The 72,089-nt window shown below is 38.5% G+C and overlaps 1 protein-coding gene, 1 long non-coding RNA gene and 1 pseudogene across 2 annotated transcripts; 2 read left to right on the top strand and 1 right to left on the bottom strand.

The window, feature by feature from the left end:
* The first annotated feature begins 729 nt into the window (after nucleotides 1-729).
* On the top strand, nucleotides 730-2,252 carry LOC110938410. Its single transcript, XR_002591370.1, has 3 exons — nucleotides 730-771; nucleotides 1,291-1,382; nucleotides 2,212-2,252. It is a non-coding gene; the product is annotated as an uncharacterized LOC110938410 (long non-coding RNA).
* Nucleotides 2,253-23,045: 20,793 nt separating this feature from the next.
* On the bottom strand, nucleotides 23,046-28,114 carry LOC110939550 (annotated as a pseudogene).
* Nucleotides 28,115-30,157: 2,043 nt separating this feature from the next.
* Nucleotides 30,158-70,904, top strand: LOC118492468. The gene is made up of 3 exons (XM_035990524.1): nucleotides 30,158-30,576; nucleotides 30,649-31,177; nucleotides 70,776-70,904. The coding sequence occupies exons 1-3, from the start codon at nucleotides 30,158-30,160 to the stop codon at nucleotides 70,902-70,904; spliced, it is 1,077 nt and encodes a 358-aa protein (XP_035846417.1).
* The last annotated feature ends 1,185 nt before the right edge of the window (nucleotides 70,905-72,089 follow it).

The following is a 72,089-nucleotide window of genomic DNA, read 5'->3' as shown; positions in this document are numbered from 1 at the left end:
AGGGGGTTACAAGGTATGTAAAATTTGGTGTTAATTCTCTGTTTGAATTTCTCATGAAATTGGGAAATCTGAAAATTTATGTTGCATGTTAGCTATTTGGGTAGAACAGGGTTGATATGGTGTCTAGGAGTAAAACCTAGACAAAAACATGTGAAATCATGGCTAAATTCTGAAAAATTTCATGAACACATTGAAGGTGATTCATGGGTTTTATGAGAAAATGATAAACACTAGGATGTAGGATGCTAATCTAGTGTAAATTGGTGCTTAGAAACTGATTTCTGAAAATATGATGTGTAGTTCATGAACACTAAACATAGAGGTTTGAATTGTGGTGTAAATCTTGGTAAAGATAACTAGTTATGAATTAGTTAGTAAATAAGTAATATTATGCACATTAGGTGTTTGTCAAAATGCCCGAATGAATGTTGACATAATGAAATTATTAAAGAAACGCGTAATTGGCTAACTCGACTAACTACGTGTAATACGAAATAATATGGGTTCTAAACGTGATGTTGATTGAACTTATTGTGCGTGTAATATGATTGAAGTTAGTTGACTATCGAAAGTCAAATAAACCAATATTGAAGTCGGATAGTAGTTCCGACATAGAGTTTGTATGGTGGAATAGTCGTATGTGATAATGACTAAACTAACCATCTTACGAATTATGATGATAGTTTGACGCGTGACAAGCTAGGTGGAGGCTTGGAAAGGAAGCGGGTCAAACGAAGCAAATAAGAAGTAAAAGCATGTTTCGGATGCAAGGTAAGTAAAACTTACACCTACTTGTAGTATACGTGTTTATTTTATAGGCGATAAATACAACAAAGGATTTGGTTTGAATTATGGGTTCCAACACGAAACGAATTGGGTTGGAACGAATAGAAACGTTTTAAACCATGATTATTGGTGAAAGAGGCAAAATGGTAAACTAGTCATGAATTGGTTAATAGTTCAAGAGTTTTCTTAAAGTTACCTTATAGCGTAACTAGTAATGGAAAATGGGTAAAATGGAAATTTAGTCAAGTATTGACTATAGTAAAATAAGTTTCAAAGGACACCCATAGCATAAGCCGAATGGGTTAAAAATATAGGAAATTTACTTTAGAAAGAAAGGGATCTAGTGAGAAAACCCGAAATGGTTCGGATGTGTGATTGGTAATTAAAAACCATGTTTTTGTTACATATGAAAATGTTGGGTGATATAGACCGAACGGGTCAAATGGTGGGAATAACGTCATTTGACAAAATCAACTAATGTGGTGGTTAAGTCATGTGTTACAGGAGCGAATAGTAATTGGGATAATTGCGTCGCCATAGAATATCGGTAATAAAAGCAAGGTGTTGAAACGGGTCACTCGGTTGACTCGAGCCAGGTACGTATAAATACGATTGTGGTTAAACATACATTTTTGGGGTCAATTAAGTAGCAAATGCCCTTCGTCGTAAATGAGGGGCTAAAGTTGACTAAAATGCCCTTGTTGGATAAACCGGGCAAACGACCTTTAAAGGTTGTTGGAAATAAGTGATTTGGTAGATTAAATCCTTAAGATAAGTATAAAAGGGATGTTATGGGACCTTAGTGCATAAATACCCTTAACGGGTCAAAATAAGCATACAAACGAAAACGGGTTTAATTTGTGTAATAAACCGGGGATTATAATCTAGTATGGTAGATAACATTAAGGTGAAGAAGTATATGAGATATAAAGGTCAAATACACAAGTTGATGATGAAATCACGAACGGGTCAAAAGTTGGCAAAAAGGGTAATAAGCCAAAGACTTAAAAGTCTGAAATTTTGTTAAACCGGATGTTAGATTTTAACTCCATATGATGGAGAATCAAATTGCAAACACGTAGGAAGAAACGGTAGGTTAAATGGACGAGCAGATTGAAAGATACGAAAGTTTTCGTGTCAAAAACGGCAAAATAAAAAGATGGAATGCAGGGGCCACCGTAACTTACGGTGCCACCGTAAGTTACGGCGGACATAATTTGGTTACGGTAAATGCCTACTGTTGTACGGTTGAATAATTGAAACACAGAGGCCACCGTAACTTACGGTGCCACCATAAGTTACGGTGGAGGTCAGAAATGAGTTTTTGTTTTGGGTTTAAGATATCCATGTTGGATTTTCCTAATTTCCCCGTTGTATTAGTTAATTAATTATCAAAACTGACCTTTAAGTTGGTTTTGATCACAGGTGAATGTCGAGAGTCCCGGATGAAGATCGAGCATCGAGCAAGAACCGAACACACATTAAACAAAGCTTCCGCAACGTTGTTTTGTCGTTATTCTAAACGGCGAATTAAATCACATTATGTTTATCACTTAAATTGTAAAAGTTTTTAACAAACCCGTATCTCCGATGTATGTAATCTTAAATTACATGATTATTTTCGCAAAATATACGTTAAACCTTGATTTATAAGAACGGGTGTTACAGGTCGGCTTCCAACGGTATCTTTAGTTTCAGGCAAGTCCAACGTTGCTCGGACACGATGAATTCGGGTGCGTTGCAGTTAGTCTAAGTCTACTAGTATAGACATAAGACACGTACCGACTAATTAATCAACTCCGATGAGATTACACATCAAAATATATAAAAATTGAACTTTATTAAAGACTTTGGCTATTCACACATCCCAGTTGGCCTTTTAGACACACATATGTGTTGCGCTTTGGCCAAAGCGCAGCGCATAGATGGTTTGTTTGTTTTTTGGTGGAAAAAGTGGGGTGTTGATTTGTTGTTTGGCTGTGTGTTTTTTTTTAAAAAAAGCTGTAGATTTGGGTTTTATTTTAATAAATATATATAATTTAAAGTTGATCTTTAACGGTCGTTTAACGTGAGTGTACTAGTTATAGTTGATTTATAAAAGTCATTTATAAGATACGTTTCTTTATGCCATTGTTTTTATAAATGTTAACCAATTTTATTGTCTTAAATTACACAAACATGTTTAATTAAAACACCATACAATAAGTTGCGAAAGAGACGTATTAAATAAGCACAAACTAGAAGAACTCGACTTCAAACTCATGTCGAAGATATATCAACCAAGCATTACCTATGACAAATATTTTTCCTCATACATCTATTATTCAATTTTATTGTGTTTTGTACTCCTTATTTTTCATTTCTTTCCTAGCTTTTCATTTTCTTTTCTTAGAATATTAATAACTTTTACTTTTCTACCCTTAAAGTAAAATCCATACTCAAACCCGAACGAAAATTTCTCCGGTGTGCTTCCACACAATCACACAACTGTCAACGATTTACATCATAACCCATCATTGTGTAAGAAAACCCTCTCACCATAATGGTAGTGCTGGTGCGCGTTGCAGAAAAAGTAAGGTATAATGGTGAAGCAAGAGTTAGGGTTTTATGTAGTTTATTTAAAAAAAAAAACTAATCTTAAAAGGATAAGTAAAAAGACCAAAATGCCCTCACATGCGCTTTGTATGTGAGATGACTTAACCAAGAATTTTAATGTCGTTTGTGTTAAAGGTTATACTCTGTAGCAAAACATAAACATAAATATCGGGTATCGTGGATTTCATAACGAAAGATATGAAGTGCCGTTTAGATATAACATAAAGGTTGATTTGTGCAATTGTGTCCTTAAAGTATTAGTAAAAACATAATATAATCCTTATGATTTAGGTTAAATTTTAATAAACCTGATAATTTAAAAGTTTATTTAATTATTATTATTATTATATATACTATTATTATTATTATTTTATTTAGAGTTTTTTTATTACTTTTTTACGTGGCTTTTATATATCGTTTTGACTTAATTGTTCTATTTACGATAATGTTTTATGCTTCATTTTAAATTTTGCGAGTTAACACGTTGCAACGCGCGTATATGATTCAACACTTTTACGCCTATCTTTTTTCGTTTAACGACCACGTCGCAACCTGTGGGTCACCGACTTGGTTATTATTTTCTCTGTTTTACGTTTTTCTCTAAAACCATATATGTTTTTTTAAATCGTTTGTTTTTAAAACTGGTTGTTTATTAAAATCGTTCTTCTTAAAGTCGTTAATTCTTTTAACAGTTCATTTATTACCATTATTTTTACAGTCATTTGTTTTTTAAACTGTTTTTAGACAGTTTGTTATTTAAAATCGTTCATTATTAAAATTATTCTTTTTTAAACTGTTCCGTTTAGAAACGTTCCTTTCAGAAAATTTCATTTCTTAAACTTTGTATTCTATAATTTACTTATAACTGTTAGGAAAAAACGTTCAAAAAATGAACTATTGTAAACATCAAAGGAATAAAAAGAACGAATTGTTTCAAACAAATGAACTGTTAGAAAAGACGTTTGGAAAAAAATATTAAAAAATGAATAAGTTAAAAATGTGAACGATTTTAATAAACAAAAGGGTTAAAAAGTGTGACGAATTTTGAACAAACGAATGTTTCTGGAAGATTTAAAATAAAGATGAACGATTCTAAAAGAAGTTTGAAAAATGAATGATTTAAAAAAAAAGGCAATTATAAAAGATAAATGCCTTTAGAAAATACATATTTATTTGTATATGTAAAACATGTTTTATTAAATAATAATTATAAAACTTACAAAGTATTTAAGAAAAAGGGGCAATGTAAAATGGACGATTTTAAAAAAGAACGGTTTTAAGAAAGGTTTTAAATACAAATTAACTTATAGACGACGTTTATAAAAAATGTGAAAGAAACTGTGTATTTATTTGTATATTTAAAAATATTTTATTAAATAATAATAGTTAAAAAAATAAAAAAAATAAGCAATTACAAAATAGTCTTTTAATATTAAATAACTTTGTAGATTACAGAAACAACCCCTAAGGTGTAAAAGGAGCAAAATACCCTTACATTTAGCTAGAAAAATTAACATTGTCAATGTTAATGTTAGGGGCCAAAATGCAACATTAGGGTCTGATATGTTATAAGATTAACTTCAAGGCTAAAATGGTTCAAACCACATGAGCCAATATTGTCTACCATTGTTTTTTAAAGTTCCACGTTTATAACTTTTCATACCATATTATTTAATATATATATATATATATATATATATAGAGAGAGAGAGAGAGAGAGAGAGAAAGTATAATGTACTTCACGCCTTAACGTACATTAACGTACTTCACGAAATATATATCATGCATAATTATTTTTTTGACCAAAATAACGTGCGTGATTTTGGATCCCATGCGTGATTATGTGGTCCCATGCGTGATTATGTGGTCCCATGCGCGATTATATGTTCCATGCGTGATTATACCCCTGATCCAACGGTTACTATTGTCTCCTACGTGAAGTGTGATAAGCCGTGAAGTATGTTAACCTTTCTATATATATATATATATATATATATATATATATATATATATATATATGGTAGGGTTCTAGAGTGAACAATGGTTAACTTAAGAACAAAATGAATAGATCTTGGTCCTTCATTTGTTAGATGATCAAAATTAATGCTAATGGCAAACTTGTAAATATTAAATTAAATATAAGAAAGAAATGGGGCTGATAGGGGCATTCACGTAAATGTGTACTATTGGTAATTTTGGTATCCTATCATAACTGAATATTGTTTTTTTTAATATAACAAAATCAAATCCCTTTAAACCAGGGATGTCAGTTATTAATTAAAGATATGAGTACACAAATGTACAGTCCGTTGTTCCTACAATGTACATTGTTGTGCATATGTGTATGGTACTCATATACACAAGTGTACAGGCTGTTGTTCGTACACTGTATACTATTGTACATCTGTATATTGTACTCATGTACACCCGTGTATATAAACAATAAAACGCTGGAAAACGAAAAATGCATATGTTGTTCGTTTTTATTAAAGAAACTATAGCAATATCATACTCAAATTAAAGAGAATAAAAAATTCGTTTTTATGGTGTATTTAAATAAAAAATATTAACATATGAAAAATTTATAACTATTTAAAGATCATAAGGGGTAGTTAGTTTAATGTTAACAAAAATATATAACTTCCTAATTTAAACTGATTAATTACCATCATATCCTTTACATTTAAAAAAATGATCAATGGTCAGATTGGTTCACACGGTTCACAAACAAGGATGTTGTTCACTCATGAACCTCATATATATATATATATATATATATATATATATATATATATATATATATATATATATATATATATATATATATATATATATATATATATATATATATATATATATATATAGTAGGAGTTCTGCGAAAAGTGTGTTTTTCCTAGAAGTCTATGAAGCGATCTGGGCCATCCGATTGGTGTTTTTAATGGCTTAGATCAAATGGATGGCATTTTCGTAATATCTGAGTTATATAATTAGAGTCTTTTAATATAGTGAGGGTATTTTGGTAATTGGAAGTGTTTTAAATCAATCAAGAAACTGCCATATCAATAACCAATCCCTAATATCATGTGATTTCCCTTCTTTCTCTCTCTCTCTCTCTCTCCCTAACCGCAACCAAAGAAGAACCAGCCATAGTTCTTGATGCAGCCGCTACCTCACCACTCATCAACCTCCTTAACTACGGATTGATTCTGGATCTAGATATTCGATTTCATGCTACAAATGGTTAAAGCTTCATCACTTGGTAACCGTGATCTCATTTCAATTAATCCGGGGTAAGTCGTTTTTCTCCTATACATCGACTCTATTTTACATCACTTGGTAACCGTCATCTCATTTCAATTAATTCGATTTCATGCTACGGATTGATTCTGGATCTAGATATTCGATTTCATGCTACACATTGTGTTTTAAGGTTTATGTGTTTTACCATTTTAATGTTGATGATGACAGTGTGTTGAAGACGAAGACACTGGGTTGTGTTGAAGACGAAGACACTAACAGTGTGTCCAGCAATCTGCTTGCTGTTAAAACACAATGTCAAGAAATATGCTTGCTGTTAAAACACAGTGTCAAGAATCCTCCAGTAATCTGCTTGCTGTTAAAACACAGTGTCAAGAATCCTCCAGCATTCTGCTTGATGTTAAAACACAGCGTCAAGAAATCTGCTTGTTGTTAAAACACAGTGTCAAGGAAATCTGCTTGCTGTTAAAACACACTGTCAAGAAATCTGCTTGCTGTTAAAACACAGTGTCAAGAATCATCCAGCAAACTGCTTGTTGTTAAAGCACAGTGTCAAGGAAATATGCTTGCTGTTAAAACACAGTGTCAAGGATCCTCCAGCAATCTGCTTGCTGTTAAAACACAGTGTCAAGAATCCTCCAGCAATCTGCTTGCTATTAAAACAGAAAGTCAAGAAATACGCTTGCTGTTAAAAACACAGCGTCAAGGAATCTGCTTGATGTTAAAACACATCATCAAGAAATCTGCTTGCTGTTAAAACACAACGTCTTGTATGATGTAAATTGAAACTGTCAATTTGATTTAAATGGAATATTTAGTTTCCATAATTTTCTGGTTAGTTAGTTATCCTAATAAAATAATCCATAATTAAAATAATATTCAAATTACACAATTGCCATTTTAGTTAAAATCCTTCAATGCCACATGTCGCGTTCTTATTGCTTCCTAGACTTTCTAGGAAAAACACACTTTCCGCAGGAACCCTAATCTATATATATATATATATATAGGACAAAGATCCGTTAGGAACCACCTTTTATTTCGAGAACCGCGGGAACCAATGTGAACACGACCAAAAATGCCTAAAAATAGCTAAAAAACACTCAAAAATTTTTTTTTTAATATTTTTTTATAAAAAATCGCTACTTTTAGTAGCCAAAACAAATTTTTTTAAATGTTTTTTTTAATTTTTTTTATTTGGCTACTAAAAGTAGCGATTTTAACATAAAAAATATTAAAAAAAAATTTAGAATTTTTTTATTTTTTTAGATTTTTTAGGTTTTTTGGGGGTTTAGTTTTTAGCATTTTAGCTTGGGGGTCGGGGTGGGGGGGGGGAGGGGTTTAGGTTTTTGGGGGGTGGGGGAGGGGGTTTAGGTTTTTTTTAGGGGGGGGGGTGGGGTGGGGTGGGGGGGAGTTAGGTTTTTTGGGGGTTTTAGTTTTTACCATTAAGCTTGGGGGGGTTAGGTTTTTTTTTTTTGGGGGGGGGGGTGGGGGTTAGGTTTTTTAGGGTTTTTTTTAGCTATTTTAGGTTGTGTTCACATTGGTTCTCGCGGTTCTCGCAATAAAGGTGGTTCTCGCATGAACCTTACCCTCTATATATATATATAGGAAAAGTGTAAAATACATTACGGCTTAACGTACATCACGTACAACAATGTGCATGATTATGTGTATAACGTGCGTGATTAGTGTTTTCATCATGCGTGATTAATGTTTTCCAACATGCGTGATTTTGGTTTTTTAGTTTATAACGTGCTTGATTTTGAAATGAACGTGCGTAATTACCTGTCGTACGTGATGTATGTTAAGCCGTAATGTACGTTAATTGGCCTATATATATATATATATATATATATATATATATATATATATATATATATATATATATATATATATATATATATAGGGGAGCGCTAAAATGAAAACCACCTCCAATTGTAAGAACCGAGAGAACCACTTTTCAACCATTAGATCTTCAAGATCAATGGATGAGATTAAAAGTAATTAAAAAGTATTATTAAATATTTTTTGTCTTATTATGTCTTTAAAATTTTAATCTAAAAGGTTAGTTTAGTAAATTTACTCAATTTTGTTTTTTTGTCTTTATTGTTTTTTATTACTATTTTTGTATTATTATATTAATTGTTATTTTTCAAACATAATTTTTTATTAAAAACCATTTTAAATTAAGATTTTTTAACAAAATAATTTTTTTTGCGCGCGGTTTTTTACACGTCGTTTTTACGCCCGGCTTTTTCACGCGTCACTTTTTAACGCGCTGTTTTTACGCCCGTCATTTTCACGCATTGTTTTTTTAATGCGCCGTTTTTTACGTTTTACAATTTACATAAAAAAAGTTTTACGTTTTACGTTAAAAAGTTTTTACATAAAATTTTACGTTTTTTCGTTTTACGTTAAAAAGTTTACGTTTTACGTTAAAAAATTTACGTTTTACCTTAAAAAGTTTACGGTTTTACCGTTTACGTTAAAAAGTTTACGTTCTACGTTAAGAATTTACGTTTTATGTTAAAAAGTTTGCGGTTTTAACATATTTTTTTTTCTAAAAGTTTTTTACACAAAAAGAACGCACCCAGAAAATCGCAACTCGGTAGGTGTCTCAGATAGATTGTTATCATCATCGATGCCTCAAAAAAATTTAAAAACCCAACAAACAAAAATCAAAACAACGAGTGGATTCTTGAAAAAAACGGGGTTTTGGCTCAGATTTTCCGATAATCAGAGGCTGCAAAAGTGGGGTTGCAGGTTCAAAAACCTACCCTCCACCATCCTTGTCGCGCCATAGTCATCTAAATATGCGTTTTTTTGCATCATCACCGCCCAAAAACCAACACATCAAACCCACATAGTTCACTGTTCAAAATCACAAGAGAATCAGGAACACAGATCAAACACCCACCATTTTCTCTAGAGAGAGAAACACATATCAACTGTTGAAAATCACCAGAGAATCAAGAACACAGATCAAACACCCACCATTTTTTCATATTTTCTGTTCAAAAGACGCAAATCAAAAATCTATAACTGCCAAAAATCTCAAAACCCCAAATCATAATTTGTGTTTAATAACAACTCACACAATTAGAATCAAAGAAAAACACAAATCATAATTTATTTCAAAAACAGCTTACACAATCAGAATCAAGTAACACCATCGTCGCCGTCAAAAACCCACCACCGTCGCCATTAATCCTCACCGGCAACCTTCACCACCGTCGCCGAAGAAACGTGGGGGCCGCCGTTACAGGTGTGGGTGACCCACCACCGCCGCCTTCGTCCACCGTCACCGACACACCGCCGCAAAAAAACAACCACCGAAAGAGAGAGATAGCATGTCTGAGTTCTGTGTGCGTGTGGTGTCGCCGGTGAAGAATGGTACATTAAGAGAGAGGGTGGTTGTGGGTGGCGGAGAAGGGTGGGTTTGTGGTGTCGCTGGTGAAAGAATGGTGGCTCTGAATAATGGATCTGAGAGATTGAGATATGAGAGATGAAGATGATAATAGATCTGAGATATGAGAAATGAGAAATGGAAATGAGAGATGAGAGAGGAGAGAGATTTTTATAAAGTTAGAGACTTTAAATGAAGAGAGAGAGAAGATTTGACATTTGGGGTAAATGACCACAATACCCCTTTTTCTGATTGGTTGAGAGTGGTTCTTACGGTTCTTACAACTGGAGGTGGTTTTCATTTTAGCGCTCCCCTATATATATATATATATATATATATATATATATATATATATATATATATATATATATATATATATATATATATATATATATATATAGGACCGTGGTTTCGGACTGAAACCCGTGATTATTGTGTCATTATGTTCAAAGACAGAAGATTAGAGACGGATAAACAACTTTCTTGTATAAATTTGGTAGCATAACGTTATAAATCGGCCCGATTACAAGCTATCCAAAATAACCAAAGGAGCATACATCCGGGAGAGACCAAGTGGTGATCTCTCCCCCAAGTCTAAAACCTTAAAAACTTGCAAATGAACTAAGGGTAGTATTTATAGCCACACCACTTTCACATGAAAATCCACGTTCATGTGGAAGGTCACTTGCAAACGCACACGGTCAAACGAATAACCCTTTCGTTTGACCACTTCAAACGAGCGGGTCTATACATGTTCGTTTGACCGTTTCACTAACTATTACATAATCAACATAAACGGTAATCTAATCTATTCGAACAACATCGGACATAAAAACTGCACCAACAATATATCATAAAAACGAGCAATTTTTTTCTCTTTAATATGAATATATACAATTTTTATAACTTTGAAAAAGTATAATTACACCGTGCGTGTAATAATGATGTTTTGAATTAATACGGTATTGAAATGTACCTTAAAGTATGGTTGTAAAAATTCTGACTAGTTGCCAATTAATCTGCGATTAATTATCAATTAACTGCAATTATATATGCATTTAATAATTTTAATTTTCATTTAAATTTGATTTTTCTTTAGTAATTTGTGTCCGTTAACCTTTTTAAAAAAGTTAAATACGCAGATGTGTTTAATTTTTCCTCTCGACATTCTAGTATATTTTTTTGTTGAAATATATAGAATACAAATTGATGATGAATAGTGTTTGTAATTTTTTAATTAGTTATATACTATTAAATTATATATATTAACATAAATTTATTAAATTGTACTTTAAATTATGTAAGCCCTTAATACGTTTAGTTTTCAATTTATATGATTGTTCTTTAATAACTTGTGTTCGTTAACCTTTTCTATAAGGTTGAATACGTAGGTGTTTCAATTTTTGTTTCTCGATATTTCAGTATAACTTTTAGTTGAAGGGAGTTGTATTGAAAATAAAGTTTTTTTTTTTAGTCTTAAGCTGTAACAATTGGTAGTAGTGTAGTAGTGTACTGACATTAGTTTTTATGATCGGTGCCCATATTGTTATTATTGAAATGCATGATGTTATTTCCTTTTTCTGAGATGTGTGTGTATATATATATATATATATATATGAGGCTCCTGTTCTATACTATACACACAATTAATACACAAACAATTATATTACCTCTCTATTTCTTCAATTTTAATCTTTAGAAAAAGGTTCTCTTGTAAAATAACTAATTCAACTTTTTCTTTTATATTTACGTAGAATTTTCATAGATACAAAGAATTTTATTATAAATATTTTTACAAATAATGACCACTTCAGACATTTGAAAACCTTCACTTTCATAAACTGTTTAAAATAAGAACTAGGAATTACACCCGCGCGCGTTGCGGCGCGGTACGAGTACATCGCAAACATTGTGATCAACGTATTACGTGTTCATTAGGCTTCATTAAGTAGAGTCGATTGCATTATATTACAAACTATAGTTTACATACTTTATATTCTTTTAACATTAGTCTATGTCTTGTTCTTTTTAATACAAAAGTTATTGCCTTTGTTAATTAGCTCTGTAGTCAATCCTAGTTTTGTTATTGATGCCAAAATCCCGCTTGTTGCTAACACTGACTATGTATGCCGACGAAGGTTGGGAGGAGTCGGTGAACGCAAAGCGTGGATATCCGGTGGTGATGATAACAGTGACGCGTATCTGGAAAAGTGTATATGTTTGACCACATCTTGAAACTACAAAATACCTAATATGACGTTGCTAGACAGAGATAACCCTTAAAGTACCAAAATACAATTAAATTAAATTTGACATAGTTGTAGAGTATTAAAAAAATATCAGTAGGACTTTTGTTCTAGGATTTACCATATCAACAACTAAAACAACATTACACCACACCAGCATCTTGAAACCCATATTTAATTTTTGGACAAATAATTCAAGATAACTTAAAGGAGGTCACATAGATGAATAGATTGCTAATTTACCCTTAATAACAAACTCTTAAGAGTAGAAAATGCTGAGCAAATAGCACAAACTAAACAATTATTAATGTTATCCTACTAAAAGCCATACCATAAACTGAAGACATATTACTTTTAAAGCCTAACACCCAATAGTATGCAGATGACTGACCCACTTTTCTATATTGAAAAACATCACATAAAGAAAACCCATCAAAAGGAAGCAAATCACTCTCTGTAAAAACATAAAGAAGTAAGGCAACAGATACATGGCAACAATAAACACCGAGGCGCACCAGGACAATGCCTAAGGTAACCGGAGAAGTGTCAATAACCACAATACTTTATAGGGTAACACAAAGATTTCATAGCTTGCCAATTCTTTGGCTGCCAAACTTTAAAGGGTTCACATCAAAAGTCATACAGATACTTTAGGCTTAAAAAATTCTTATATTCAAACTTCAAAGCTATCAATCTTGCATCGATTGTACAAAATTTATAGCAAATGATCCTTGTAATCATTCAAAACTCATAGCAAAAGATATCCATGGCCGAAAACATCAAAGAAAAACTTACAGAGAGCTTCGTTGACCGAACCTTATGAATTTCAAAAGAGATATATGTCGTCCGATATGACTCCTATCTGCGGGACGCAATACGCCGTGCTCCATTCAGCCACTTTTACTGTTCTTCTTCCTCTTTGTCTGGGGACAACTCAGAGAAGATAAGAAATATAAGGATAAACGGAAAAGCAATGAGTATGTATGACATTACCAACAAAGCAGAGAAACGCATTACCAAATTTGCGTCGAAACATGAAAATGCAAAGTTTAAAAGTTGAGGTGTTGGTATAAAGTATATGTGCCAAAAACGTAAATTACCAAAGTATAGGTAAAAATCAAAGTTCTTTTAAAAATAAATTAGTGAACGAAAGTTATTGAACAAATAATAGGCTAAAAACACTTATTATATATGGTATAGGAGTAAAGTTGGAATGTTAGAAACCTGTAAAATGGCGAGTGACATATTGCATTGCGATACTCGTTTTTGGTAGCTTTGTTATTCATATAATATTTATTGTAGCAGAAATCAAAGAACTCCCGACAAAGCTAGACGAACCAAAGCTCAATTTTAAACACAATCTGTGTAACTGTTTTCCCAACCCGAGAAGCGTTGTGTTACCGCAAACTCTAATAACACTCATAAATGTAAAATCATTAACCTCAAATCTATTAAACAAAGCTTGTTTAAACAACTGAGCATACCCGTAAATCATCCCACTCCAAGACACCATATTCCTCACAGGCATTTCATCAAACACCTTACGTGCATCTCCATTCCTTCCACATTTAGCATACACATCCACCACCTAACTCGCAACAAACACATCACCATCGTAAGCAATCTTCACCGCATAACAATGCACACACCAACTCGAAAGAATCGCAACTGATGTGCTTTAGTAGCACTGGGAAATATGTTGGTGCATACATATGTCGACTTCGTCTTGTATCGAGTCTTACACTAGATTTGTTAGATCAAGTCACGTAGTTCAGGAAAATAGAGTTTTAGAGATGATTTCCCACGAAATGTTGATTTCCCACGAAATGTTGATTTCCCACGAAATAGACATGGCACTTTCGTGGGGAATTAGAATCATTGCACTTTCGTGGAGAATCAGAAACTCTATAAATAGGGAGTTTAGTCATTTCATTTGTAACTTCTCTCATTCCAGCAGCGAAGCTCTGCGGAAGTGTCTACAGGTCTGTAAACGTGTCATATCAATAAACAAGACGATTAAACTACTTTCTAGTGCAAATCAAGCTGTACCGACACCGAAACGTCTGATTCCGCCTTTCGTTTTGGTCTAGAACTCTTCTGAAAGACTCGTTTTGGTCGTTAATCGATCCTACAAGTGGTATCAGAGCTCAGGAGGAAGAGTTCTTACCGATTCAGCTTGATTTCATCCAAAAATCTGATTTCTACTCATTCTTTCACGTTTTTAACGGATTTTTTAAAAATTGAACGGGTTTTTACGGTCCAAATCGGCTGATTTTTGGATATGTTGTGCGAAAACACCGGTCTACAACCCTACAAAGTTTCAGACTCTAATTCCAAGCCGTTTGGGAGAAATCTGAATTTTTTGGTCCGATATCGAGTGACATCAGCATGATTCCGCTTGAAAACAGCATGATTTCGCTTGAATACACTTAATTCCGCTTGAACGTTGCTGTTAATTTCGCTCGAAAATACTGATTCCGCTTGAAATATACCTGATTCCGCTCAAAAATATTGATTCGGCTTGAGATAAACTTGATTCCGCTTGAAAAAAATAGAATCTGATTCCGCTTGAAAAAATAGAACCTGATCCCGCTTGAAACTATTATTTGGTTTGAATGTGAAAGTCATCGGTCCAATAAAAATTAGTTAGATTGCATGTGAGTAATAAAGGTGTCGACCACATTTAAAAAGAAGTTGTCGAATGATAAGGCCATGGGGTATGGGGCGGGGGTTTGGGCGTGGGTTGGGGGAAAACGCCCAAGGCACCACCCTGGGTGGGCTTGGGTTGGGGCGTGGCCCTTGGGGCTTGGCTTTCAAGCCGGGCGTGGGGCGGGGGACATGCTAGCTGGCTTGCTCTTATTGGCTTGCTCTTTTTGTATTATTTTTTTTAACAATCTGCCACACCCAACCCAAGCCCAACCCACGCCCCGCCATACCCCGGGGACACGTAACCAGGCGGTGGGGGCTCCCATTCCACGTGTCAACAAATGCCCCAACCCAAACCCAACCCAAGCTCCACCATACCCCATAGTCTAAGGACTGCATGTGATCATAATTGAAAATTCAGTTCATAGGCCCAATCAAATCGTATTGTGTTTTAAAGATTGTCGACCATATTAAAGTCAGATTGTCAGTCCATTAATTGACCCAATGCATGTGATTAATATCTTTGTTCAAGAGTAATGGCCCAATCAAGTTAACATAGTTCTGACAAGTGCATGTGTGAGTGTGTTGGTTCAAGACAAAGGTTGTCGGCCCAACTGTTAAGTCATTAAAAGAAGATATAACGGCCTAATTACCATCAATTATTAACAAAGTCAATCGGTCACATTTCGAGGTCCAATCAGACTGTAGTGTGATTAATATTTTTTTCGACACATGCGAATCATTCTTAAAGTCAATTTGAGCAACTACATGTGATTAATAAATGCGGTCATCATTGAATTGCATGTGAAAGTGTCGAGTACATTTGATTCATGTGATCTAAAAGTTTTGGCCCAATCACAGTCAAGTGTCAGCTCACATTAATGTTTGGCCCAATGAGATAGAACTGAGAATTAAGATTGTCGGATAAAGTGTTAAATCAAAATTGATTTGTTCAAAGTGTTAAAGGCCATCTGTCCATTAATTTGAGCGGCCCAATCAGATCATTTGTTGTGAGGTCCAATAAAATCAAAGAAGAGGTGGTTCAGTCCGTTTGATTTCAAACTCGTTCAAGGTCGTGTGGTTTAGCCAGGTCATTGAAAAAGGTTGTTTGAAGTTGATTCAGGTCATAGCAGTCCGCACAGTTTGTCAACCTTCAGTTCGCACAGAATATTCACTAGTTCAAGTATGAATTTGATTCAGTTAATTGATAAGTCTTTAAACTGATTGTGTTTTTGTTTGTTTGTGTGTCTTCAGGTGATACTTGTGTTTTACGAGGTGAACCGGTTAGTTTGAAAGCTTGTTTGAAAAATTCTTCGATACCGAAACATGGATTCTGAATTCTACAATGCGTTTGCTACTCTGACTACTCCAGCTGCTGTGGTTCAAAAGATGAACATGGAATATGAAACCGGAACGTTGCAAAAACCCCCAAAACTTATGAATATTGAAGAATACCATAGCTGGAAAGAAAGATATGAAAACTGGGTTCAGGCGAACCATCTGAAAGCTTGGGAAAGCATTGAAAGTGAATATGTTAGACCACAAAACGCTATGAGAGTTGATAAAATCATTTCAGAATTCACAGACCAAGAGAGAGAAAGCTATAAAGGAGAGAAAATGATGATAAGTCTGTTGCAATAAGCTGTCAAAGAAGATATATTTGTTTTGCTTCAGCATAATGGAACTGCATTTTCAATTTGGGAAGCACTTAAGAAAAAGTTTGAAGGAAGTACCAAGATGCTACAGAGTAAAGCTTCTTTGTTGAAAAAAGAATTTGAATTGTTCACGAGTATGCCAGGGGAGACTACGAAGAGTATCATAGAAAGATATTGCCATCTTGTGCGTACCATGTCTTTGTTGAAAATCACTAAAACTCCAGCAGAGTGGGTCGAGAAGTTAGCTGATGCTTTACCTTAGAAAGAATGGGGTACATATCTCATGATTCTAAAGAATACAGGAGTGTTTAGTAGATTATCAATTGCACAATTCATTGAGAAGCTTGAAGGTCAAGATCTAGAACAGCAAAAAATTGCAAGAATGAATAGTTCAAATGCTCAACAAGACATCAAGCTATATTACAAAGGAAATGTTGAGAAGACTGAAGCAAGTCCAAAGATCCAAACCGCGTTTAGTGCAGGAAATTCATCTGGATCAGGCAGTCAAAGTTCAGTTAACATAGTGGGATTTCAAATGTTAATCCTCCAACTGTTCAAAGTGCAAATGTTGGTAATGGGCATATGATTCAGTGTAATGTGGCATTACATCTTCAAAATGGACAGAATTTTTCTGAAGAAGTTGTAAAGAGTCATATGGGATTACTGGTTACTGCATTGGAATCTTACAAAGGATTGATTGCTGGAAAAATTGGGAATCTGATCCTAACGAAGGAAGATTATGACCAGATTGATGTAGAAGAATTGGAGCTCATGGACATCAAATGGTGTCTAGCTAGTGTTTTGAGGAGAGCAGAAAAGTTTAAAATCATTACAGGAAGAAGTGATTTCTTGGATGCAAATCTTTCTAATTTATGATTTGATAAATCTAAAGTTGTCTGTTTTCGTTGCAGGGAGAAAGGTCACTTTAAAAGAGAATGCAAAAATCAAGAGACTAGTGGAGCAAAGAATCCGTTTGGAAAGGATGATTACTATCGGAAGGCTATATATCAGCAAATCACTCATCAACCACATCAACAAAAGGAGTCACAAACGGCACATGGGAAAATGATTGAAGATGCCAACAAGAAAGCCTATTTTGGTATCATTGATCAAGATGATGAAAAGTTGGCTCCAGGATTTAGCTGGGATAATTATTTGGATGAGAATAGAGAGTTTAAAGCTTTTATCGCTAAAATTGTTCAAAAGCCAAAATTGTTGAAGGAATGGATAGCAGTGTTATCTGATGAAGAGAAAAGCGAAGATGAAGGATCTGTTTCATCAGAAAACAGTTCATCAGAGAGAAGTGATGATGATGAGGAGATTAAACAGATAAATATTGGAAAACTCATTTATCTTCTGACAGTTTTGAATTTTACTTTGCAGATAAACCGAAGAAACTCAAAGAGAGAAAAGCTGCAAAAGAGATAAAAGAAACCAAGATTGTTGAGAAGATAGTTGAAGTTGAAAAGATAGTGGAAGTAGAGAAGATTGTGGAGGTCGAGAATATTGTTGAAGTTACAAAACCATGTCTTACATGTTCAGAATCTTGCAAACAATGTGAAGAAAAAGACAAGAGGTTTAGTGAATCAGAAAAGTTGAAAGAAAAGTTGCTGTTTGATGTGAAGAATTTGAAAGAATCATACGATGTGTTGAATAGAACAGTGAACAGTTTGCAAAAGACAAACACAGAAAGAGAAAAAGCTTTGAAAATGTTGAATGCAACTATGATGTCGAAGCAGAAAGAAATAAATTTCTACATAGAAGAATGTGCGAAATGGAAGCAAGAGTTGGATGGAGAAAGAGTTGAAAACGAAAGAATCAGATGATTACTAAGAAGTTATACAAGTTCTGATTACTTAATTGACAGAATTTATCCTACTGTTGCAGGTTTTGAGGCGTTTAAAGATGAAGAAAAGAAGCCTGAGAAGAAAAAGGATACTGGTAAGAAACAGAGTGTATGTTATAATAGGTGTCCGCCTCCGATTTGGGAAGGGTATTCGCCTTTAGGAAACCGAATGAGGAACAACTAAAAAAAGCAGTCAATATAAAGTTAGAGTCCGAGATAACCGATGTATTACCAGACAATATCGACGTCACATTCACAGCGTCCGACACAGATCATGAGTCCGAATTAATAAAAATGGTGGTCGATCAGGTGTTGGATAAGGATGAGGAGTCAGAGTCAAAGTCCGAGTCCGAAAGTTCGTGTCTGTCTGTCGGAAGTTCGAGTTCGTCTATCAGGAGTTCAAAAACGTCGGGAAAACGGGTTTATAGTAAAGAATTTTTGTTGTCAAAATCTAATTTGAAGGACGAAACATTTGAAGTTGCATATACTTTGAATGATTCTGACAAATTATATTTTGATAAAGAATTTCCAATAAGAGGTGTTAAACCTGAAATGATCAAAAAGGTTTTCAAACTTACATAAATTAATATTTCTAAAATAAAAGATTTAAATCTTTCTGAAAAACCTAAAAAGTACACTTCAAGAGTTCAACAAAGATTGAACAAGAAAATGGGTTACAATTATGGTTTAGAGTTTCGAAAGAAACCCAACCATAATGGTAATTTCAAAAAGAAAGGTCTTGGTTTTATTCCACCAGAAAATTACAAAAATGAGAAAATTTCTAAAAATACAAAATTTGTTTTAGGACCGTCTGCTGAAGAAGAAAAGAAGAGCTCATTCTGGAGACAATCAAATCAGGAATTTCTTGCTGAAAAGAAGAAAACTGAAACTTTTCAGAGAAAAGAAACCAGAACCTGTTTTAGATGCAATGAAGTTGATCACATTGCATGGAATTGTCCGGTGGCAATAAAGACAAAACAGGGAGTCTCAGAAAACTGAAAGATATTGTTGTTGATAACACCGAACCACCAACTGAAAGGTTTAAAGTGTTTAAAAAGTCAACGTATGAGGTTGGTGAGTGTTCGAAGAGATTTTACAGGAGAAGTGTGAAGCTTGACAACCAAAAGTGGGTTGTTAAGAAATCTGATGTGAAAACTGGCGATGAATCTGATTCTACAAAATCAGAAGAGCCACATGTTGTTAAAAAGAGTGAAAACTCAGTTCCTCAAATGGATGAAGAGAACTTTCCACCATTGAGGACTGAGAATTTTAAACAAAAAATTGGAAAAGTTGAGATCTCTAATCAATTTTATTCTGAAAAGAATGAATTTGATGTTGAGAAAGCGTTTAATGGGAATGTAAAGAAAATTTTTGGAAAAATGATCGATGGGAAGGTTAAAGGGGTAAAAGATTTTTATGCTACAAAGAAAGCAACCTACACCCCAACTAAAGAAGAGTTGATATCACCCAAGGCTGGTCAGGCTTGGGTGGACATTTTCTTCCATTGAAAAAATCTGACTTGCCGGAGCTCCCAGGTTGGTAAGTGTGGAGCAGGAATCGGCATCTTTCTTGAGAAATTCACTTTTGTGATATTTCGTCTTTCAAAGTGGTAAATCAGGGACATTAAGTTGTACTTGATTTTCTACAAGTGATATTGTTGTTAAAACTCAAAATTGTTATATTTGTCTAATGGTTGAGAAAAACAATGTGATGAACCCCTAACCTACAAGTGGTAAAATCAGCAAAATTTATTTTCTGGAAAAATCATTTTGGTTAAAACGGACTTAAGTGTTTTGAAATCATAATGAGAAAATAGTTTGTTGAAAGGGGGAGTTCTGATTGTTTATGCCAAGTGGATGGCGAATTGATGTGATTTGATATCAGTTGTCAACTTTACTTGTATAGTTTGTTTTCATTTTTCTTTAAATGTTTGTGAATTTTAGGGGGAGTAAGATTTCCAGAAAATCCAAAAACATTAGAAAATTGAAAAAGCCAAAAACATGATAAAATCAAAAATGAGTTTTGTTGTAAAAAGAGGAAATGATAGTACATCAGTGGACTGTCACAACATGCTAAAGAATTGGAATGTAAAAATGTGATAAACAATCTCATTACGGATATGCCAGTAGGTTTTTGCACATTTAGTAGATTGTGACGGGATATAAACCTAAAATTCAAACTTGCTTATCTCGTGGGGAACAACTTCTTGGATATATGGGTAACCCCCGAAATCTCGTTTGAAAGATCCCTCTTTCTGAGATACTAGGTCTTTATGCTCAGTGATATCTGGGGTATTATCCCGGGACTTCTGCTGAATGGAAATTCTGACCTAGTCCCCGCATAATACTTTCCGCATTGCTTGAAATATTAGCGCCACCCTCAGCATAAAAAACGATGAAACATTGCAAAATGATAATCGTGTGCTGTTGAAGAAAAGATCCTCTAAAGGGACACACGTAAAGTCGAGTCGTCATCTCTCTGCTGAACGGAAGTTCTGACCTGAGCTCTCACGATTTCGCATCTAACCCTTTACAGATATCATCTAGGTATACTCACCTGTAAGACTGAATATTGGGATCTGGATACGGGAGTATATTCAAGTAGTGGGACACGCGAATAAGTTTAAGTTATTAATACATTAATATCGTATCTCGGATCATTTGAACTTTGTGTGAAAATTTTAAGTGGACCAATATACTGACAATCTAGGTGAATTGTTTAGAACATAAAATGAAATGAAGCTTAACGGTGTTGGTGATTTGTTTCATAAACTGATATGATCCTCTTACACAAACTCACAAAAATAGTGTCTTTCTTTACTGCATTTCATATATAAAAATCCAAAAAGATTTTAGTGTGTTTTAGCATAAATTTTGAAAAATACAAAAAGATTTTCGACAACTGATATTGAAAAGCTGATTTTCAAAATTCCGAGTGCTAAACATGATGACCATTTTGTGAGGGGGAGTTTGTTCTTAAACAAATAGGTTTTTATCAAATCTTCAAGTGGTTCATCAGGATTTTCATTAACAAATCATTTAGGATAATTGGAGGGAGAGTTTGAGTTGGTATATACATTTTTGTTCTAAATTGAAAAATGTTAAATTGTAAATCTTACTTTGTGGTAGAGATTGTGCAGATAACCTGAGCTGGATGAAAGCCAGGTCACGATCTTGAAAGAACAAAGTCAAAGCTGAGTGTTAGTAGAGCCAGGTTGATCAATCTTGAGAAGCTTGAGCTTGAAGAACCAGGTTTCGAGATACCTGAAGACTTTGTGGATAAAGAATGAGAGCCAGATTATGATCCTGAAGCAGATGATGCTGATGAACTTAAGGAATGCCAGCATATTGTTAGGGGGAGTCTGTTGATGTTGTTTGGAAAGAAAAGCCCAAAGACTGATAAAGACTGAAGATGAAAAGACTTGACACTGAAGACTCATCAACATCTGAGGGGGAGTCTGTTGGTGCATACATCTGTCGACTTCGTCTTGTATCGAGTCTTACACTAGATTTGTTAGATCAAGTCACGTAGTTCAGGAAAATAGAGTTTTAGAGATGATTTCCCACGAAATGTTGATTTCCCACGAAATGTTGATTTCCCACTAAATGTTGATTTCCCACGAAATAGACATGGCACTTTCGTGGGGAATTAGAATCATTGCACTTTCGTGGGGAATCAGAAACCCTATAAATAAGGAGTTTAGTCATTTCATTTGTAACTTCTCTCATTCCAGCAGCGAAGCTCTGCTGAAGTGTCTACAGGTCTGTAACCGTGTCATATCAATAAACAAGACGATTAAACTACTTTCTAGTGCAAATCAAGCTGAACCGACACCGAAACGTCTGATTCCGCCTCTCGTTTTGGTCTAGAACTCTTCTGGAAAGACTCGTTTTGGTCGTTAATCGATCCTACAAAATATATGATCAACAGGACGAAGACCAAAAGCAATAATTTTTTTTGAAATATTGTAACTCAAGAACCGGGAGTTCGTTCTGGGTGAAAGATGAGATAACAGAACTCCAAGTGGTTGATGATTTGATATGGGTTTCTTCGAAAACTTTTTGTGGGTCGATCGGGAGCTTGGTTTTGGAGTAGAAGTTGATTAAATAGTGGGAAATGAGTGGGATTGTTTGGACACCTAGTTTGATTATTTAAGCATGGAGTTGTATTCCCTCACGGAGTGTTCTTGATCTAGTTGAGGAGAGGAGGTTGCTTATGTTTTTGTAGTTTTGTTCGAAGGTGGATTGTAGAGTTGGGTTATGTTTTTGTAGAGATTGTTGTTGAATTGTAAGCATATTTGAAGATTTGTAGAGGTTGTTGCGTTCTTGATCTGGTTGAGGAGAGGAGGTTGCATATTTGTAAGAGTTTGGTTTGTTATATTTGTGCAGGAGGAAGAAGAAGGGGAGGCAAAGCCGGTGGTAAACCCACCGACTTTGTCTTTTAAGATAGTATATAATATGGAAGACTTTGTCGAACTTCCAACTACTTGTTTTTTTAACGGCTCCAATTATTTGTAGGCTTGCTTATTATTACAAATAAGTCTTTTATTAAACATAAGAAAGTCTTTAAGAGGGAATATAACTTGGTCTCAAACGGTTCCGTGTTAATCAAATAGATGCAAAATCAAGGGACTTCTTTCCATCAAGAGACTTCTCAAAGTAGTTTTTCAAGTACTCTCCATATATGACTTCCTTATATCGAGCCACCCCATCACAAGGCACCAGCTCAGGAAACCTCCAATTTTTGTTATGAGCAGTGGTCCGATGAATCTTGGGACTGACACTCTTGACTCGACGTCCGTGGTTCGCACTATGTGTTCTGCACTTATGTACCTCCCATTGCTTAAAATCTAACATAAACATATCAAAATACTAAGTTAACGACAAATTGTTCATTTGTTTGGTAAGGAATATTAGTTTTTGCATGACATCTAAGTGTCTAACCTGTAGTGAATCACCAACATTAATGACCAAAGCACCATTCATGGGTGGAATCTCAACCCACACTTCATTTCCCACCGATGCATTTTGATCACCTTTTTTCACGTATAATCCACCAATGCCATTGTAGAAGCACTGTTAGCATGCCTGCATCCGAGAGACTCCCCACGCCTATGGTTAGGTCTGGGTTCGGATAAGGTGGGTAGAAGTTCATGTTCACCAGATTAAAACCCATAAGCTCAAGGAGTCTTGAGTCGTCTAGTTTTACCCGAAGGTTCCCGATGAGCACTTGTAGTAGCTTTTGCACCATCTCCGTTGACGTATTTATATACTCGAGTAGCACCTCCCTACGGATCATATATACAAACATTAAATAGTTAAAAAGCCATTTTATCCGACAGTACAGTTGGAGAACAGTGGTCAAACAAGTGTGACAACCGTCAAAAATCCAGGCATCCGTACAATTTAATTAACCATGATTAGTGCTTAATGACTGTGCTGAATTACAAATGACTGCTTTCTGATTTCTGCATCATACTTACATGTGCATCACATTTCATACTGTCACATCATTTTTACATACAAACTTTAGTGACATAAACGATGCACAAAGCACGGTTAGCACAGTTAGCGGATAACTCAGAAAAATGCTGACGATGTTCAGTACATAGACAAACAGTGTTTTGAGACCCCGTATGGGCCAGAGACAAGGTATTACACTAGTATAGTGTGTAGGAAAGTGAGGATCACAAAACGGCTTCACTAGGTGATAGTTTAAGTGCTGGAAAGTGCCTAAAACCCACTTAAAGTGCTGAATTCAGCATTTTTCAGCAAAAATCAGCTTTTTAACAAGTTTGTACCATGCAAAAACATGACTAAATGGTCCTGAATGCCTTCCTAAGTGTCGGGAATTAAAAGTGTCACAAAAGGGTACTTAAAGAACACTAAACGGAATAGTTTGACACTTTAACGAACCGGTATCTAACCGAACAACCGGACACTACACGAAACACCAAAATTATACTAGAAGCATTGTTTTATTATTTCCGAGCTAGTTATGATCCCCGAACACCCTAACACACTATATAACACATAACACACTTAAACACTAAACATTATACTTGAAAACTAACTAGATTATCTAACTTACCATCAAATCACAACTAATAGCCCCCCCCTCATGTTCACGTCATCAAGGGTGTGGCCCACCCTTGATCACACTAAATCTCCTTTGATTTTGTTAGAGATTTGATTAGTACTTTGGGGGACACATTAACCATTGGGTAAAACTATAAGATGGTTATAAGAAGTTCTAGGGTTCATTATCATCACCTACACTTCACCTTCATCTCTCTCTCCCTCCCTTGCTTCCCTCTCGGCCGAACCACATCCACCAACACCACCATCATCATCCCATCTTGATCATCCATTCCATACACTCACAAAGGTGCAAGAAGGTTTACAAGCAAGCTTGGTGGTCTTGGATCTTGAAGGACCTTTCCCATTTGCTTTTATCCATCACTTTTGCCATCATAATCTTCTAGTGTTCTTCCCTAGCCCTTGTGCTAGTAGTAAGCTCCTTGTAACTTGTTTTTACTTCATACTTTGATTTTTAAAAGATAATGAACATTGTTAATCATGAAGCACACTAAAGAACTTAATCATGAAACTTTAACATAAGCTTAAAACCATATGGATACATGATGATTAGAGTTGATTTGCTTCTAGATGATTAATTATTTATGTTAGTGATGTTAGACATCATAAGAAACCCACTAGATTGTGATTAAACACATGATCTAGTAAGTTAAGGTGGTGATCTTGTGAAAGACCAAGATCATCATGCTTTATGTTTTCATGAACTTGAAGTATGAAAATGATTTTATGAATAATGAAGCATATAACATGATTACTAGACATAAACTTGGATGATTTCAAAAATAGTTTTCCAAAGAAACCAAGTTAAATGACAAGATTTACATAGATTTGGTTCTTACTTAAACATACACTATTTTTGGTGGTAAAACAAGTGTATAAACACTTGTGAAACAAGAAGATGTCATAAAGAAATGTTTTTGTAAAACATGTTTACAAGTTGTAAACACCTAAATCTTCCAAGAATGAGATTTTTAAAGAAGTAAACACACTTTAAAGGGTAACTAAACCTACTAAACACACTACCAAGTTACTACAAGTTTTTATGAAAGTTCAAGTTCATGATTATTAAGTAGATAACATTGTTTGGCACTCGGTAAGTGTAGATTGATTGTTGATTGTTTGTGATGACTTTGAAAAGAAAATGATATGCTTTGATAGCATGGACACCTCCATTTTTAGGGGAAACTATGGCAAAATTTTCTAAAAATATAAACACTTAGAAAAATATTTTCTAAACAAATATTTACAAGTGTGTTTTAACTATGGTTTTCAATATAAACTTTGCCATAGATTTTGTTACAAAAATACAAGTATTGGAGGTTGGTTTTTATAAATAAAAATGGATAAATATGTATTTAAAATATATATTTACATTAAAGACACATTGTTTGTGATTATTTGTATACTTTGTGTATTAGTTATATTATTTTAGGATTTAAAGTAATATAACTTAACAAAATACCAAGAAATTTACAATCCAAAATAATACCAAAAATCACAAGGAATACATATATAAATTACCCACTTAATATTGTGAAACCGAAGGCAAGAACGTAACTTACAAAATATTCCGGAAAATACCGTTATAAATATGTTTTTGGTAAATATTATTTTGGATACGAAAGAAATGAAAATATGATTTTTGTTATTATTACAAAGTATATCATATTTTCGACAAGGAGAAAATATATTATTTTTGAAAAGTAAAAATATATTTTCTTAGAATATCTAGAAGATATATGATTTTTGAGAAAAATATATATTTTCTTGAAATACATCATTTTTGGACAAAATAAGTTTTGTATTTTCTAAGGTGAGACTTGAAAATATATTAATTTGGAACTACAAATAGTTTTACCAAAAGAAAAATTATGAATAATTTTTCTAAGTAATATTCCTTAAAACATGTGTTTTGGAATATTGGATATTTGTTCAATACTCCGGAATAATTACGTATAAGTATACTTAAAAAATACAAGCATACGAAAATACATGTATGAGATACCCCCATCCTTGGGAATGAAATATAAGTATAAATACTTGAGAAGTATTAGTACAAAATATTGTTTAACAAATTATTCCAAAATTTAATATATTTAGAGTTAAAATAATTATTATTTTAACAAGTAATTATAACTTGGAATATCATTGAAGACATGAAAGAAACGTAACTCAGAAACGTTAATTCTAAGGCAAGGCACGACCCGTTCGTCTAATAGATCCTAGTACATTGTAGGTAGTCGTGTTTGCTGACGAGATTTGAGTTACGAGTACCGAAGACGCAAAACTGTGAGTTCATGTCCCCCTTTTCTTTAAACTGTTTTGTTTATTAACTTCGGGGGTGAAATACATATTACAAAAGGATTACATACAAATACAATTGGTATGGTTAGCCTAGGAAGGTACCATAGATCATGTGAATGGGTAGGCGCATACTTGAGACCATTAATCCTCGTATAAGGACCGAGGGGCATGAGTGATAGATCTATTTGGGTGTAGCAAGCCCACACCCATGAGGACCAGGGTGGTCCATAGGGTGACTTTGTCTTCCAGTCGGAAACCCGGTACAAATTTGCTAGGTTTGAGCCTTCCTACACCGTCACACATATTAGTGGCCTTGTAAACCATTGGTGATCTCTTCCTTGTTTGCTTTCATATCGGGATTTACATACATACATACATACATACATACACTGTTTACAAAGGTTTATACATACATATACGAAACACATGAACTCGCTTAACTTTTGTTGATGTTTTCAAATTACATGTATTTCAGGGAACTAAGTGGATCTGGCAGGTGTTTGCATGTTTTCAAGCTGCGTTATAAATAAAAGATGTCATCCAAGTCTTTAGGGTTTAGAAGATGTATCTTACTCCTGGACGAGATACATGGTTCTAAGCTCGGGTTTGTTTAAAGTCTTTTGTCGAGTCTTAGTGATCTCCTTAAAACTTGTTGTGGTTTATAATTTGAATTTGGTGCCGACATTTCAGACAATGATGTTGTGTTATTTTCAAACTTAATTTATGGATGAACATCTAATTGTTTCATCATATAGCGTTGTTATGATTGAATGCTATGGTATTAAGAAAGTCACACCAATAATCACGCTTCCGCAAAGGTCAGGGTGTGACAGCTTGGTATCAGAGCTTCGATCGTAGCGAACTAGGATTCTTTCACGAGTCTAGACTACGATCATTAGGGCTCTCACGAAAATGTTTTCAAACATGTTTACATTGCATACATAAACGTCCAGATCCAGGGAACAAACATTTTTACAAACAAAAGGCACAAATCATATTTCAAGGATATTGTTCAGTTTGAGAAACTGGGAAGTTAGTCTGAGAGACTGGGTAGTTCAGTTTGAGAAACTTGGGAGTTTAGTCTGAGAGGCTAGGTAGTTCAGTCTGAGAGGTTGGGTGGGATAGTCTGGGAAGACTAGGATGAATACATACTTACATTGTTACTGCTTATCTGATGATTGTTGATATATGTGCATATGTTGTGATCGTTTTGTTACAGGCACCATGTCCTCATCTGAGAGTGAGCTGTCAGATACCGTAGACCCTATGGCCATAGTTTCGGACGATGAGATTGTCCGGACCCTGAGATTTTCACTTCCGACACTGAGAGTAGCGATGACGATGATTTCCAGCCATTTGCTTTACCTGATTTTGGCGATGATATACCACTAGCTGATGGTCTACTCGACGAGGATCCATTTTTCATTCCTATTCCTGACCTGGATCTTATCATCCTCAGACATCCCGACGATGAGCAGGCCGTGGTCCCGATCCTCGCCCCTCTTCCTCTTGCGGCATTTCCTCTCGAGGATCTGCCTTTTGATGCCATGTCTGACGATAATATCGATCTTTTTATTGAGGGTCCCCCTGAGGAGGCCTAGGGTGATGGAGCTCCAGTCGACGATGTCACTGCTGTTCCGCTTATTGAGATTCCTATCATTGAGATTTCATCTGATCATTCTGTGTCATCTACTACTTTGCACGCACTGGGATTGCAGCGTTATCCCACCGATTCTGATTCTGACACGGCTATGTCTGCCGCACATGTTCCTCCACAGGACTTTGAGTTTGATGATGAGTTTGATCCTGACATTGATCCTAAGCATGAGATTGACTTCGTTCCTGATGATCAGCTTTTTGATGTACCCGCTGATCTTGAGCTGGCACCAGCTTACCCAGAGCCTATGCTTGCACCCGAGCCTATACTTGCTCATGATCCTCTGCCTGAGCATGACCCTGTAACTGTTGGCATACCTGTTGTTGCACCCCTTATACCCGATCCGATCCCTGCAGCCGCTGACCATGCTCCTTTTGCTGATCGGATAGATCCCCGTTACGCATTCACCCGCAATGGGTGGATAGAGGACGATGATGACTTGCCTCCTTTTGTTAAGCCTGTTACTCCCCCACCTGCACCTGCACCTACACATGCACCTGTTGATATTGCTCCGTTTCATCCACATGTGCTGATCACATTCTTACAGGATATCCCTCTACCCCGTCCGGGGGAAGGACCGTCTAGCCAGCCCGTCTGGCCATGTTCCACCTGTGTCAGCAGCTTTTCCCTTCATGCCACAGTTTGCACATACTACTCCTTTCACTTCTACACCATCAGGCGAGCCACTCATTTGGTTTCCGCCGAACACTATGCCTGTTTCTGATCCATACCATCCTTCACATTACACTGGTTACACGAGGGATGATTTACTCCTGTCTTTGCAGCTTCAGCAGGAGATGTTGTGTCGTAGAGTCATGGATCTTGAGAGGATTCCACGTCCTCCACCTTGTACATGTCAGTCACCTTTCGCGACTCCACCTGCTCCTCTTCTGCCATACCCAGATTATGACGTTCGTTTTCTTACCATGGAGCAGCAGATTAGTTATCTATTGCGCACCGTTTATGCTCTTGAGGAGGAGTTAGGGCATGTGCGCAGTTTGTTTTTCGTTCCTCCACCTCCTCCTCCTCCACCATCAGCATAGCAGGTTTTTGGTTTTATGCAGGTAGCATACTTTTGGTGAGAGTGTCGCTACTGAGCCCAGATTGCACAGCCTTTTAAAGACCACTTTTTGACTTTTGACTGTTGTAGGTTGATAGACGATTTGGACAAGGGTGATGTGACCCTGTAGTCCCTTTTGATGTATGGTACATTGTAGAACATGTAAAACTGTATTTGTGGTCATTGATATATGAAAGCTCAATCGCAACATTCTCATTACATACATTGTTGAATTACTTGTTTACGTTATGATTGGGATGTTATGTGTTTACTTGCGTTGATAAATATTATTACGTGTGCATTCCATGTACTTACTATACATATTATGACCTGACCGATGCGATCTTCTTATAGAAGATGCCTCCACGAAGAGAAACTCGATTGCCCACAATAGAGGCTGAGTTACAAGAATGGATTTCACGAGCGATAGCACAACACGAGGCCCTGCGCTCTGAACATAGCGGGGGTACCTCCGGAAACAACGCATCTCATGGTTGTACCTATAAGCAGTTCCTAGACTGTAAGCCTCTGAATTTTGACGGCACCGGGGTTGGTGTAGCTTTTGTCAGATGAACGGAGAAAACCGATTCTGTGATAAGAATGAGCAAGTGTGCTCCGGAGCACCAGGTCACCTACATCTCTAGATTGTTCTTAGATGGAGCGTTATCCTGGTGGAATCTCCAAGTCCAGACCTTGGGAGAAGTGGTTGCTTATGCCATGTCGTGGGATGAAATGAAAGAACTCATGCGAAAGAAGTACTGCTCAAGGGCTGAGATTCAAAAGTTAGAAACTGAGTTCTGGAACCTCAAGATGGATGGTCCGAAGATTGTTGAATATGTGCAGAGATTTCACGACTTATCTCGCATCGTTCCTTACATGGTTGATCCAGAATTCAAGCGCATTGAGCGTTTTATTTGGGGGTTGGCACCTCAAATTATGAGTACGGTGACAACGTCAAAGCCTGCTACAATCACCGAGGCTATCGATCTAAGTGTAGCACTAACTGAAGAGGCAATCAGGTTGAACAAGTTCTCGATCTCTGACCAGAAGAAGAAGGAGACTCACGTTGAGTCGTCCGGTGAGAACAAAAGGAAGTTCTCAAACTTCAAGAAGGGTACCAGCAGTGCTAACAAGAAGAAGGATGTGAACCCACCAGTCGAGGTCAAGACTGGTGCTGAAAACAAAGGAAAAGGATACATGGGCACCTTGCCCAAATGCAATGCGTGTCAATTGAATCACAATGGACGATGCCGAGCTGAAAAATGCGAGTCTTGTGGAAAGGTTGGTCATTCAAAGGAGACGTGCTTGGTTGGTACTGGTCGTGGTAGTCAGAGAGGTTATGGTAATGGAAGCAATAACTGTGGTGGAAATGGGTATGGAAACCGCCCTCAAAGAAGAAATGGCGGTAATGGTAATCATGGTAATTTTGGGAATCAAGCTGGTAGTGGAAACCGTGGAGCAAACAACAATCAAGGTGGTAATGGAAAAGACAACGATCAGGGAACAGGTTGCTTTAACTGTGGAGATATTGGGCACTTCAAGCGTGAATGCCCGAAAATCAACCAAGCTCATGGAAGGGTTTTCAACATCGAAGCGAGGGAAGCTCGCCAAGATCCGAACGTAGTTACTTGTACGTTCCCTATCAACCAACGCTTTGCATCTGTACTGTTTGATACTGGGGCCGATTATAGCTTTGTATCCCTAGAATTTAAGAATATGTTTGGGTTGGTAGCTAGTAAGCTAGATATTCCGTACTCGATAGAACTAGCCAATGGAAAGCTAGTAGAAGCGAATGAAGTGATTAGAGGTTGCGTGATAGAACTGGGAGAGCACGAGTTTACGCTTGATCTTCTACCAGTCGAGTTGGGAAGCTTTGACGTGGTAGTCGGAATGGATTGGTTGTCAAGCAACCGAGCAGAGATCGTATGTCACGAGAAGATCATTCGCATTCCGATGGCGAATGGAGAGACAATTATATTGCATGGAGAGAAGCATGATACGCCCCTAAGGATCGTCAGTTGTTTGAAGGCTCGAAAGTGTTTGCGGAAAGGAGGTGTTGCCTTCTTGGCACACATCGTGGATAAGGAGGCCGCTGAGCCAAAGCTGGAAGATATCCCAGTTGTTAGGGAGTATCCTGAAGTCTTCACCGAAGACTTTCCAGGATTGCCGCCGCCGCGACAAGTCGAATTCCACATTGAATTAGTTCCAGGCGTCGCGCCTGTAGCTAAGGCACCCTATCGACTTGCACCTTCAGAAATGCAGGAGTTGTCGACACAACTTCAGGAGCTTTTGGACAAAGGATTTATCAAACCAAGCTTCTCGCCTTGGGGAGCTCCAGTGCTGTTTGTTAAGAAGAAGGAGGCATGTGCATCGACTACCGCGAGCTGAACAAGTTGACCATTAAGAATCGGTATCCTTTGCCAAGGATTGATGACCTGTTCGATCAACTACAAGGTTCGAGTTTCTACTCCAAGATCGATCTTCGATCAGGTTATCACCAGTTGAGAATACAAGAGGAAAGTATTCCAAAGACTGCCTTTAGAACTCGATATGGACACTACGAGTTCCTGGTTATGCCGTTTGGTTTGACCAACGCGCCAGCAGTATTTATGGATTTGATGAATAGAGTCTGCAAGCCATATCTCGATAAATTTGTGATTGTGTTTATCGACGATATTTTGATTTATTCGAAGATGAAGGAGGAACATGAGCAACATCTAAGAGCTATCTTAGAGCTGCTCAAGAAAGAGAAATTGTACACGAAGTTCTCAAAGTGCGAGTTCTGGTTGCGTGAGTTTCAGTTCCTTGGTCACGTGGTAAACGAAGATGGAATTGATGTGGATCCCACAAAGATCGAGGCGATCAAGAATTGGGAGACTCCGAAGACGCCAACTGAGATACGTCAGTTCCTAGGTTTGGCTGGTTATTACCGCAGATTTATTGAGGATTTTTCGAAAATCGCTCAACCTTTGACCTCCCATACTCAAAAGGACAAGAAGTATGAATGGTGAGATAAACAAGAGGAAGCCTTTCAGTTGCTGAAAAGCAAGCTTTGCGATGCACCGATTTTATCCCTACCCGAAGGCACTGATGACTTCGTGGTATATTGCGACGCCTCGCGTCAAGGTTTAGGCTGCGTGCTGATGCAGCGACAGAAGGTTATAGCCTATGCTTCACGCCGGTTGAAGATCCATGAGAATAATTACACCACGCATGATTTGGAATTAGGCGCGGTGGTGTTTGCATTAAAGATCTGGCGACATTACTTGTATGGCACCCGATGCACGATCTTTACAGATCATAAGAGCTTACAGCATATATTCGATCAGGAAGAGCTTAATACGAGACAACGCCGATGGGTAGAGCCGTTAAATGATTATGATTGTGAAATCAAGTATCACCCAGGGAAGACGAATGTCGTAGCAGACGCCTTCAGTCAGAAAGAAATGATTAAGCCCATAAGGGTTAGGGCTTTGGAAATGATAATTCAAACAGACTTCTCATTGCGCATTCGTGCTACGCAGCGAGAAGCTCTTAAGAAGGAAAATCTTCTAGATGAATATCTCCGTGGGATGGAGAAACAGTTAGTACCCAATGAGGAAGGAACATTGTGTTTCATGGGAAGAATTTGGGTTCCCCTATTTGGTGGTTTGAGAGAAGTAATTTTCGATGAAGCTCACAAGTCGCAGTACTCGATCCATCCAGGATCGGATAAGATGTACCAAGATTTAAATGATTTTTACTGGTGGCCGAGATTAAAAGGTGATGTTGCAACATATGTTGGCAAATGTTTGACTTGTGCCAAGGTAAAGGCCGAATATCAGAAGCCTTGAGGTCTTCTGCAACAACCCGAAATACCCATGTGGAACTGGGAGCAGATTTAAATGGATTTTATAACAAAGTTACCAAAGACACCCAGAGGTCATGACACGATTTGGGTAATCGTAGACCGTCTGACGAAATCTGCACACTTTTTGCCAATCAAGGAAAAAGACAACACTAGTAAGCTTGCTGGGCTGTACCTCAGAGAGATAGTTGCGCGACATGGAGTGCCTATCTCGATTATTTCTGATAGAGACGGAAGATTTGTATCAAGGATTTGGCAATCCTTCCAAGAAGCCTTTGGTTCTCTGATAAATCTGAGTAGTGCTTTTCACCCACAGACAGACGACCAGAGTGAACTAACGATTCAAACGCTAGAAGATATGTTGCGAGCTTGCGTAATGGATTTGGGTGGCAGTTGGGACACTCACCTACCTTTGGTAGAGTTCTCGTACAACAACAGTTACCATGCGAGCATACAAGCTGCTCCGTTTGAAGCTCTTTATGGACGCAAGTGTCGATCACCGTTATGCTGGGCAGACGCGGGTGATAGACAGCTTGTTGGTCCCGAATTAGTTCAAGAAACGACATATAAGATTATAAAGATCCGAGAGCGCATCAAGGTGGCTCGTGATCGACAAAAGAGCTATGTGGACCAAAGGAGGAAACCATTGGAGTTTCAAGTGGGAGATATGGTTTTACTAAAGGTCTCACCCTGGAAGGGTGTAGCATGCTTTGGGAAGCGTGGGAAGTTGAACCCAAGATACATTGGACCGTTCAAAATCCTAGAGAGGATTGGTCTTGTAGCTTACAAGTTGGATCTACCCGCAGAACTGAATGGAGTTCATGATACATTTCATGTATCTAATCTGAAAAAGAGTCCAACTCAAGAAACAGTTGTCATTCATGCCGATAAAGTCCACATTGACGACACACTCCACTTTACTGAAGAACCTGTTGAGGTTACTGATTGGAAGGTTAACAAGACGCGAAGGAGTAGTGTTAAACTCGTCAAGGTTTGTTGGAATGCGCGTCACGGCCCAGAATTTACTTGGGAACGTGAGGATCGCATGAAAGAGAAATACCCACATTTGTTCCCCAACTCCCCTGCAGCTAGTAGCAGAACTAAAATTTCGGGACGAAATTTTCTTCACAGGGGGAGAATGTGACAACCGACAAAAATCCAGGTATCCGTACAATTTAATTAACCATGATTAGTGCTTAATGACTGTGCTGAATTACAAATGACTGCTTTCTGATTTCTGCATAATACTTACATGTGCATCACATTTCATACTGTCACATCATTTTTACATACAAACTTTAGTGACATAAACGATGCACAGAGCACGGTTATCACAGTTAGTGGATAACTCAGAAAAATGCTGACGATGTTCAGTACATAGACAAACAATGTTTTGAGACCCCGTATGGGCCAGAGACAAGGTACTACACTAGTATAGTGTGTAGGAAAGTGAGGATCACAAACTTGCTTCACTAGGTGATAGTTTAAGTGCCGGAAAGTGCCTAAAACCCACATAAAGTGCTGAATTCAACATTTTTCAGCAAAAATCAGCTTTTTAACAAGTTTGTACCATGCAAAAACATGACTAAATGGTCCTAAATGCTTTCCTAAGTGTCGGGAATTAAAAGTGTCACAAAAGGGTACTTAAAGAACACTAAACGGAATAGTTTGACACTTTAATGAACCGGTATCTAACCGAACAACCGGACACTACCCGAAACACCAAAATTATACTAGAAGCATTGTTTTATTATTTCTGAGCTAGTTATGATCCCCGAACACCCTAACACACTATATAACACATAACACACTTAAACACTAAACATTATACTTGAAAACTAACTAGATTATCTAACTTATCATCAAATCACAACTAATACCCCCCTCCCCCTCATGTTCACGGCATCAAGGGTGTGGCCCACCCTTGATCACACTAAATCTCCTTTGATTTTGTTAGAGATTTGATTAGTACTTTGGGGGACACATTAACCATTGGGTAAAACTATAAGATGGTTATAAGAAGTTCTAGGGTTCATTATCATCACCCACACTTCACCTTCATCTCTCTCTCCCTCCCTTGCTTCCTTCTCAGCCGAACCACATCCACCAACACCACCATCATCATCCAATCTTGATCATCTGTTAGGACCGGTTTGACTCCGAAACGATTGCGTAATCGAACGTGTGACGTGCGGAATCCGTACACGAACGCGAGCTAACACACATGATGTAATATAAACGTGATTCTATTGACAAATTTGATAACGTACAACACCTGAATCACGAACAATAAACTTTCTCTCTAGCTTCTCTCTCTAGCTTCTAGCTCTCCAAGATGTGAAAATGGCAAAAGTTCTAAACCTAAGGCATAAGCCTCCTATTTATAGGCCAAGGGATTAATGAGGTTTCTCATTAATTACAATTACGCCACCTTGCCTTTTTGACTAACTAACTCTAAAATAACAATGTAACTCTCGTTCTCTTCGATTTCTGCTACGGACTAGATTGACGGAGGCGATAGACAGATAATGCACTAACAGACTCCCCCTTGGATATTGCTGTAGTCAATCTGTAGTCAAGCTCGTAGCGTCTTTTCTTTCTCTCTCTCTGAGTCTTCTTGAAGCTTTAACATCTTCAGCTACACAGATTCCCCCTTGCTCAAACAGAATCCCGGTGAATCTGTCTTCAGCTTCAGCTTCCCCTTTCAGTAGACTCTTTTCTTCGTCAGGCTCCCCCTTTCGTCAAGCTTCCGTGCTTTGGGATCGACACCTTCCTTTCCGGTTACAAGCTCTTCCAGAACGATACCTGGCTCTTTGCATGCTTCCGTTTGCGTTGAGCTCGTCTTCAGACTCCCCCTTAGACTTGGCTTTCGGGATCGTAGTCTGGTATAACATCTACAATTCTCAAATATTTATAAGTAACAATGTTTTGAACATTCAATCAAATTCTCTAATTCACTCCCCTAACAACAAACTTTATAGATTTGGCAGTGTTAAAGATTCCAACTCCCTCACAGTTAATCTTCCAAGTCCAAACTAATGACCTTGGAGATATCACAAACTGTTTTTGAAATTTTTGATTTTAATTTTCAAGTATCAAATTAATGAACTTGTTTTATTTTCAGAAACACAATCAGCTTACTTAGATTTTGAAACTCAGCAACTCAGGCATCGGTTTATCGAAAATAAAGCAGAAATCAAAATCTTTTTGTATTTTCTGAAAATATAAAGCAGTAAAGAAATATGTACAAACATATTTACAGACAATATTTTTGTTTGAGTATGCGACAGAGGATCACATTAGTTTTTGACAAGTCACAAGTACCGTTGAGCTTAGTTACACATTAAGAATTAAACAATTCACTTAGATTGTCAATATACTGATCCACTTAAATTTTCATACAAATTTCAACTAATTCAGGATACGATTTAGATGTTTTAAGACTTAAACTCATTCATGTGTCCCACCTCTTGAATATACTCCCGTATCCAGAATCCCAATATTCAGTCTTACAGGTTATTAATACTACAATGATATCTGTACATAAATTAGGTATGCGAGGACTGAGGGATCTCAGGTCGATACTTCCGTATGCGCAGAGAGATATCAGTTTCGACTTTTCGGTATGTCCCCTTTAGAGGATCTTTTAGTTACCACAGCAGCGACTATCAATTTTATTGTTTCATCTGCATGCTGAGGGTTTATGCTGTGTTTCAAGCATTCGGTGAAAGTATTATCCAAGGACTAGGTCTGAACTTCCATTCAGCAAAAGTCCCGGAATAATACCCCAGACATCATAGAGTATAAAAACCTAGTATATCGGAATACGAGACCTTTCAAACGAGATTTCAGGGGTTACCTATATATCCAAGTAGTGTTCCCCACGAAATAAGTAAGTTTGATTTTAGGTTTATATCCCGAAAAAGTTTACTAAGTGTATAAAAACCTATCGACATATCCTCAGTGAAACTGTTTAACGCTATTTAATCATTACAAATCTTTAGCATACTGTAACTGTCTACAGATGTACTATCATTTCCTCTTTTTACACAACACTCAAATTTTTGAATTTTATCATGTTTTTGGCTTTTTCAAATTTTCTAATGTTTTTGTATTTTCTGACAAATTTTCTCCCCCTAAAATGCAAAATCATTAAAGAAATTTGATAACTGACACTGATAGCTTTGTCTCGCCATCCATTTTCTGCTTAAAGTGCTCCGATTTGTAGAAAATCTAACATAAAGTACCCCCATGATTTACAACACATTGATTTTTACAGTTTGAAAACCGTTTTTCAATCTGGTGAAAGTAATCATGTTTGTTCAGCCGTGAGGGTTTCGGCGTATTCAATCAACACATATTTTTGTAATTTTCTATTTTTGACAAAAATTAAAAACAAACATATTTTTGGTTTTTCAAGTTTAACAAACTAAAAACATATTTTTGGTTTTTAATTTTTCAAATTTTAGGGTTTTGAAATAATGTTTATTTATGTACAGAAAACACATAAACTCCCTGTTTCAAGCAACACAGGGTCCAGCAGCCTCTGCTTCCTCTTCATGTGCCAGGCTGCTCCAACTTTCAATTTCACAATCTTCAGTATTCTTGAGCACCTGCACATTCAACTAATTGAATTACTTGAACAATTTAGCCCAGGTCTGTTGGACCTTAGGATTTCAACACAATAAATTTCATTCAATGCTGGAAATTCATTGTCATTTTTCACAAAAAACGTTCTCAATTTTAACTTCAACTTTCTCATTTTTTACCGAATCAACATGTTTCTTAACACTTCATGTTTGACCTTTCGGTGTACCACGTTTGTAAAAATGTGAATCTTTTTGAACACTTTGATTTTGAACAACATTCTTTGGTTTCCAACTATGGTTTTGTCATATCAACTGATGTTTTCCAACTTTGTGTTGTTCTGAATCTGGGTGTGTTAGAATTCCAGGTTTGTCTTGAATCGAACCTGTTCTGGTTTGATTTCCAATTTTGATTAGAAGCAAACTTGTTTGTGTTATACCTCCAAGTTTGTTTCGAATCAAATTTGGTTGACCTTTGTCTCACATTCTCAGATTTTTGTGTCTCGGTATCAATCTTCTTTCGATCAACATCCACAGGTTTTAGATTTGGACACTTGCGTGCAAGATGTCCTTTTTTATCACATTTGAAACATGTTCTCATGGACACATCTTTGACCTGTGGTTGTTGCTTTTTTTTTTGAGCCTCAAACTCAGCATTAGACTGTCGTCCAATTTTAAGTTCTTTTTCTTCATGTAAACTGTTTCCCTAAACAAAACTCATTTTTGCCTGATAATTTGGCGTCTCATTTTTGTTCCAATGTTGTTTCTTCTTATAACCCAACCCAGCCTTGATGTTTTTCTTCTTGAAACTAGGTTTGTTATATGAACCCTTACGACTCTTACCGACAAACTTTGAAATCTCAAACTTCTCAATCTCAACCATTTTGAAAACTTTGTCAACCTTTTCTGAAATCACATTCTGAATCGGGAATACAACATCTAAGAACAATTTGTCTGATCCAATCATGGTATAAACCAATCCCTTTGAATCATCATTCAAATTTTTCTCGGATTTTATGTTTTTCAGATATGCATCATGGAGATTTCCTTCATCTTCATCCTGTGATTCAGATTTACCTGTATCAACCGACTCTTCTTTCAACACACTTTCAACGACTTTACCTACCACCTCTGAATCATGAGAATCATCAGATTTGGAATAGGTTATGTGACAACTCGAATTCCCAAGACTCTATTTCGCATTTATTGCACGTTCATGTATTGGCTAGTCGTTTATTTGTGCGATTGATTGCCCTGGAATTATATATGTTTTGATTGTTTGATTGTGCATGGTTGTTTGTTAATTGTGAAATTAGTAAATATATGAACTTGGTGGTGAAATTATGAAATTGTTATGAGATGGTGTACATGTGTAATAAATAATACTAAAGGGTGCTTAGGGTTGATAGTGAAACTTTAACAACTCATAACCCTAATTATTTTCCCTAATCATTCTCTAATCATTCACAAAGAATCAAAAACACGTACTTTCACCTCCTCTAATCCTCTCTACAACACCTTCTCATCATTCTTGGATTCACAAGTTCTTTGCATCAAGTTTGATTGCCAATCCATCTAGAATCGAATCAAGGTAATTGTTTAATCATTGTTTGTGATTGTTTGATTGTTATTGATCCTTAAGTATGTGATTCATGTTAAAAACCCTAGTTCCCCATATATGATAGTTCTGTGGATGTTGATTGAATCATGATTATTGTGAAATAATATTGATCAGTGGTGTAATCGTATGCTTAATGTCATGATGCTTTGCATGCTATAACTGTTGAATGAATTGGATGAATGATGTTCTTAATTAGGGTTTCACGATCAAGGAGAAGTAAGAACGTAACCGATTGAATGTGTTTGCGTAACTGTTACACTCGTTATTTTGTTGTTCAGAGTTTTGATCAATGCATACGTTAGTCCGAGTTTGGTTAACAAAGTTGATGTGGTCCGACTTTTATACATCCATCATGGTCCGACTTTCTAATGCTCTTCATGGTCCGAGTTTATGTGAATGAATAAGGCCGAGTTTGTGTAAATGAATAAGGTCCGAGTTTGTGTGAATGATTAAGGTCCGAATTTTATAATGCTGGCATGATGTCCGAATTTGTAAACAAGCTCATAGGTCCGAGTTTTTCATATGAATATCATGTCCGACCTTTAAGCTTGTAATGGGTCCGAGTTCTTGATTGTAGTGTGTCCGAGCTTTGGACATTGAACAAGGGGTCCGACTTTAGCATGTGATCCGAGTTTCAACCCCACACACACACCTTGTCCGAGTTTATGAAGGGGAACCCCCCCCCCCCACATGGTCCGAGGTTGGGGAAACTCCCACTTGGTCCGACTTTGACATTATATAAAAGTGTGTGTGTGTCCGACTTTCACATAAGGATCCTAGGTCCGAGCTTCTGAAAGGGGTAAGCTTGTTATCCGAGTTTTTATTTCCTGTCAAAGGATCCGAGTTTCATCACTATTATGCATAGTCCGAGTGTTTAAGGTTGTCTGCGGCCCAATTGATAACTCTGTTAATTAGTTGCATATGTTAGTGTGTTAATACTATTAACTATCATCTATGTTTAGTCAGTTAACTGAATCAAGTTTATAAACTCTGTTAACTATATTAATTCTGTCAAGTTATGCAACTCTAATGAATCTGTTAACTCAGTTGGGTATGTCAATGAATAACTATGTTGGAATTAATTGAGAGAGCGCTTATGTGAAACTTGAAGTTGCATGAGATTGATTTACTGTTTACATGATACCAGATGCAAACTGCTAAGCACACTATCTGTTATACTGTGATGTTACTTGCATGCGAATCCTTACGAACATGAACTGACTGTATATATATGCATCACCTTAGGCCTTGATTGATTGATTGACTGATTCCTTGTGAGCACATAACTTAGCATACCGAGCAAACCAAGGTGAGTTCACACCCTTACTAAGGCATGGGATTCCCAGGGCACGGGAATTGGGATTGAAGGATTTAGATTGAATAGAACTGTACTTACACTATTACTAGACTACCATACCATCGTCCTCGGTTGTGCAGGACACATACGTGCAAACTATGTACACATATACTTACTACTATCCTCGGTTGTGAAGGATACTTATACATATTACTATCCTCGGTTGTGAAGGATACCTATACATATTACTATCCTCGGTTGTGAAGGATACTTACACTTAATTACTATCCTCGGATGTGAAGGATACTCACGTAAGACCTACGTGAAATTATACTTACTACTGTTCTCGGATTGTGAAGAACACATATGGTTACGAATAGTCTAGTGGTTATACAACATGATAAAACGTACTAACGACCCAGTAGAGCCACCTGTTACATACGAACTTACTATTACACACTTACGTTCTGTGAACTCGCTCAACTAGTTGTTGATCCTCTGTTACATGCCTTGCAGGTCGTTAGGTATATGGAGCTTGCACAGGGAGGAGCAGGTCGTTGTGGGCTTGGATCGTGATTACCCTGTTAAACACTTTTGAATATTTGATACTTATTTACGATGGGTTTTATCTATACGCTTCCGCTAAACAACGATAACTTTCTTATGGTTTGGAACACCTTTCATATAGAATTGGTTTGGTTTGAATGACAATTACTTTTATTATATGTATTGTTCTGTATGATGGGTGGCTTGATCCTGGTCAGTCACGCTCCCAAGCGGTGATACTCCGCAGGTGGAATTTGGGGGTGTGACAGATTGGTATCAGAGCCATTGGTTATAGAGAACTTGGTTTTAATATGGGAAAACGTTTTTATTAAAACCAGACTATAACCAGAACAGTGCTCTCAACGATCCACAACGACGCTTCGCTCCACGTGCAAGACTCGACATCTTAGGTAATAAGGTTTATGTTTATTGCCTACATGCTAGAATTGCATAGAACTTTGCTCGTAGTATGCTTACATTACTTTGCTCACTACTTGTTATTGCTTGAGAACACTTACGTGCTTACACTCTTCTGTCATCGCTCTATTCGCGAACCTCTCTAACACATGTTGCATTTGCTATGAAGATCATGTCGGGACGAATTAACATGACACAAGCCCAGCTAGAGGCTCTCGTACAGGCTCAAGTTGCTGCGGCACTTGCAGCTGCTCAAGCAGGTAGTATACCCTGCAGTTTAGACTCACGCTAGGATCTTTAGATCCTACATTAACTCTTGTGATTAACCTTGTCCTATTCGTATACAATAGGTCAACCCGCTCAGCAACAACCTGTGTGTACCTTCAAGAATTTCATGGATTGTCGACCTAGCACGTTCAGTGGCACGGAGGGAGCAGTTGGACTCCTCCACTGGTTTGAAAAGCTCGAGTCGGTTTTTGAGATGTGTGAATGCCCTGAGGCTCGCAGGGTGAAGTACGCCACTGGCACACTTGAAGGGATTGCGCTCACTTGGTGGAACGCACAAGTGCAGATCTTAGGGTTGGCAGCTGCTAACGCCACACCCTGGAATGATTTCAAGGAGCTGATCAAGAGGGAATACTGCACTAGAGAAGACATTCATAAGCTGGAAGACGAGCTGTATCATTTGAAAATGGTTGGGTCAGAGATCGAAGCCTATACTAAACGGTCGAATGAACTGGCTGTGCTATGCCCAACTATGGTGGACCCTCCATACAAGCGCATCGAGTTGTACCTCAAGGGATTAGCACCAGAGATTCAGAGCCATGTGACATCGGCTAATCTTGACAACCTTCAGGCTATTCAGCGCCTCGCTCACCGCATTACAGATCAGGCAGTGGATCAGAACAGACTGCCAAAGCGTATCAGCACTACTGCTACCGCTACTGCTTCTACTACACTTGCTACTCCCAGTGACAATAAGAGAAAATGGGATGGGGATTCAAGCAAGGGATCAGCTTCAGTTCAGTCACAGCGAAAGACCGACAGCTACCAGAGCCCCAGTCAGCATTCTTCAGGCAGTCACAGGCAGGGCGGATATCGAGGGAACCTTCCGAAGTGTAACACCTGCAACAAGCACCACAGTGGCCAGTGTAATAAGGGTCGCTGTCAAAGATGCCTCAAGATGGGTCATGAGGCCAAAGATTGTAGAAGCCCTCGACCTGCGAACCAGAATCAGCAGCAGCCCCAAGCACAGCAGAATCAGCAGCAGGGCAACAAGGGGTGTTTTCATTGCGGTGCAGAGGGTCACTTCAAAAGGCACTGCCCACAGCTGAACAGGAACCAGAACAACAACAACAATAACAACAATCAGGGTAATGGCAACAACAACAACAATGGTGGGAACAACAACGGCAATGAAGCAAGGGGCCGTGCATTTGTGTTGGGGCAGGGTGATGCCAGGAATGATCCCAATGTAGTGATGGGTAAGTTTCTTCTCGATGATATTTATGTTACTGTTTTGTTTGACTCGGGTGCGGATACGAGTTATATGTCTTTGAAAATGAGCAAATTGTTAAAACGTATTCCAACACCCCTAAACACCAAACATGTCGTAGAACTAGCAAATGGTAAAAGTGTAGAAGCTGCACATGTAGTCAAGGGTTGTAACATCATTCTAGCGGGCCAGACTTTCTCCATCGACCTTATTCCTATAGTTCTGGGTAGTTTCGACGTAGCCATCGGTATGGATTGGCTATCCCAGCATCATGCAGAGATCTTATGCAAGGAAAAAGTTATTCGTATTACTCGCTCTAGTCAGGAACCTCTCGAAGTTCAAGGCGACAAGAGTGGTGCTGTGGTTGGCATCATCTCTTTCTTAAAGGCGCAGAAATGTTTACGAAAGGGGCACACTGCCATTCTGGCACTTGTCACTGACGCATCAGTAAAGGAAAAGAAGCTGGAGGATATTCCAGTTGTACGTGACTTCCCTCAGGTGTTCCCTGAAGATTTACCCGGTTTACCGCCTCATCGTCAAGTCGAGTTTCAGATTGAGTTGGCTCCTGGAGCAGCACCAATAGCCCGCGCACCGTATCGTTTAGCTCCAACCGAACTGGAGGAACTGTCAAAGCAACTACAAGAGCTCTTGGATAAAGGTTTTATTCGTCCAAGCTCTTCGCCCTGGGGAGCTCCAGTATTATTCGTGAAAAAAGAAGGATGGCACTTTCAGGATGTGCATAGACTACCGCGAATTGAACAAAGTCACAGTGAAGAACCGCTATCCTCTTCCACGCATTGACGACTTATTCGACCAGTTGCAAGGGTCGAGTTACTATTCCAAGATTGATTTAAGGTCAGGGTACCATCAGCTGAGAGTCCGGGATGAGGACGTCTCCAAAACAGCATTCAGAACTCGCTATGGTGACTACGAGTTCCTAGTCATGCCATTTGGGCTTACGAACGCGCCTGCAGTCTTCATGGATCTTATGAACAGAGTGTGCAAACCCTATCTTGACAAGTTCGTCATTGTCTTCATCGACGACATTCTGATCTACTCCAAGAGTCAGGAGGAACACGAGCAACACTTACGACTTATCTTGGAACTTCTTCGAAAGGAGCAATTGTACGCAAAGTTTTCTAAATGCGACTTCTGGCTTCGTGAAGTCCACTTCTTAGGCCATGTGGTGAACAGGGATGGGATTCATGTCGATCCATCCAAGGTAGATTCGATACGAAACTGGCCTGCACCGCGTACACCAACAGAAATACGCCAATTCTTGGGTTTGGCGGGGTACTACAGACGATTCATTAAAGACTTTTCGAAGATCGCACAGCCGCTTACCATGCTGACACAGAAAGGTGTCGTTTACAGATGGGGTAATACGCAGGAAACTGCTTTTCAGTACCTAAAGGATAGGCTTTGCAGTGCACCTATTCTCTCACTGCCGGAGGGCACCGATGACTTCGTGGTTTATTGTGACGCATCGATACAGGGGCTTGGTTGCGTATTGATGCAACGAGACAAAGTTATTGCTTACGCTTCGCGGCAACTCAAGATTCATGAACGGAACTACACGACGCACGATTTAGAGCTGGGAGCTGTTGTTTTCGCGCTTAAGATATGGCGACACTACCTGTACGGTACCAGGTGCACGATTTACACCGATCACAGGAGTCTCGAGCATATTCTTAAGCAAAAGGATTTGAACATGCGTCAACGAAGATGGGTTGAACTACTGAATGATTACGAATGCGCCATCAAGTACCATCCAGGAAAAGCCAATGTTGTGGCTGACGCTCTCAGCCGGAAAGACACTTTACCTAGACGCGTACGAGCCTTGCAACTCACTATTCAGTCCAGTCTTCCCGCACAGATACGAACTGCTCAGATGGAAGCATTAAAGCCCGAAAACGTCAAAGCTGAAGCCTTACGCGGTTCAAGGCAACGAATGGAACAAAAGGAAGACGGCGCATACTATGTAACGGGGCGTATTTGGGTCCCACTCTTTGGCGGTTTACGCGAGCTGGTAATGGATGAAGCACACAAGTCTCGCTACTCGGTACATCCAGGTTCGGATAAAATGTACCATGACATCAGGACAACATACTGGTGGCCTGGCATGAAAGGCCACATAGCGACTTACGTTGGCAAGTGTTTGACATGCGCAAAAGTCAAAGTGGAGTATCAGAAACCAGCGGGCCTGCTGCAGCAACCCAAGATACCACAGTGGAAATGGGAGGAAATTTCCATGGATTTCGTTACAGGCCTACCTAGATCCCAGCGTGGGAATGATACTATTTGGGTGATCGTAGATCGACTCACAAAGTCTGCTCATTTCCTGGCTATTAAGGAAACAGATAAGTTCTCTACCTTAGCAGACGTCTATTTGAAAGAAGTGGTTTCGAGGCACGGAGTGCCAACCTCCATTATTTCGGATCGGGATGCACGATTCACGTCAGAGCTATGGCAAGCGATGCATAAATCTTTCGGCTCACGGTTAGACATGAGCACAGCTTATCACCCTCAGACGGATGGGCAGTCTGAGCGCACAATTCAAACTCTAGAAGACATGCTTCGAGCGTGTGTTATCGATTTCGGCAACGGCTGGGAAAAGCACCTCCCTTTGGTGGAGTTTTCATACAATAACAGTTACCACACCAGCATTCAAGCCGCTCCATTCGAGGCATTGTACGGACGTAAATGCCGGTCACCTCTCTGTTGGGCAGAGGTGGGGGATAGTCAGATTACGGGTCCAGAGATTGTAGTGGACGCCACAGAAAAGATTGCACAGATACGACAACGTATGGCGGCAGCACGCGACCGTCAGAAAGCCTACGCGGATAAGCGTAAGAGGCCACTGGAGTTTCAGGTCGGGGACCGGGTTTTACTAAAAGTCTCACCCTGGAAGGGTGTGGTTCGTTTTGGCAAACGGGGCAAATTAAATCCGCGGTATGTCGGACCGTTCGAGATCATTGAGAAAATCGGCAAAGTGGCCTACAAACTAAACCTACCAGCTGAACTCAGTGCAGTTCACAATGTATTTCACGTGTCGAATCTGAAGAAGTGCCTGTCAGACGAGACCCTCATAGTTCCTTTCAAGGAACTCACTATCGACGAGCGGTTGCAGTTCGTCGAGGAACCAGTTGAAATCACGGACCGGGATGTTAAGGTCCTCAAAAGCAAGAGAATCCCTCTTGTTCGAGTTCGTTGGAACTCCCGACGTGGCCCAGAGTACACCTGGGAACGCGAAGACCAGATGACAGAAAAGTACCCCCAATTATTCGAAAACCGTGCAACCACTACTGAGACTGAAGCTACTACTACAGAATTTCGGGACGAAATTCCAAATCAACGGGGGGATGATGTGACACCCCAGGAAAACCAGTGAACGATATAACTTACCTAGCTTCCTCAGTGAGTGCGTACCAAATTTCGGGACGAAATTTCTTGTAAGTTGGGGATAATGTGACAACTCGAATTCCCAAGACTCTATTTCGCATTTATTGCACGTTCATGTATTGGCTAGTCGTTTATTTGTGCGATTGATTGCCCTGGAATTATATATGTTTTGATTGTTTGATTGTACATGGTTGTTTGTTAATTGTGAAATTAGTAAATATATGAACTTGGTGGTGAAATTATGAAATTGTTATGAGATGGTGTACATGTGTAATAAATAATACTAAAGGGTGCTTAGGGTTGATAGTGAAACTTTAACAACTCATAACCCTAATTATTTTCCCTAATCATTCTCTAATCATTCACAAAGAATCAAAAACACGTACTTTCACCTCCTCTAATCCTCTCTACAACACCTTCTCATCATTCTTGGATTCACAAGTTCTTTGCATCAAGTTTGATTGCCAATCCATCTAGAATCGAATCAAGGTAATTGTTTAATCATTGTTTGTGATTGTTTGATTGTTATTGATCCTTGAGTATGTGATTCATGTTAAAAACCCTAGTTCCCCATATATGATAGTTCTGTGGATGTTGATTGAATCATGATTATTGTGAAATAATATTGATCAGTGGTGTAATCGTATGCTTAATGTCATGATGCTTTGCATGCTATAACTGTTGAATGAATTGTTTGAATGATGTTCTTAATTAGGGTTTCACGATCAAGGAGAAGTAAGAACGTAACCGATTGAATGTGTTTGCGTAACTGTTACACTCGTTATTTTGTTGTTCAGAGTTTTGATCAATGCATACGTTAGTCCGAGTTTGGTTAACAAAGTTGATGTGGTCCGACTTTTATACATCCATCATGGTCCGACTTTCTAATGCTCTTCATGGTCCGAGTTTATGTGAATGAATAAGGCCGTGTTTGTGTAAATGAATAAGGTCCGAGTTTGTGTGAATGATTAAGGTCCGAATTTTATAATGCTGGCATGATGTCCAAATTTGTAAACAAGCTCATAGGTCCGAGTTTTTCATATGAATATCATGTCCGACCTTTAAGCTTGTAATGGGTCCGAGTTCTTGATTGTAGTGTGTCCGAGCTTTGGACATTGAACAAGGGGTCCGACTTTAGCATGTGATCCGAGTTTCAACCCCACACACACACCTTGTCCGAGTTTATGAAGGGGAACCCCCCCCCCCCACATTGTCCGAGGTTGGGGAAACTCCCACTTGGTCCGACTTTGACATTATATAAAAGTGTGTGTGTGTCCGACTTTCACATAAGGATCCTAGGTCCGAGCTTCTGAAAGGGGTAAGCTTGTTATCCGAGTTTTTATTTCCTGTCAAAGGATCCGAGTTTCATCACTATTATGCATAGTCCGAGTGTTTAAGGTTGTCTGCGGCCCAATTGATAACTCTGTTAATTAGTTGCATATGTTAGTGTGTTAATACTATTAACTATCATCTATGTTTAGTCAGTTAACTGAATCAAGTTTATAAACTCTGTTAACTATATTAATTCTGTCAAGTTATGCAACTCTAATGAATCTGTTAACTCAGTTGGGTATGTGAATGAATAACTATGTTGGAATTAATTGAGAGAGCGCTTATGTGAAACTTGAAGTTGCATGAGATTGATTTACTGTTTACATGATACCAGATGCAAACTGCTAAGCACACTATCTGTTATACTGTGATGTTACTTGCATGCGAATCCTTACGAACATGAACTGACTGTATATATATGCATCACCTTAGGCCTTGATTGATTGATTGACTGATTCCTTGTGAGCACATAACTTAGCATACCGAGCAAACCAAGGTGAGTTCACACCCTTACTAAGGCATGGGATTCCCAGGGCACGGGAATTGGGATTGAAGGATTTAGATTGAATAGAACTGTACTTACACTATTACTAGACTACCATACCATCGTCCTCGGTTGTGCAGGACACATACGTGCAAACTATGTACACATATACTTACTACTATCCTCGGTTGTGAAGGATACTTATACATATTACTATCCTCGGTTGTGAAGGATACCTATACGTATTACTATCCTCGGTTGTGAAGGATACTTACACTTAATTACTATCCTCGGATGTGAAGGATACTCACGTAAGACCTACGTGAAATTATACTTACTACTGTTCTCGGATTGTGAAGAACACATATGGTTACGAATAGTCTAGTGGTTATACAACATGATAAAACGTACTAACGGCCCAGTAGAGCCACCTGTTACATACGAACTTACTATTACACACTTACGTTCTGTGAACTCGCTCAACTAGTTGTTGATCCTCTGTTACATGCCTTGCAGGTCGTTAGGTATATGGAGCTTGCACAGGGAGGAGCAGGTCGTTGTGGGCTTGGATCGTGATTACCCTGTTAAACACTTTTGAATATTTGATACTTATTTACGATGGGTTTTATTTATACGCTTCCGCTAAACAACGATAACTTTCTTATGGTTTGGAACACCTTTCATATAGAATTGGTTTGGTTTGAATGACAATTACTTTTATTATATGTATTGTTCTGTATGATGGGTGGCCTGATCCTGGTCAGTCACGCTCCCAAGCGGTGATACTCCGCAGGTGGAATTTGGGGGTGTGACAGGTTATGTCAATGTTGTCTGGCAATTGGTCTACCATGTTGAAAGCTTTTTCGACCTTTTCCTCATCATAAAATGCAAACTTTTCCGGTGGTGGAACTTGATGATACTCTGAGCCAATGCCTTTCTTGTTTTGCTCAGACTCACCATCTCCCGGTTTTATATGGAAAATTCGTTCAAGCACATATGACGACACGTGGTAACTTTTTAACTTGTTGTTATCCTGTTCTAAATCAACAATCTGTCGCTTTAGCTTAGCAACATCTTCAATATAGGAATTAACAACATCTTGTTTTATAGCATACATTCATTTAAGCTCTTTGGTTGTTTCAGAAAGATAATTCATTCTAGTTTGAGCATATTTCATTTCGTCTTTTATTTTATCATATGACTCTTTCATAACATGATATGATAATTTCATTGAGTCATATTCCTTTTTCATTTCTTGACAAGCAATTTCTTTTCGTTCGCATTCATTTTTCATTTTCAAAACATCTTCTTTCAAAACTTCATTTTCTTTTTCTAACTTTGTACATTTTCCTGAAAGTTTTTCATCTTTTTCGTTAAAAGCCTTTTCTTTTTCTAACACCTCTTTGCATTTTTCTTTGAAAATGTTTTCGATTTTTATGAATTCAAGTTCTCTTGTTCTGAATTGCTCATCTTTGTCAGTACAAGCTCTGCATGGTTCCATGCATTTCTTGCACTGTTCAATTGATTTTTAGACTTCAGAATCAGAATGTACCTCAGTGATTGGCACCTCGGTGTTTTCAGCATCTTTTGCCTGCCTCATCTCAGCATTATCTTGCTTCTTTTCAATACTGACTTCATCACCATCATCACCATCTTTCTCATTCTCATTCTTTTCTTCTGTCTTCACTTCTTCTTCAATTTGCTGTTCTTCAGTAACAGCTTCTTTCACAACTTCTGCTTCAACAGCTTCTGTTTCACCCTCTTCAGCAACCTTCTTCAAATTCTCCACCATCTCTTCAACACTTTTCTTCATACTTTCCTCATCCCTTTTTCTCAAACATGACAGCATAGCATATCTGATATCTTTTTCATACTGTTTAACATATGCATCATCTTTCATCACTCTTCTGTAGTATTCGGCTCTCAACGGGACAGCAAGAAGAACATCGTCAAAAATTATGTCTTTCTTTGGAACAACCGGTTCTCCTTCTCTGTTGTAGTAACATTCTCTTTTCTTATCCCATCTTCTATTGTTGACAACATTTTCATATTCTTCCTGCATGTCATCCATTCTGTTGTAGACCACATTTCTTTCTCTGTAAGTCTTCTCACTCAAGATCTCTTCTCGAGTTCTCTCTTTTGTTTTAGCCATGATGTTTTCCTCTTGAATCACCTTGAATATCTCGAATTACCTGAATCAACAAGCAAACAAACACTTATTGAATCAGTTCAAACACTATCAAACAACCGAAACAAAATACTCGAACTGGTGAATATTTTTGTGCGAGATTGACGGTTGACAGACTGAGCAGACTGTAGATTGACACATCGTGCAAACTAAACTTGATGCGAACTGAGATTCAAATTTTCAAACTGTACAAAATGCTATGACCCGGCAAAACCACACGACCTGAAACGAGTTTGAATTTGAACGAACTGAACCTTTGAATGATCAAACTGTGCTTAAGTCCAAATGACTTGACAAGGTTCAAATGAACTAGACCTCCTCTTTTGAACTGATAAGCTTTCAACTGATTATTTGAATTTCAATTGAACCTCTCAATATAATTGAAACTTGTGATTGGGCCGAGAATCTTGATAACGTGGGCTGACTTCTCAATTCACTAAACTGAATAATGAGCTAACATAGCTACACCACTATCTGACCACATCTAATCACACATGTACAAAGATTGAGCCGCAATTTTCACATGGGCCGGTGCTTTATGGAACCAGTTGTTTTGACACATGTATGGAACCAGTTGTATCACGTGGGCTGTATGTAACAACGGTGCTGACAACAAATATTAAGTGTAATAGAATGATTGGGCAATTAGAAAATTTAATCACTCAACACTTACTTTTCATAAAAAAACTTATCAGAAAATTCGTAATATTCTCAACACATGCAGCCGACAACAACTTTTCATTAATGGGTCGTCATAAAAAGCATTTATGATAACAGTTGATTGGGTCAATATATGGGCGGCACTTATGACATCTCTTATTGGGCCAAGATTAGAGCCAATAAATGTAACTATTTCAAACGATCGGCACAATTATATCACAATGAACTACAACATGATTGGGTCGGCCTTCATTTTTAGTGGGCGGCAAACAGTTGACGATTAGTTTCCATCACACATGAGCCTATTGAGCCGATAATTGTTTTTTTATGTTCAGAAAATCACGTGAAGAAGATGACTCATAAGCGAACCAACATGTAACAACTATGAGCGGACCTGATATCTTTGACTGAAAAAGCGAACCTGTCGAAAGTTACCAAGAGCGGACCACAAAAAAATACCCTATGAGCGAACCTCAATTTGTTCGAAAAAGCGAACCAGACATGTATTTTGGAGCGAATCACTATCAGCGAACCAGAACCAGTAATTTGGAGCGAACCTATGTAAAATAAGCGAACCTATGCATGTTCATACGAGCGGACCCGTATGTTTGACGCGAAAACGAACCGAAAAACCTCGATTTCTCCTAAACGGCTAGGAGTTTCGATCTGAAACTTGGTAGGGTTGTAGATCAGGTATACACGCACAACATATCCAAAAATCAGCTGAAACGGACCGTGAAAACCTGTTCGATTCGACGAAAAACAGTAAAAACCGTAAGAAATATGAAAAAGATGAAGAAGAAGATGAAATCGGATCTGAATCTGATGTAATCCTGTGCGAAATCGTGTGAAAGATCAGTGCAATCGAGCTCCTACTCTGATACCACTTGTTAGGACTGGTTTGACTCCGAAACGATTGCGTAATCGAACGTGTGACTTGCGGAATCCGTACACGAACGCGAGCTAACACACGTGATGTAATATAAACGTGATTCTATTGACAAATTTGATAACGTACAGCACCTGAATCACGAACAATAAACTTTCTCTCTCTAGCTTCTCTCTCTAGCTTCTAGCTCTCCAAGATGTGAAAATAGCAAAAGTTCTAAACCTAAGGCATAAGCCTCCTATTTATAGGCCAAGGGATTAATGAGGTTTCTCATTAATTACAATTACGCCACCTTGCCTTTTTGACTAACTAACTCTAAAATAACAATGTAACTCTCGTTCTCTTCGATTTCTGCTACGCACTAGATTGACGGAGGCGATAGACAGATAATGCACTAACATCATCCATTCCATACACTCACAAAGGTGCAAGAAGGTTTACAAGCAAGCTTGGTGGTCTTGGATCTTGAAGGACCTTTCCCATTTGCTTTTATCCATCACTTTTGCCATCATAATCTTCTAGTGTTCTTCCCTAGCCCTTGTGCTAGTAGTAAGCTCCTTGTAACTTGTTTTTACTTCATATTTTGATGGTTAAAAGATGATGAACATTGTTAATCATGAAGAACACTAAAGAACTTAATCATGAAACTTTAACATAAGCTTAAAACCATATAGATTCATGATGATTAGAGTTGATTTGCTTCTTGATGATTAATTATTTATGTTAGTGATGTTAGACATCATAAGAAACCCACTAGATTGTGATTAAACACATGATCTAGTAAGTTAAGGTGGTGATCTTCTGAAAGACCAAGATCATCATGCTTTATGTTTTCATGAACTTGAAGTATGAAAATGATTTTACGAATAATGAAGCATATAACATGATTACTAGACATAAACTTGGATGATTTTAAAAATAGTTTTCCAAATAAACCAAGTTAAATGACAAGATTTACATAGATTTGGTTCTTACTTAAACATACACCATTTTTGGTGGTAAAACAAGTGTATAAACACTTGTGAAACAAGAAGATGTCATAAAGAAATGTTTTTGTAAAACATGTTTACAAGTTGTAAACACCTAAATCTTCCAAGAATGAGATTTTTAAAGAAGTAAACACACTTTAAAAGGTAAATAAACCTACTAAACACACTACCAAGTTACTACAAGTTTGTATGAAAGTTCAAGTTCATGAATATTATGTAGATAGCATTGTTTTGGCACCCGGCAAGTGTAGATTGATTGTTGATTGTTTGTGATGATTTTGAAAAGAAAATAATATGCTTTGATAGCATGGACACCTCCATTTCTAGGGGAAACTATGGCAAAATTTTCTAAAAATATAAACACTTAGAAAAATATTTTCTAAACAAATATTTACAAGTGTGTTTTAACTATGGTTTTCAATATAAACTTTGCCATAGATTTTGTTACAAAAATACAAGTATTGGAGGTTGGTTTTTATAAATAAAAATGGATAAATATGTATTTAGAATATATATTTACATTAAAGACACATATATAAGTTACCCACTTAATATAACTTAACAAAATACCAAGAAATTTACAATCCAAAATAATACAAAAAATAACAAGGAATACATATATAAGTTATCCACTTAATATTGTAAAACCGAACGCAAGAACGTAACTTACAAAATATTCCAGAAAATACCGTTATAAATATGTTTTTTTGGTAAATATTATTTTGGATCGAAAGAAATGAAAATATGATTTTTATTATTATTACAAAGTATATCATATTTTCGACAAAGAGAAAATATATTATTTTTGAAAAGTAAAAATATATTTTCTTAGAATATTTAGAAGATATATGACTTTTGAGAAAAATATATATTTTCTTGAAATACATTATTTTTGGACAAAATAAGTTTATATATATATTTTTAAGTTGAGACTTGAAAATATATTAATTTGGAACTACAAATAGTTTTACCAAAAGAAAAATTATGAATAATTTTTCTAAGTAATATTCCTTAAAACATGTGTTTTGGAAATAAATATTGGATATTTGTTCAATATTCCGGAATAATTACGTATAAGTATACTTAACAAATACAAGCATACGAAAATACATGTATGAGATACCCCATCCTTGGGAAGGAAATATAAGTATAAATACTTGAGAAGTATTAGTACAAAATATTGTTTAACAAATTATTCCAAAATTTAATATAATTTAGAGTTAAAATAATTATTATTTTAACAAGTAATTATAACTTGGAATATCATTGAAGACATGAAAGAAACGTAACTCAGAAACGTTAATTCTAAGGCAAGGCACGACCCGTTCGTCTAATAGACCCTAGTACATTGTAGGTAGTCGTGTTTGCTGACGGGATTTGAGTTACAAGTACCGAAGACGCAAAACTGTGAGTTCATGTCCCCCTTTTCTTTAAACTGTTTTGTTTATTAACTTCGGGGGTGAAATACATGTTACAGAAGGATTACATACAAATACAATTGGTATGGTTAGCCTAGGAAAGTACCATAGATCATGTGAATGGGTAGGCGCATACTTGAGACCATTAATCCTCGTATAAGGACCGAGGGGCATGAGTGATAGATCTATTTGGGTGTAGCGAGCCCACACCCATGAGGACCAGGGTGGCCCATAGGGTGACTATGTCTTCCAGCCGGAAGCCCGGTACAAATTTGCTAGGTTTGAGCCTTCCTACACCGTCACACATATCAGTGGCCTTGCGAACCATTGGTGATCTTTTCCTTGTTTGCTTTTATACCAGGATTTACATACATACATACATACATACACTGTTTACAAAGGTTTATACATACATATACGAAACACATGAACTCGCTCAACTTTTGTTGATGTTTTCAAATTACATGTATTTCAGGGAACTAAGTGGATCTGGCAGGTGTTTGCATGTTTTCAAGCTGCGTTATAAACATAAGATGTCATCCAAGTCTTTAGGGTTTAGGAGATGTATCTTACTCCTGGACGAGATACATGGTTCTAAGCTCGGGTTTGTTTAAAGTCTTTTGTCGAGTCTTAGTTAACTCCTTAAAACTTGTTGTGGTTTGTATTGTTATGATTGAATGCTATGGTATTAAGAAAGTCACACCAATAATCATGCTTCCGCAAAAGTCAGGGTGTGACAATAAGAACGGCGTTTTATGCTGAAATTGTCAAGAATGTCAGCGATGGTGAGTCCTCGGGAAATGATGACAGTTCTGAACATGGCAGTAGTTCAGTTGAAGATGTTACAAGTTCAAGCGAGGATGGATCTAAATGTGAATCATCGAGGGAGGTTATTGATTCTGAGGCAAATGAGTTAATGTCTGAGGGTGATATAAACCTAAATCGACTAAAAACCGTGTGGGAAACGCTCATTGGCATATGGTCTCGGTACCGAAATTTTGTTTGATAGATTGTCGAGGTTCTGAGATACGTGGTCTTTATGCTGTTTATCATCTGGGTATCATGGTTTTTTCTTTTACCGAAAACAACAGGGACGCAAGTCTAGATCTTCCATGATACCATACATACGTGTAAATATCATACAAATATGTCCCATTCAATAAGTGATAATATATCACAGCTTTTTTGGGGGAGTTAAGTTCATCTATTTGTCGATACGATGGTACTAACCTGTTCACGGATTTGCTCTTGTGCCCTACATGCATCGAGTACCAAGTTCCTCATTAATAAGTGATTTTATCACATAGGGCTTGTATTCATCAAAAAATAAGTGAGTATCTCACATCATATATGTAACACCTCGAAAATTTACGTCCAATAATGTATTGACACGTGTCATAGGCTTTGCATATGCGAAAACAAACTTTAGAGGGACTAAAGTTGACAAACGGTGAAAACTATGGAACGTAAGGGTCCAAAGTATCAACAATGGATAAATAGACTCTATGATAACCCTACATAATGTTTATAATCTTAAACGGATGGATCATGGATCATACGAAGCGGAAATTTGCACGAAAGTGAGGAATTACAAACTATAGGGGCCAAAAGTGTCAACATGTTGAATTTATACCTCTGAGTGAACTTTTGGCAGACTCGAAGCTTTGTAATGCTAAAATATACTCACTAGAATATGTGGTAAAAATTTCATGAAGTTTCGTTATCGTATGAGAAAGTTATGGCCAAAACCGTAATTGAGGGGTTAAAAGCGTCAACGTCGAATTTCATGGCTTTTCGGTTGAGCGCAAAGTTAACCGAGGACATTACCATGTTGGTAAATGTCCCAAGGTTCTTAAAAACCAAGTTTGAGGGTTTACGAGTCAAGATAAATAGCCGAAACCTCGTTTGCGAAGACAGGGACCAAAGCTGCCAAGTTTGTAAACTGTTGGACCTGCAGAACCCCAGGCGGCCCGCCTGGGCTACCTGAAGCGGGCCGCGTGACCCTATCAGATGCTGAATTTCGCGAATTTTTGCATTCTGGTCCAAATTGTGAGTTGAAAACAGCTATTGCCACCTCCAAATTGCACCAATAGATGAGCATGCATGTTAGGACACTTGTGATACTCCTACAACACCTGCCAACACCTTATAATCAGATCATTCTTCACATTTTGAGGCACTTGTCTTGTAAACAAAGAACACCCATAACTTGCAAGAACTCTCAAAGCATTCCAGGAGCATTCTGGACGACAAGACCACTTCCTAGTGTTAACTAAGCTTCATTAGGACCTTTGTAAGCGTTCATATCATTCTATAATTCGTTCTAGCTTTGATTATCATCAAAAGTCAAACCGTTGTTCATGTAGTTTGACTTTTCGATTAAACGAGTTTGGCTCTGTCATTTCTCAAATTGAAACCACTTATAAGTTGGTATTTATGTGGGAAACAAACCCTCAAAAGGGTATTCTCTGATTCCCACTCTAAGCATGCTAATTGTCGAGTCAAAGATGTTCTTAAAAAGTCAACAGAAATCGTTTTTGCGATATATAGCATAAATAGTAGTGTAGATGACATGCAATCAGTTTGATCATCAAAAATAACTTATAATGAATATAAGAATGTGTTTTACCATAATCAACTCGACAATCTTTAGTGTAAACTCGGATCGGAACCGAAAGTCTTATAAAATGACTTTTTCGTTGACTCTCGATTCGGATCCATGCATGCATGTTTGAGATCTGTATTAGAGTTTATTTTTGACCATTTTCATTTAAGTTTAACCCTCTGGAATTTTTACATCTTGAGTCTATGCTTAACCGATTCATATGCATGTTTCCGATTTATGCTTAAAGTTGACTATTTTGCCCTTTTTGATATAAAACGTGATTTTTGGAAAAGTGAAAGAGTAGAAATCTTTATTTCTGATTTATAAACTTGCACCGAAAATTTGAGACCAGTTGGAGGTCCAGATTTTGAGTTATGGCCGATATCGTAAAACTATATCCTTATGTTAAATAAACGGCGCATTTAGCGTATAACCTATTTCAGGCCACGTTTTGACATAAAACTCTTTACCCACTGATTTTATATAATATTTTGGGATTTTTGAAGATTTTTATTTAATTTTTGGCTGATCGTTTCATAGGTCGCTAAGTTGATTCGGTTAATGCCGGTTTTGACCGTTTAAGCCATAAAATGAGTTTTATACATCCTTTTGACCCCAAACCTTTTTCTACTGATTTTATTTGTTAAATAAATTATTTTGAGCATTCTGGAAATATGAAAATCTCAGCTTTCTTTTAAAAACCCGGAAACGGCTCTAAATCGCATTCTTAAGCGTTTTTACCGCATAGTATGCGTTATACTTATGTTAAACATATAAGGATTATACCTACTGATGTATTTAGTGTATTTTTATAAAATAACAGTAACTATAAATGTTTGAACTCAGATTCCCAGTTTTGGCATTTTTAGCCCTTGTGAAATTACTAAAATACCCCTACGGTGCATAGTTTGATTTTAAATGATAAGTTTTGTATATGGGTCATACCCTACTGTTATAATATGTCAAACTAAGTATATTTACTGTATAAATCAGACCCGTAACTCAGATTTCCAATTTAACTCTTTTATAATCTTTTAAATGACCAAAATGCCCTTATGAGGCATAAATTGAGTTTAAATTTATTCGGGGCATAATAGAACATAGCTTGCTGATATTATATCATATTTAAAGCATATTATCTCAGGGAACTTGCATATGACTCTTTTGCCTACCCGTAACGCTCTTTTAGCGCTCGGTTCGGTTTATGCAACTAGTTTGCATAAATTGACCGAAGCGGGTCAAACGTTATCATTTTTGTCTCAAAATCCAGAATGTATTTAGTATACCCATATTATACAAGTATTCAAACTTGTCGGGTCTAAATCACGTTCTATCCGGTCTTCGCTTAATCGTACGCTTGAACCGTATATTTCCTTAAAACTAACCGGTCTAAGCTTAGGCTTAATTAAAGACCCGTTAGTATTCTAATTGGTTATTTATACCATCGTTCCAGACTAGAGCCTTCCGGTAAAATTGTACCTACGCTTACTTAAGTGAATACGGCTGAGTTATTATAATTCTTGCTATTTAAGACAGGAGCTAGCTCAGGTAAATACTCTTAACTTATTTTCCCTATTACGGGCTTGGGATACGGTAATATAAATACCGCATGGTCAGGTATGGGATTCGAAGACCAATGTGTCGGGAAATTCAAATAACCTGTTTTAATTCGTATTGCTTGACTGAAACATTGGGGGTTAATGCGACCGTGTCCTGGATATCCTTGACTCATTAGTTGCAATGGCCACGACCTAAGCACGGGGTGTAGGCATACACCTGACAGATGCTTTATGCTTATTATTTGATTATACCCAATATAGGATTCCCAATAGGGGAATAGTGGTGTGTCGGTTAATCTTGAACCGGCATAGGACCGGGCCCCGTATGTAGAGCAAGTTATGTAAAACTGATAACATGAGATATAGTTTGTCCCAAGTATAAAAGATTAATCTTGCCTTGTGCATCTTAATCAAGTGTCAAAATAGTTTTGTGCCTTGTGCGCCTAAACCAATTTTCATAAACTCTTTTCAAATGAGTCAGTTGAGTGTATTTACCAGTGAAAACTGACGTATTTTCCAAAGTCTAAGTGACAGGTACAAGTACGTAATAGGCTGGAAGCTGCTCAGGGCGTTAATAAGGAATCTTGCAAATTCTAGGCGTCTAAAGTCTGTTGAACAATATTTAAGTTTTAAGATCCGCCTGTGGATCCCCTACTTTCCGTTGTAATACTTGATATTACTTTATATTCGGATTGTAATATATTTATCTTTTGCTTCCGCTATGCATTTATAAATTGTGTTGTTTGACTATGATGTTATCAACTACGTCACGATACCCCACACCGGGCCCACCGGTGACACGTGGAGATCGGGGTGTGACAATATACGTTGAAAACAGATGACAAATGGTATACTCACCAGTAAGATGAACTCTCACGCATACCTTGATACGGGAATGTGTCGTGTATGGATGAACACAGGTCTGTAAGTCTAAATCATACCTTAACATATCCCCTAACCGCGAGTACATCTGATAAGTTGAGCTTATGTGGACAACAATACAGGTAATCGTTATAGGATGCTTATCTAAATATTAACTAATTGAACAATAAGAGCGTTTTGGCGTGACCGTGCACTGATATGATTCTCTTGCCCTCGAAACTCGCAAAAAGAATATTTGTAAATATTTATTTAATGCTTTCCGTTTCTGCATCTTTTTATATATTTATTTACTGCTTTCCGTCATTTCATTTGAAATATTCAAAAATACCGAAAAGATTTTAGGTATGTTTTAATATAAACTTTATAACAACCAAAAAGATTTTATTTCTATCTTATTTTTGATTGCCCGATGTTGGATCTCGAGTCTTTACCACCTGAAACCTGATTGGAACCTAAAACATTGCATCTTCATAAACAGTCGAAGTTAACGAGTTTTGAAAGTTTAAATCTAAAAAATGTTCAAATTTCTACAACTTTCAAACTGTTGTCGGTCGGTAATTGATTTAGAGTTGGTCACATGTGTGTCATTTGTTTATGTTAACTATACTCCTAGCAGTTATTCTCATTATGCGTTTAGCTTTCTTGAATATGCAGATATGATATTCAAACCAGCTAAAGGCGAAGAGAACGTGTTAGACGACAAACTTGGAATGAAGACATGACTTGGATGCAATCAAAGGATCAAGATGATCGAGTTGCCGCTGACCACTCATCAACACCACAAGGATCTAAAATTTGAAAATCAACGTCTCACGAGCAACGTTCAAGGGGGAGCTTGCTGATACACTCCCTGTCCGTGACACGTGAAGACATTAAAGATCCGACAACAATGTGAAGATCGAACAATCACGAGCAGCATCCAAGGGGGAGTTTGTTGATACACATTTTGTGGATACGGCTCGTTCGGTTCGAGTACGTTACGAAGTGAAAACTGAAACAAGATAGTGTCACACCCCCAAAATCCACACGCGGAGTACCACCGCTTGGAGGCGTGACATGACCAGGATCAAGCCATCAATCATATCAAACATAGCATTTAATAATAATAGTAGATACGACTGATGTTCAAAACCAAACGTTGTATATGTAGCGGAAGCATTAAATGTAAAACCCAAAACATAAGTATCAATGTGTGAATGTAAAAGCGTTTAATAAGCATTCACGTGTTCTTGTCCACAACGACCCGCTTCTCCTTTGGTGCAAGCTCCAAGTATACCTAAGGTCCTGCAAGGCATGCAGCAAATAATCAACAAACTAGTTGAGCGAGTTCACAGAAAGTAAGTTCATAACATAGTGCATAAGTATAACTAGAGGGGCTTCCCATACTAGTGTGTACTAAAGGTGGGGGCTTCCCAAACCTTGTGTTTATATTACCGGTGGGGGCTTCCCACGTTTATCCTTACTAATGAGGGCTTCTCATCAGTGGTACTTACTAGACTAACTTCCAACCATGTGTTCTTCTTTACCGAGAACAGGAATACGTACTGGGTCACGTAGGCTTTACGTGACGTGCCCTTCCCCGAGGACAGTGGTACGCGTGGGGGCTACGTAGGCTTTACGCAGCGTGTCCTTCCGACCCGGAAGACAGTAGAAGGTATTGGGTTACGTAGGCTTTACGTAACGTGTCCTCCCGACCCGGGAGACAAATGGCAAATACTGGGTTACGTAGGCTTTACGTAACGTGTCCTGACTATCCTGAGGACGATGGTCTATAGTCTAGTGAATGCGTAAGTACGAGTAACTCTTTCATTATCAACATATCCAACCCAATTCCCAACCTGGGAATCCCATGCCTTGGCTGTGTGAACTCACCTTGGTTTGCTCGGCAGATACACAAATAAAAGACTCTTGAACTAAGGGTGGTCAACCACGTCCTAACAGGGTTACCACACAAGTCAGGTTTTGACTAAGGTAATGCACGTATGTGTCACATAAGATAACACGTTACTATCACGTATAAATCATGGCAACATTTGACAGTTAAGCAATACATACAACTTGTACGGTTTAAACAAGTAGGTCCAAAGCTATAACAAACTAATAACACAATCCCGGCCCAATTAACATTCGTAAGTGATCCAATGACAATCGGCCCAAATAGAACAAGTAACAAACATCTAGTGCGATCCAGTTCATGTTGTGCGATCTATGGCAGCCCAGCCCAACATTCCATCCGGCCCAAACAATCAAATAACACATGTACGGCCCAATTAACGTAACAGTCAGCTTGTGCGTTTGGTGTGTGCTTGTGCGAGTGATCTGGGTTGTGCGACTAGCCTTTGAGCTTGTGCGCCTGGACATTTGGGCTGTCCGGCCCAACAGTCTTAACAACGTTACAGCCGATAAAGCCCAATGAGCCTTGTGCGACCGGTAATCTCTTGTGCGATTAGTTCGTCTTGTGTGATCAGGTTCACTTGTGCGAGTGGACCTGCTGTACGTGTGATCTTGTGCGACCGATTAACAACTTTTCGCAAATCAAGCAGTCAGTTACATCATTACTATAGTTTCCAAATTTAACCATTATCAATTAACACAATATCAATAAATCAGTTAACAAGATATCGATCAAGCAGGGCAATTGTGGACTAACTCTTAAGAACCCTAATCAAATCACATGAACAATAATCCATCCATTTGACCCACAAAACATGATACCCGAACATACATTCGCTCGGTTTTTATATAAATCCTCAACCGATTCATGTAAGCTTGTAGCCGATTAGCAATCATTCTTAACAAAATCCCAATCAATCAACACATAACCAATTCGTAAAAACATACACAATCAATTATCATCATCATCAACATGCTAACAAGAACCCTAGTCTATCATACGAGACCATAATTGCACATATATCATAACATCATAAATCATATAATCACTAACCGATTGTCAAGAAGATGGGATTTATCCGAACACAATGGTCTTCGGTGAAGGAGAAGTTCTTGGTTGCCTTCGGTTTGCGAGAGAGAGAGAGAGAGATGAGAGCTAGGGTTTTGTGTGTGTAAAGTATGTTGTAACAAATGAGGTGAAACCAAGTCCCTAAAGGTGTTTGAACGTATACAAGGGATGGGCCGGCCCCTTAGCTCGGGCTGCCCTTGAGTCCGTTTACGAGTGATATGGCCCAATGGCCTTGTGCGGTCGAGTGGATGTGTGATGTTGTGCGATCGGGTTAATACATACATACATACGTTACATCATGCACTAATAACGAAACATTCATTAACACACATGTCACATAACATTCAATAAATATTCGCTTAATCAATCAAGTTCATGTAGTCGTGTCATGTTCATAAAAGTTACACAAAAATAGGTCTAGAGTTCGAGTTGTCACATTATCCCCAACTAATTGGAAATTTCGTCCCGAAATTTGGTATGCACTCACTGAGGAAGCTAGGTAAACTGTATTGTTTACTGATTTTCCTGGGGTGTCACATCCTCCCCCCGTTGATCTGGAATTTCGTCCCGAAATTCCGAAGTAGTAGCTTCAGCCTCAGTAGTGGTTGCATTGGTTTCGAATAACTGGGGGTACTTTTCTGTCATTCTGTCTTTGCGTTCCCAGGTGTATTCTGGACCACGTTTGGAGTTCCAACGAACTCGAACAAGAGGGATTCTCTTGTGTTTGAGGACCTTCACATCCCGGTCCGTGATTTCAACTGGTTCCTCGACGAACTGCAACCGCTCGTCGATAGTGAGTTCCTTAAAAGGAATGATGAGGGTTTCATCTGATAGGCACTTCCTTAGGTTCGACACATGAAAAACATTGTGAACTGCCCCGAGTTCAGCTGGTAGGTTTAGCTTGTATGCTACTTTGCCAATCTTTCCTATGATTTCGAATGGTCCGACGTACCGCGGATTCAGTTTGCCCCGTTTGCCAAAACGTACTACACCCTTCCAGGGTGAAACTTTTAGTAAAACCCGGTCCCCGACCTGAAATTCCAAAGGCTTTCTACGCTTGTCCGCGTAGGCTTTCTGACGGTCACGTGCTGCCGCCATGCGTTGTCGTATCTGTGCAATCTTTTCTGTGGCGTCCACTACAATCTCTGGACCCGTGATCTGACTATCCCCCACCTCTGCCCAACAGAGAGGTGACCGGCATTTACGCCCGTACAATGCCTCGAATGGAGCGGCTTGGATGCTGGTGTGATAACTGTTATTGTAAGAAAACTCCACCAAAGGGAGATGCTTTTCCCAGCCGTTGCCGAAATCGATAACGCATGCCCGAAGCATGTCTTCGAGAGTTTGAATCGTTCGCTCAGACTGCCCATCCGTTTGAGGGTGATATGCTGTGCTCATGTCTAACCTTGAGCCGAAAGATTTGTGCATTGCTTGCCAAAGTTCTGACGTGAATCGTGCATCGCGATCCGAAATGATGGATGTGGGCACCCCGTGCCTCGAAACAACTTCTTTAAGATAAACGTCTGCAAGAGTGGAGAACTTATTCGTTTCCTTTATCGCTAGGAAGTGTGCAGACTTGGTGAGTCGATCCACGATCACCCAGATTGTATCGTTCCCTCGCTGGGATCTAGGTAAGCCCGTAACAAAATCCATGGAAATTTCTTCCCATTTCCATTGAGGTATCTTAGGCTGCTGAAGTAGGCCAGCTGGTTTCTGATATTCAACCTTGACTCTCGCACAAGTCAAGCACTTTCCAACGTACGTAGCAATGTGGGCCTTCATGCTAGGCCACCAATAAGTAGTGCTGATGTCGTGGTACATTTTATCCGACCCTGGATGTACCGAGTAGCGAGACTTGTGAGCTTCATCCATCACAAGTTCGCGTAGACCGCCATAAAGTGGGACCCAAATACGCCCCGTTACATAGTAGGCGCCGTCTGCCCTCTGTTCCATTTGCTGTCGTGAGCCGCGTAAGGCTTCAGCCTTGACGTTTTCGGGCTTCAATGCTTCTATCTGAGCATTTCGTATCTGTGTAGGAAGGCTAGACTGAATTGTAAGTTGTAGCGCTCGCACGCGCCGAGGTAAAGTGTCTTTCCGACTGAGGGCATCAGCCATAACGTTGGCTTTGCCTGGATGGTACTTGATAGCGCATTCGTAATCGTTCAGTAACTCAACCCATCGCCGTTGACGCATGTTCAAATCCTTCTGCTTAAGGATATGCTCGAGACTCCTGTGATCGGTGTAAATCGTGCACCTGGTACCGTACAGGTAGTGTCGCCATATCTTAAGCGCGAAAACAACAGCTCCCAGCTCTAAATCGTGCGTCGTGTAGTTCCGTTCGTGAATCTTGAGTTGACGAGAGGCGTAAGCGATAACCTTATCGCGCTGCATCAACACACATCCAAGTCCCCGAATGGATGCATCACAATAAACCACGAAGTCATCTGTGCCCTCTGGCAGAGAGAGGATAGGTGCACTGCAAAGTCTATCCTTTAGGTGCTGAAAAGCAGTCTCCTGGGGCTCTCCCCAGCGATAGGTAACACCCTTCTGTGTCAGTAGCGTAAGCGGCTGAGCAATCTTTGAGAAATCCTTGATGAACCGCCGATAATAACTTGCCAAACCCAAGAATTGGCGTATTTCTGTCGGTGTACGCGGTGCAGGCCAGTTTCTGATCGAATCTACCTTGGATGGATCGACATGGATCCCATCCTTGTTCACTACATGGCCTAAGAAGTGGACTTCACGAAGCCAGAAGTCGCATTTCGAAAACTTAGCGTACAGCTGTTCCTTCCGAAGGAGTTCCAAAATAAGGCGTAGATGCTGCTCGTGTTCCTCCTGACTCTTGGAGTAAATCAGGATGTCGTCGATGGAAACAATGACGAACTTGTCAAGATAGGGTTTGCACACCCTGTTCATAAGATCCATAAATACAGCAGGCGCGTTCGTTAACCCAAATGGCATGACGAGAAACTCGTAGTGACCATAACGAGTTCTGAAGGCTGTCTTGGAGACGTCCTCATCCCGGATTCTCAGCTGATGGTACCCCGACCTCAAATCTATCTTCGAATAGTAGCTCGACCCTTGCAACTGGTCGAATAAGTCGTCGATGTGCGGAAGAGGATAACGGTTCTTCACCGTCACCTTGTTGAGTTCACGGTAGTCTATGCACATTCTGAACGTACCGTCTTTCTTTCTCACGAAAAGCACTGGAGCTCCCCAAGGCGAAGAGCTTGGACGAATGAAACCCTTTTCCAGGAGTTCCTGCAGCTGTTTTGACAGTTCCTCCAATTCTGATGGAGCTAAACGATATGGTGCGCGAGCTATGGGTGCTGCTCCTAGAGCGAGCTCGATTTGAAATTCGACCTGATGATGAGGCGGTAAGCCAGGTAAGTCTTCAGGAAATACCTGAGGAAAGTCACGTACAACTGGTATATCTTCCAGTCTCTTTTCCTTCGTCGATGCATCCGAAACAAGAGCCAAAATGGCTGTGTGACCCTTTCGTAAACATTTCTGAGCCTTCAAGAACGAGATGATGCCAACCACAGCACCACTCTTGTCGCCTTGAACTTCGAGAGGTTCCTGACCAGAACGAGGAATGCGAATAATCTTCTCGCTGCATAAGATCTCTGCTTGATGTTGGGACAACCAATCCATCCCAATCACAACGTCGAAACTACCCAAAACTATGGGAATGAGATCGATAGAGAAAGCTTGACCAGCTAGGATAAGATTACAACCCTGAACTACGTGCGTGGCTTCTAGACTTTTACCGTTAGCTAACTCTACTACATGTTTGGTGGGTAAAAGTGTTGGTGCACGTTTTAGCAGTTGACACATTTTCACAGACATATAGCTTGTATCCGCACCCGAATCAAACAAAACAGTAACGTAAATATTGTCGAGGAGAAACTTACCCATAACCACATTGGGATCGTTCACTGCGTCGCCTCGACCTAGTACGAATGCACGACCACGAGCTTCATTGTCGTTGTTGTTGTTTCCCCCGTTGTTGTTATTCCCGTTGCCCTGGTTATTGTTGTTGCGATTCTGGTTCAACTGAGGGCAGTCGCGTTTGTAATGACCTTCAGCCCCACATTGGAAACATCCCCGGTTTCCACGCTGTGGCTGTTGTTGCTGCTGGTTCTGTGGTGCTGGTAGCTGAGGCTGCTGATTCTGATTTGCAGGCCGTGGACTCCTACAGTCTTTGGCCTCGTGACCCATCTTAAGACACCTTTGACAACGACCCTTGTTACACGGGCCATTGTGATGTCTGTGGCAATTGTGGCACTTTGGTTGACTTCCCTGATATCTCCTCTGTCTGTGACCACCAGAGGATTGCTGACTGGGACTCTGATAGTGGTCAATCTTCTGTTGCTGAGCTTGTGGCTGAACAGTCGCTGAACCCCTGCTGGAATCTCCATCCCATTTTCTTTTGCTTTCGCTAGTAGTAGCAGGAGTAGCTGAAGGAGTGACTGTAGCAGTAGCGTTGACACGCTTAGGCAGTTTATTCTGATCCACTGCCTGGTCGGTGATGCGATGAGCGAGGCGCTGAATTTCCTGAATGTTGTCGAGGTTAGCCGAAGTAACATGGCTCTGGATTTCTGGTGCCAACCCCTTGAGATACATCTCGATGCGCTTGCATGGAGGGTCCACCATAGTTGGGCACAATACGGCCAGCTCATTCGACCGTTTAGTATACGCTTCGATCTCTGACCCAACCATTTTCAGATTATACAGCTCGTCTTCCAACTTGTGAATATCTTCACGTGTACAATACTCCCTCTTGATAAGTTCCTTAAAATCGTTCCAGGGTGTGGCGTTAGCAGCTGCCAACCCCAGAATTTGCACCTGCGCGTTCCACCAGGTTAGCGCGATTCCTTCCAAGGTGCCAGTGGCAAACTTGACCTTGCGAGCCTCAGGGCACTCGCACATTTCGAATACTGATTCTAGCTTTTCAAACCAATGGAGGAGTCCCACTGCCCCCTCTGTGCCACTGAAGGAATTTGGACGACAGTCCATGAAGTTCTTGAAAGTGCAGACAGGCTGCTGCGCGTGTTGACCTATTGTGTACGAATAGGACGAAGTTAAATACGAGAGTTAATGTAGGATCTAAAGATCCTAGTGTGTGCCTATACTGCAGGATATACTACCTGCTTGAGCAGCTGCAACTGCCGCAGCAACTTGAGCTTGAACGAGAGCCTCTAGCTGGGCTTGTGTCATGTTGATTCGTCCAGACATGATCTTCATTGTAACAAGTAGCATAGGTAAGAATGGTTCGCGAATAGGGCGATGACAGAAAAGTGTAAGCACGTAGGGATTCTCATGCTATAGTATCATGTGTATCTAAGCGTAATGCGAGCAACGTTCTAAACAGTTCTAACAAACAGGCAATAAACATAAACCTTATTACCTAGGATGTCGAGTCTTGCACGTGGAGCGAAGCGTCGTTGTGGATCGTTGAGAGCACTGTTCTGGTTATAGTCCGGTTTTAATAAAAATGTTTTCCCATATTAAAACCAAGTTCTCTATAACCAATGGCTCTGATACCAATCTGTCACACCCCCAAAATCCACACGCGGAGTACCACCGCTTGGAGGCGTGACATGACCAGGATCAAGCCATCAATCATATCAAACATAGCATTTAATAATAATAGTAGATACGACTGATGTTCAAAACCAAACGTTGTATATGTAGCGGAAGCATTAAATGTAAAACCCAAAACATAAGTATCAATGTGTGAATGTAAAAGCGTTTAATAAGCATTCACGTGTTCTTGTCCACAACGACCCGCTTCTCCTTTGGTGCAAGCTCCAAGTATACCTAAGGTCCTGCAAGGCATGCAGCAAATAATCAACAAACTAGTTGAGCGAGTTCACAGAAAGTAAGTTCATAACATAGTGCATAAGTATAACTAGAGGGGCTTCCCATACTAGTGTGTACTAAAGGTGGGGGCTTCCCAAACCTTGTGTTTATATTACCGGTGGGGGCTTCCCACGTTTATCCTTACTAATGAGGGCTTCTCATCAGTGGTACTTACTAGACTAACTTCCAACCATGTGTTCTTCTTTACCGAGAACAGGAATACGTACTGGGTCACGTAGGCTTTACGTGACGTGCCCTTCCCCGAGGACAGTGGTACGCGTGGGGGCTACGTAGGCTTTACGCAGCGTGTCCTTCCGACCCGGAAGACAGTAGAAGGTATTGGGTTACGTAGGCTTTACGTAACGTGTCCTCCCGACCCGGGAGACAAATGGCAAATACTGGGTTACGTAGGCTTTACGTAACGTGTCCTGACTATCCTGAGGACGATGGTCTATAGTCTAGTGAATGCGTAAGTACGAGTAACTCTTTCATTATCAACATATCCAACCCAATTCCCAACCTGGGAATCCCATGCCTTGGCTGTGTGAACTCACCTTGGTTTGCTCGGCAGATACACAAATAAAAGACTCTTGAACTAAGGGTGGTCAACCACGTCCTAACAGGGTTACCACACAAGTCAGGTTTTGACTAAGGTAATGCACGTATGTGTCACATAAGATAACACGTTACTATCACGTATAAATCATGGTAACATTTGACAGTTAAGCAATACATACAACTTGTACGGTTTAAACAAGTAGGTCCAAAGCTATAACAAACTAATAACACAATCCCGGACCAATTAACATTCGTAAGTGATCCAATAACAATCGGCCCAAATAGAACAAGTAACAAACATCTAGTGCGATCCAGTTCATGTTGTGCGATCTATGGCAGCCCAGCCCAACATTCCATCCGGCCCAAACAATCAAATAACACATGTACGGCCCAATTAACGTAACAGTCAGCTTGTGCGTTTGGTGTGTGCTTGTGCGAGTGATCTGGGTTGTGCGACTAGCCTTTGAGCTTGTGCGCCTGGACATTTGGGCTGTCCGGCCCAACAGTCTTAACAACGTTACAGCCGATAAAGCCCAATGAGCCTTGTGCGACCGGTAATCTCTTGTGCGATTAGTTCGTCTTGTGTGATCAGGTTCACTTGTGCGAGTGGACCTGCTGTACGTGTGATCTTGTGCGACCGATTAACAACTTTTCGCAAATCAAGCAGTCAGTTACATCATTACTATAGTTTCCAAATTTAACCATTATCAATTAACACAATATCAATAAATCAGTTAACAAGATATCGATCAAGCAGGGCAATTGTGGACTAACTCTTAAGAACCCTAATCAAATCACATGAACAATAATCCATCCATTTGACCCACAAAACATGATACCCGAACATACATTCGCTCGGTTTTTATATAAATCCTCAACCGATTCATGTAAGCTTGTAGCCGATTAGCAATCATTCTTAACAAAATCCCAATCAATCAAAACATAACCAATTCGTAAAAACATACACAATCAATTATCATCATCATCAACATGCTAACAAGAACCCTAGTCTATCATACGAGACCATAATTGCACATATATCATAACATCATAAATCATATAATCACTAACCGATTTTCAAGAAGATGGGATTTATCCGAACACAATGGTCTTCGGTGAAGGAGAAGTTCTTGGTTGCCTTCGGTTTGCGAGAGAGAGAGAGATGAGAGCTAGGGTTTTGTGTGTGTAAAGTATGTTGTAACAAATGAGGTGAAACCAAGTCCCTAAAGGTGTTTGAACGTATACAAGGGATGGGCCGGCCCCTTAGCTCGGGCTGCCCTTGAGTCCGTTTACGAGTGATATGGCCCAATGGCCTTGTGCGGTCGAGTGGATGTGTGATGTTGTGCGATCGGGTTAATACATACTTACATACGTTACATCATGCACTAATAACGAAACATTCATTAACACACATGTCACATAACATTCAATAAATATTCGCTTAATCAATCAAGTTCATGTAGTCGTGTCATGTTCATAAAAGTTACACAAAAATAGGTCTAGAGTTCGAGTTGTCACAGATAGCCTCCATCGAGTCTCGGAACAACTTACACTTCGTACGTGATGTAAAACAGTTGCGCATATGCTTCTGTTAGATGCCCATGTTGTGTTTGCAGCTATTGTATCAAATCTGCATGGCCCTGCATGATATCAGGATGTCTGCAAGTCTTGTTGCTGCACTCTTATCTTCACGAAGACCATCACATAGGCCGAAGAACCTGGTTCACAAAGAACCTGTATGGTGACAAACCCCCTTGGCGAAGAACCTCAGGCGAAGAACTCCATAGCCGAAGGACTAGTCTTTCGTGGTCTCTAGTTCTTCGTGGGCTTCTCAGTGGGCCTAGATAGTTGCTTTTAGACTGTGGATAAGGCTTGCTATATGAAGGATGTTGCAGTAAAGGTAGAAAGAGAACACACATAGCACACACAGCAGTTGAGTTTAGAGGTTGTTATTGTGTAAATATTGTATTGAAACTATATGATTTTTATACAAGGAAGCTTTAACTGTGAATCTTGTTCTTGTATTTGTGTTCACTTGCTTGGTTTGTACACCCACTTGGATTCCGCACTTTCGGATGTAATCGACAACAAGGATACATTTAACTAGATCCTCCGCTAGTGGACCTACAGGTGTGTTAGAAAGGTAGATCGGTGTCATGTAGTCGAACTTAGGGCAGATCGGCGATGGTAATGGGTGATTCCTCCTCTTTTTATGTTTAGGATTGTTGTGAACTTTATATTCATTCTGTTTGTTTATTTACTTTTTATGTTTGATGAAATGATGAGTGCGATTTAGGAGGATAATTAGCCTGTAAATAGGTGGTTGATGATGGTAAATGGGGTTTTATTTTATGTTCAGTTAATTTTGGAAGAGAGAGAAGAAAGTAAGACAGAGAGAGAAAAAGGGGGAGAGAGAGAGAGAGGGGGGGAGGGGGTTGGGAGGGGCGGCGTTTTGGATGCCCTTTGATCCTTAGAGAAGATAAATAGTTTTATATTTCATTATAAAGATTATTTCATTTTACAGGGAATCGTGGTAACAAGCCCTTAACTATGTTTGTAATGTATTGTTTTTGTATTGTGTGTAGGTCTACTACATGTTTGTTTCCATGATGAAGAATGGGTAGTTCCGGTAAATGGTCAATTGCTTCGGTATGTTACTTATTTTGGGTGGACATGTGAAGAACTTAGCGCCAGCCACTATTAATATCTAAATTTTTATTATAAAAGCCCTTAACTGTTGTGTTGAAAGGATGAATTATAAATAGAACGATAAATTGTGGCCTTGAGTAAATGCACTTTGCCGAACGCTGTACCAACCGCGAAGGGACAAGCACTTGCTGATGAATATGGCATTAAATTCTTTGAAACTGTAAGTTAACCAACCAGCAGACTAATGTTTTAGTTACTTTTTTAGGCTACTTAAAGAAAAT

Source organism: Helianthus annuus, chromosome 5, assembly GCF_002127325.2.
Source record: "Helianthus annuus cultivar XRQ/B chromosome 5, HanXRQr2.0-SUNRISE, whole genome shotgun sequence".
NCBI lineage: Eukaryota > Viridiplantae > Streptophyta > Magnoliopsida > Asterales > Asteraceae > Helianthus > Helianthus annuus.
This window is presented reverse-complemented; position numbering and strand designations above follow the sequence as displayed.

What these genes read in the sequence shown, in the direction of transcription:
- LOC118492468 (XM_035990524.1), top strand. Translation starts at nt 30,158, where the DNA reads ATGAGCAAGTGTGCTCCGGAGCACCAGGTCACCTACATCTCTAGATTG. An exon ending in CTAACTGAAGAGGCAATCAG is followed by an intron (nt 30,577 to 30,648) that starts GTTGAACAAGTT and finishes TGAGAACAAAAG; the next exon opens with GAAGTTCTCAAACTTCAAGA. An exon ending in AAGCTCGCCAAGATCCGAAC is followed by an intron (nt 31,178 to 70,775) that starts GTAGTTACTTGT and finishes TTGTGTTTGCAG; the next exon opens with CTATTGTATCAAATCTGCAT.